This window comes from Chenopodium quinoa, unplaced genomic scaffold, assembly GCF_001683475.1.
Source record: "Chenopodium quinoa cultivar QQ74 unplaced genomic scaffold, ASM168347v1, whole genome shotgun sequence".
In the NCBI taxonomy this organism is placed as follows: domain Eukaryota; kingdom Viridiplantae; phylum Streptophyta; class Magnoliopsida; order Caryophyllales; family Amaranthaceae; genus Chenopodium; species Chenopodium quinoa.
The window spans coordinates 4,529,860-4,588,777 of NW_018743574.1; the positions used below are offsets into that span (position 1 = coordinate 4,529,860).

The 58,918-nt window shown below is 32.9% G+C and overlaps 3 protein-coding genes and 1 long non-coding RNA gene across 9 annotated transcripts; 1 reads left to right on the forward strand and 3 right to left on the reverse strand.

Moving 5' to 3' along the window:
* Nucleotides 1-10,865: 10,865 nt before the first annotated feature.
* On the reverse strand, nt 10,866-12,175 carry LOC110682563 (protein FAR-RED IMPAIRED RESPONSE 1-like). Its single transcript, XM_021858919.1, has 2 exons — nt 11,192-12,175; nt 10,866-11,123 (listed from the first exon to the last, which is right to left on the reverse strand). The coding sequence occupies exons 1-2, from the start codon at nt 12,173-12,175 to the stop codon at nt 10,866-10,868; spliced, it is 1,242 nt and encodes a 413-aa protein (XP_021714611.1).
* A 949-nt stretch (nt 12,176-13,124) lies between these two features.
* On the reverse strand, nt 13,125-15,243 carry LOC110682564 (protein FAR1-RELATED SEQUENCE 5-like). The gene is made up of 2 exons (XM_021858920.1): nt 15,183-15,243; nt 13,125-13,789 (listed from the first exon to the last, which is right to left on the reverse strand). The coding sequence occupies exons 1-2, from the start codon at nt 15,241-15,243 to the stop codon at nt 13,125-13,127; spliced, it is 726 nt and encodes a 241-aa protein (XP_021714612.1).
* Nucleotides 15,244-25,539: 10,296 nt separating this feature from the next.
* On the forward strand, nt 25,540-28,275 carry LOC110682194 (probable trehalose-phosphate phosphatase I). The gene is made up of 10 exons (XM_021858460.1): nt 25,540-25,905; nt 26,002-26,142; nt 26,245-26,409; nt 26,545-26,601; nt 26,721-26,822; nt 26,939-27,016; nt 27,186-27,255; nt 27,459-27,529; nt 27,624-27,716; nt 27,837-28,275. The coding sequence occupies exons 1-10, from the start codon at nt 25,681-25,683 to the stop codon at nt 27,903-27,905; spliced, it is 1,071 nt and encodes a 356-aa protein (XP_021714152.1). The 5' UTR covers nt 25,540-25,680; the 3' UTR covers nt 27,906-28,275.
* Nucleotides 28,276-43,970: 15,695 nt separating this feature from the next.
* Nucleotides 43,971-47,686, reverse strand: LOC110682195. Of its 6 annotated transcripts, none has more exons than XR_002503387.1 (7): nt 47,359-47,686; nt 46,626-47,146; nt 46,435-46,529; nt 46,163-46,237; nt 45,920-46,055; nt 44,994-45,138; nt 43,971-44,252 (listed from the first exon to the last, which is right to left on the reverse strand). It is a non-coding gene; the product is annotated as an uncharacterized LOC110682195 (long non-coding RNA). The 6 variants fall into 6 exon arrangements; XR_002503389.1 differs by having other exon boundaries at nt 46,626-47,090; nt 47,359-47,681; XR_002503391.1 differs by having other exon boundaries at nt 46,626-46,694; nt 47,359-47,645.
* Between the last annotated feature and the right edge of the window lie 11,232 nt (nt 47,687-58,918).

Below are 58,918 nucleotides of genomic sequence, written 5' to 3' on the forward strand. Positions count from 1 at the left end.
TTGAAAATCGAAAAAAAACCTGAAAATCACGAAAATAAAACCCCAAAACCGCATGCAACTTGAAAAACAAAATCAAAATCTAAATTGAAATTGAAATCGAAAAACATCAAAGTCGAAAACAACATCAAAATTGAAAAACGAAAATAAAACCCCAAAACCGCGGTTTTTGGTCTTCGATTTGTTGTTGTCTTCCATTTCTTTTTCGTCTTCGAGTGATAGAATGGAGGAGGTGTTTCAGAAATACATAGAAATGAAGAAGATCGATGGTGAATTGGCCTGAGCAAGAAGGAAAGAGGAGGAGAGGAGAGAGAAAGAGGCGGAGGAGAGGAGAGAGAGAATAGGCTCATTATTTAGGGTTTGGGGGTATATAAATGGGCGGGTTTTTTTTTTTAAAATAATTAAAAACCGGTTCGGTTAGGCACCGGTTCAAACCGGTGCCCTTTTTATTTTTGGCACCGGTTTGAGCTGAACCGGTGCCATTTCTCTTTGTTCAAAAACTTGCTCATTTTTAGGCCGGTTTTTGGCACCGGTTTGGCCTGAACCGGTGCCATTAGGGGGTTGCCTATTTGTATTTTTCTACTAGTGATAGCTTCTCCCGCCCGGCCGGGCGCGCCTCAGGGCGCCAGCCTTTTTGGTCGGGCAGCTCTCTTGGGCCACTATTTGGACTACGATTGGGATCCAATTCTTCGGGCCAATCTGGGTTTCCTCTTCGGGTCTTGAATACTCGGTCCAAATGCACCGGTATCACATATACCAAGCCCTTAATCACCGGTTCGATGGCTCTAACCGGCCCTGGGCTATAAAATCTGATCGTGCTTCTCCTATGTTCGTGATTGCTCCAAAATATCTCGGGAAAATACTCCAAAAGTGTAAATCCCTGCAAAAGTCAACCAAATCTACGAAAACACTAGAAAACACCAATTAGTAATAAAAGTGGATCTAAAGAGCCAAAAACACTACTAATTATGACCAAGGGACGAGGGTAAAATACTATATGAAATAGACACATCAAAATCCCCCAAGCCAAACCTTTGCTTGTCCCTAAGAAAAGATCTCATCAATGAATCAATAAATATGCTTCACCCCAAAAGTAAAAATCAAGCACAAACGATTCGGGGTAAATCAAATAAACATGCTTCAAAGTCAACCAATCAAATCCATCCAATTACCTTTCTTCCCTAACAATTGTCAAATAGTGCAAACCACAAGAGCATATAGAATTCAAGACTAGTGCTCACACACTCGACTCTCATTTTTGTGGCGAGTAAAAGATGTACTCGATCGCTCTCCATCCAACCCCCTTTATGTGACAATGCCCTCCCAACTCACACTCTCACGTGTATAAAACAATGAACGCTCAATCCTACTAGTCGACTCGAAATATGTCAAATCATAACTTGCATTGATAAACAACACTTTCACATTCATACAATTCTATGCACAAAGGTCGGAAGGTCTTTAAAGCTTGTAATGTAAGGTTAGGGTAAAGGATAGGATAAATTTGGGAATAAGTGAGAGAAAAGCTATACTCTAACATCAACCAAATATACTCCAATCATAATAAATAATCCTAACTCTTACAATTTCACTCATAAGATACAATAATGAAGAAGTAGAGTGAATAAACAAACTTTATTTTCCAAACTTGAATTTTTTTTTCATTGAAGCTCTATTATTTTTCTTTTGATCAACCTCCAACTAGAACATTTGAACATTTTTTTTCTTTCAAAGTTCACTTATTTTTTTCACATTTTTTTTCTTGAACTTCTCTTTTTTTTCATAATATCATGCTTTATTTTTTTCAAGAAAATATAACTCTTAAACTCATCAAAAATAAACATGAATAACAACATAACAACTTCTCAAAAGCTCACCCAAGCTGTGCAAATAATAAGCACACTACAAACTCCCTCACCTCACTCACTAATAGCTCCGATCCCCCAAGGCAAGCTTGGGACTAATAACCAATGGGGCAAAATAGGCTTGTAATGCGGCTGATAAACAACAAAAAGTCAAGGCAACAACATGGGTAGCAAGAAGGGAACAAATGTATCTACAATATCTGGAGGCTACCTAAAAGAACAAATGCCTTCGTCCTCCTCAATGTGCATAATAATGAATCATATAAATATTACTAATAGTTGCAAACCAAAACTCAAATTCATTGACATATCAGGAACTATGGAACTATCACACATTCCTTACCAAATCAACTAGTCAAGCACTATATTCACAAGTAGTTGGACAAAATTGACGCATGTTAAGGTTTCAAGGCAATCAAATATCAAATCATGATCAACTAATCCACAATGCTTATCATCAAATACCAGGAATCAAAACAATTTTTCTCAAGTAAGGGGCACAGGGAAGCATAATTTACAATTCATTGGTACGTATTTTTGGATTTTTTTATTTTTCAATTTTTTTTTGTATTTTTTCATATATAAGAAAGCAATAAAACTAACCTAGAAAGCAAGAAATCTAACCTAAGAAAACACACCAAAAATAAAAGAAAAGAGAAAAAGAAAGATACCAAAACCAAAATCTCCCCCAAGCTAGAATCAGACAATGTCCTCATTGGCTCGGGAAACTAGCCCAGCATAGCTAGTCCTGATCATCCTCATCCATCGAGCCAAAATCTGCACCTCCACTGCCACCTGCACCAGAAGAGCTCACGACCGATTAAGTGCCCTAGCCGCTCCGTTTGCTCTCGGCTTGCAATCTGGATCGACGGCCAGTATGGAAGTTGCAAGTCTGGGTCGTATTCCTCCCTCGAACTGGAGCTCCTACCGAAAATGGACCTAGCCCTCTTTGAAGCCATGTTAGGAAATGGGTTTGAAAATTTATTGAATTAAATCTGAAAATTTTTTATATGGGAATGTAGAGGATGAAGAAAGGATCACAAATATGTAAAGAGTTTGGAATTTGGGTGAGAATTGGATGAGAAATCTTAGAGAGAAGGTAGAGAGAATTCAAGTTTTAGAGAGATAAAGTAATGGAGGAAAGAAGAAAAGAAAGAAGAAGAAGGGGGCGGACGCCGCTCGCGCCCGGTCGGGCGGTGGGTCGCCCGGTCAGGCGATCTGATATTTAAATTTTGCTAAGCTCTCGCGCCCGGTCGGGCGCCCATTGCCCGGTCGGGCGATCTAATGTTCAAATTTTTGCCTCTTCTCGCGCCCGGTTGGGCGAGAGTCGCTCGATCAGGCGGACAATTAAGTTCGTATACGACGAGTTTCGTGCCCGGTCGGGCGAGCTTCGCCTGATCGGGCGAAAATACTTAATTTTTGGACCCTTGCTCTCGCGCCCGGTCGGGCGAACTTCGCTCGGTCGGGCCCGAGACTAAATCGGCGAAATATTATTTTTCTTTTTTTCTCCAAAATTAGGCTAACTCTTTTCCTTCAAACCTGTACAAACACTCATAAAACTCGTTAAATTCCCTCATCTCTCCTCTCATAAGAAAAAGGAAAGAAAAAATAGTCTAAAAAGCATTAAAAATACGGGTTGCCTCCCGCAAAGCGCTGTTTTATCTACGTGTCGCACGACCTTCTTACCACGTACAATAACTAGGACCCTTGGCCTAACGCTTGGTCGGGTGGTTTCTTACCCGGTCTAGCGGTGTTTAGGCTGCGATGTGGCTTCCTGACATACCCTGTGGGACGCCAAATCACCTTATCTGGTGGATCCTCCTTGACTTGGAATAGTGGATCTTCAATGCTACGCACTAAAGATCCTTCTTTGATTGAGGACTGCTTCAAATTTTCCTTGCATGCAACACTTGCAACTCGATCTGGCGGAACACTTACCGTAGGCTCAAATCGCACAACTTGCTTGATCGGTTCCACCTTTTCAACCTCAAAACCAAGACCAACATTGTAGAGTGCTCTTTCTATTGCATCGACTTCCTTCTGCCATTTGTCTATCTCATCTGAAAAGGATGCAACACAAGATACTGCCTCCAAGGGATCTTTTTCAAGAGCTTGGGGCTTGTTAGAATAATTTTCAACCACATTTACACGAAACATTTCTCCTCAGTCATGGAGCTTTTAGGGGCATTATTCAGATTAAAAACAACATTATCATCCCCTACTGATAGTGTTAACTTACGACTTCTTACATCTATGACTGCTCATGCAGTGTTAAGGAATGGTCTACCCAAAATAATTGGGGTTTGCATATCCTCAGCCATATCAAGAACAACAAAATCTACAGGTATATAAAATTTACCTACTCTAACGGGGACATCCTCTAAAACACCTAAGGGGTATTTGAAAGAACGGTCGGCCATTTGTAGAGTTATATTGGTAGATTTTAATTTACCCATATTCAACTTAGAACACATAGATAATGGCATGACGCTAACACTAGCACCCAAATCACATAATGCATTATCAATCAAGAGATTTCCAATATGACAAGGGATAGAAAAATTACCCGGATCTTTTAATTTAGGTGGAGACTTATTTTGAAGTATGGCACTACACTCTGCAGTGAAAGCTACTGTCTCTACCTCACTAATAGACCTTTTTCTCATCAATATTTCTTTCATAAATTTTGCATACGAGGGGATTTGTGTGATTAATTCAGTAAAGGGAACTGTTACCTTCAAATCTTTTACTACCTCCAGGAACTTACCAAACTGCTTATCCAAGTTTGTCTTCAATTGACGATTGGGGAATGGAAGTTTGATAATTGGCTTTGGAACATTATTACTCTTGTCTGGAGTAGCCACCTTCTCTGGAGTTGTACCCTGCAATGTAGAATTAAATGTGTTAGTATTATCCCTTAGCCCTGTAGGGCTATCAACTACATTGTTTGGTTTAATGGAATTAAGATTAACATTATTTAATAAAACAGGTTCATCAACTCTGAGCATAGAGGACCCTTCATAGTTTGAACCACACCTTAGAGTAATTGCAAATGCTTGATCCGTAGGCCTAGTCGGCTGTGCCGGCAGAGCTCCCTGTTGGCGGGCTTGTAGGGTAGCGGAGAGTTGCACAATTTGATTATCTACAATTTTATTATGCGCTAGAATTTGATCAATTGTCGCATCTCTTCTCTCCATGTGCTTTTTCATATTAGCCAACATTGCTCTAATTTCCACCAGAGAAGGGTCAGAAGATGAGGAGGGTTGTTGTAGTTGGTTCTTCTGGCTAGCGTTGGGATGATAACATTTCTGCTGTTGTTGCTGTGGCGCCTGTGGTTCTTGTGGTGGTGGATTTTGAACATTAGTGCTCCGGTAGGAAAGGTACGGATGATTCCGGTACCCAGGATTGTAAGTGTTGGAGTATGGGTTATTCTGCCTATAAGCTTGGAAGGCATTAACTTGCTCCACGGAACTCCTGCAATCTTGCTCCCAATGACCTACAATACCACAATTTTCACATAAAGCCTCATTAGAATTATTATTAATCGCAGAAACATTGGCTACATTAGCAGTGCTCAGATTATCTAATTTTTGGCAAATAGAGGTTAGTTGGGCTTGCAAAAAGGATACAAAGTCGACACTATGCTTCCCCTTGTTAGAAAATCCTCTAGGATTCCCATATTGGGAATTGTGTATCGCCATGTCTTCAATAACCTGACCTGCATCTTCAACATCAAGATTCATAAACCTCCCACTAGTTGCAGAGTCTAAAATTATTCGAGAAGAATTTCCAAGGCCATTATAAAAGGCTTGGATTAACTGCCATTGCGCTAAATTATGGTGAGGGCAATCTCTTTGTAAATATTTGAACCTCTCCCAAGCCTCATATAAGGATTCATCGGCTTCTTGGGCAAAGTTCTGGATCACACTCCGTAGTACGGCTGTTCTCTCTGCAGGATAATACTTGTTATAGAAATTCAAAACAAGAGTTTCCCAGTCAGTTATACCAAGTGTAGTTCTATTTAAGCCATTTAACCACAATTTAGCTTTTCCAGTTAAAGAGAAGGGAAAGAGAATCTCCCTGATTTGGTCTTGAGTGACCCCAGCTTGCCAGATGGTGTTGCAATATTGACAATAGTCGGCAATGTGAAGATTCGGGTCTTCACCCTTGGCTCCACTGAATTGCTTCCTCTCTATCATCGTTATAAATTGAGGTTTAATTTCAAATTGAACCCCATAAAGAGCCAGAGTAGGGGTGAGATGTGGAAAATCCGTAAGCTTTGGTTGTGAATAATCACTAAGCTTCTTTGGAGCCGTCATCTCTGATTCTGCGTCTGATGATGTCTCTGAATCGCTAGAACCAATTGGAGGATTGCGGTGATTATTGTTATTATCACCAGAATCCGCCAGGATTTGCTTGTAAAAATTTTTTTGTCTATGGTAGGAACGTTCAAACTCAGGATCGAATGGGATGTAACCTGATCTGGAACACCTGGGCATAAACAAAAACTAGAAGCAAATATGAGATTTGCCTCAGAGAACTAATGCTCTCTGAGACAAAAGGGAAATAATCTAGACTACAAAAACAATCAGAAATAAAAATAAAATTGTTTCCCCGGCAACGGCGCCAAATTTTGACAGGGTAAAGTCGTATCCCCAAATCAAAAGTAATTCCTAAGTCCTCTAACTAAAGCAGATAGGGAAGTAGGGTCGATCTCCACAGGGAAACAAGTCTTTCTATTCCTAATTAACTATTATAATATAGATTATGAAGTAACCAATATTTATATTTAAATATCAAACTAAACTACTAAGATTGAGAATAGGGAGAAAACAATAAATAAAAGGATCTAGGGTATAGGGTCACCAATAAATAATACTCCAGGGTAAAACATAGTAATCAATCATTGACATTGCATAAATAACACGATTAACAGGCTCTCGCAATTTATTAATCAACATAGATCTAACAGGCTCTCGCAATTTACTAGATCTAAGTTCTTATTGAAAATAGCCTTTAATATCAAATTAACATCTGCTCGATTCATCAATTCAATATTGCTATACTTTTACAAGCCACAATTGTAAAACATTAAAACAATTCAATAAGATATTATCATGCAATACCAATAATCAATAATAGTCAATCATCAATGCATCAATTAACCAGATTGTAAAGGGCTTTCGCTACGTATTACAATCACAGAATTAATCTACCGGTATTATATCTCATCTCTCGAATCTCGACTTAACCATTTATATATTAACCTGCTTATTGAAACTAGACCTAAACATTAATTCTCATCTGTCGAATCTTGAATCAATATTGTCAAACTCATGCATAAAAGATCAGGCATAATCTAGTCACAAAGCATTAAATCAATCAATAGGAAATTAATCTAGCATTGATAATTAACAACAATAAATTACCCTTTCATATTATTTATGGATCCCCTTAAACCCTAGAATTAAAACTACTTACACATATTAAAAACTAAACTAATCAAAGCAATAAAATAAGTCATGATGAAAGGAATAAAATAAACAACTAAGATTAAGAGAAGAGAAATCGTTACCAAAATAAAGCTGGAATTAAGAGTAGAATTAAGAACAAAGGTTTAAGATAAAGAAATCTAAGAGAACAATTAAGAGAGTAAAGAAAGAGTAAAAAGAGAGAGAGAAGGAAAGAGATATACTAAAATCGTATTACGGAGGAGTATTTATACTCCGTACAAAATCCTAAACTAAAACAAATAAAAACGACGTTAAGCGTCCACTAATAAATACACGCGCCCGATCGGGCGCGCCTTTTTGCTCATAATACTAATCTCGCGCCCGGCCGGGCGCGTCACTAATGTAAACATATTATAGGGTTTACTCATGTAAACATATTGGTTATTTGTTCAATTTTTAATTGATGTAAGGGTTATAGGTTGTTACTTCTTAAGTATTATAAACATTACTTATAAGTGTTATAGGTGTTACTTATTAAGTTTTATGTGTTAATATAAAAATACCAGTTACTTAATTGGTGTTAAGGGATTACTTAAAGATATTCAATGCATTACTTAATACCAGTTATTTTATAGATTACTTATTCATATTATAGTGATTACTCATGTAAGCCTATTTGTTACTAATTCTATTTTTTTTTTTGAAACAGGGAAACTTTAGTTTATTTTTCCGAATTTTATAATCTGCCTCGTGAAGAACTGATGACATTGGTTGGTGAAGAGTTTATTTCAAGTCGTGTTATGGACAATTTTTTTATTTTGCTGAATTACTTGGAGGTGCAAAGAAATGATGATGGTATCAAGGTTTATTTTGGTGGAGAATTTTTGGTAATTGACTTATGATCTGTGTTTATTTTATGTTATTTAATATTTTTTTTTCTTATTTTAATTGTTTTATTTTGGTAGTATCCTTTATTGCGTTTTATATATACTGGAGAAGGAAGTGCTGATGAATTAGAAGTTTTTGGGGCTTGGGATCATTGGCTTCAATGTGTTCAAACAATGGAGTTTCTAGATGCTTTGCTGGTAATTATCATTGGCTTGATAAATTTATTTTATGTAGATTTTCAATGCAATTTTTAATAGTTATGGAAATTGATTTTGTATATATATATATATATATATATATATATATATATATATGTATATTTATACAGATTTTCATTCCAATTTACTATGGCAATCACTATTCTGTTGTTGTGATAAATTTTTATACCAACACTGTTGATTATTTGGACAACAGAAGGTATTATATTGGTGTTGGAAGGAATTGCACTAAGACTTTTGATGCTCATCATACATATTATTATACATTCACTTGGCACTTGGTATGTATTTTTATTTAGTATTTAGTTAAATTTAATGTGTACTTTTATTTTGTTCTGATATTTTTTTTTCAATAATTCACATAGACTTCTAATGTCAAAATACCTGGTTAGGAAGAACCATGATCAAGGTCAGCAAGTTGCTGAATTTGAAATTCGAATGCTACAACTTGATTCTCAAGCTTATCCAAAGAATACAGATTGTGGGGTTTTTTGTTTGTATCATTGTTTATCATATGAAGGTCAAGATTTTTTATTGTAAAAACTTAACAAAGGTGATTTTTTATGATCCTAATTTTTTGTTTACTTATATTTTTTTTATTTATAACTAATTTATGACTTTGATTTGTTTTGTATCTTTAGGCACTTGAACGACGTCGATATCGTGCTGAAATATGTGCTTCACTGGTTTTGTGCAACTTGAACCAAATAAGGGATGAGATTCTTAATAAGGATCAGAAATTTGCTGATAATAACGAGGAATTATATGAAGAAGTTATGATTAATGATGAGATTGATCGTCTAGAACAAGCTTCTATTGCAGAAAAAGAAGCTAAGAAAAGTGCAGAATTGAAGGCAGAAGAAGAGGCATTTAAAGAGGGTGAACAAAAGAAGGAAAACAAGTACCAAGCTTCTAAAAAAGCTACCACTAGCAGAAAGTAAGAATTAGTTTTACATTATGTCAATATTGCTAGATTGAACATAGTTTATGTTTTTTTTTTTATTTAAGAACAAAGATTCTATATGGTTATTTGAACAAAGTTTTTGTTTTTTTTTTATATATAGTAGATTATTTTCTTTTTATAATTTTTGAGTCATATTGTTAATAAATAATAGGTGTTACTGATTTAGCATTACAATGATTACTTATTTATATTATATTGGTTGATTATGTATTTATGTAAGCCTATTTGTTACTTGTTCTATTTTTAATGTATTAAGGGTTATAGGGGTTACTTATAAGAGTTTATTGTTTACTTATAAAATTTAAAGGAATTACTTATAAAGTTTAAGAGATTGCTTGTAAAGTTTATAAAGGATACTTTTAAACTTTAAAGTGGTTACTTATTAGTTAGAATTTAAGGGTTTACTTATAAAGTTTAAAGGGATTACTTATAAAGTTATATGGATTACTTGTAAAGTTTAAAGGGGATACTTATAAACTTTAAAGTGGTTATTTATTAATTAGAGTTTAAGGGTTTACTTACAAAGTTTAAAGGGATTTTTTTTGTTAAGTTTAAGGGATTACTTATTTAGTTTAAAGGGGATACTTATAAACTTTAAAGTTGTTACTTATTAGTTTGAGAGGGGTTACTTAATAAATGATGTAGGTGTTACTCTTAAGTTTAATACAGATTACTTATTAGTGTTATAGGTGTTACTTATAAGTGTTTTAAGTGTTAATTATTATTAAGGTTAATTATTATTAAGGCTTATATTAAAGTTTTAACTACATTGATATATATAGTAGATTATTTTCTTTTTTTATTTTTGAGTCATATTCTTATTTTTAAGTCATACTATTAAAAATAATAGTGGTATATTCATAGCATTACTTAAAAATATTATAGGGTTTACTCATGTAATCATATTGGTTACTTGTTCTATTTTTAATTGATTTAAGGGTTATAGGTTGTTACTTGTTAAGTATTATAAACATTACTTATAAGTGTTATAGGTGTTACTTATGAAGTTTTATATGTGTTACTTAATATAAAAATATCAGTTACTTAATTGTTGTTAAAGGATTACTTAAATATATTAAATGGATTACTTAATACCAGTTACTTTATGGATTACTTATTCATATTATAGTGATTATTCATGTAAGCCTATTTGTTACTTATCCTATTATTTATGTGTTAAGAGTTATAGGATTTACTTATAAAGTTTAAAGGGTTTACTTACAGGAATTACTTAAAGAGTTTAAAGGTTAATTTATGTTAATATAGCAATTACTTAATATTATAATGAGGTTACTTTTTAGCATTAGAAGCATTACTTTATCATATGGTTCTTAAAAGCATTTGAGTGTATACTTAATAATATGGGTTACTTAATATTATATCATAATAAAATAAGGTATGATATTTAAATATAGAAACATAGTTTATAATAAGGTCTGAAATTTAAATATAGAAACATAAATATCCTATCATAAAGAACTTAAAATAACTTTGGATTTTGTATTGGAGTGATTATTCCAAATTCTCTTGTATCTCCCTTTGTTGTCATTGCTTTTGTTTTTTTCTTGTTTCCTTGCTTTCCTTTCTCAAAATGTCCTTTTATTCTCTTGCTTCTTCCCTTGGTGTTTTCTCTTTCTGGATCCATAACAGTAGGAATTTGTTCTTCTGTTTCTGTTGTTGCAGTAGTGTTGTTTTGCTGCATTGATTCTGATTCTTGACTTGCTGCATCTTCTTCTTCCTGCAATAAAACAATGATTAAAGTTATTTTTGATGCATTGGTATGTTTAATTAATAGTATTGGCTTACCTTTTCCAATCTGTTTCTTATTTCATCTGCTAGTATATAAAGTTTTTTAAACTCCGACTCTATTAAATTTTTGGTCTCTGGGTGTTGTTGGCATTTCAAAATCAGATTGTAGCCTTTTCTTGCCATAATTTGTCTCCACGGAATGTATTTTATTGGAATTCTTTCATTTGCTGATTCTTCATCCCTTCTTATCCATACATGTGCCTTTGCATATTTTGTCCACCTCATTATGATATATCTGTCTGGTATTTTGGTGAATGAATGATGTTGTAACACCCGGATACAGTGATAGCATAACCACCCAACTTCTTCAAAATTTTTGCATGAATATGCTATATTGTTGTCTGCCATGTTGTATGTAACTTTTTGCTTTGAAGCTTCATTATTCTCTAATTTCACTTCATAAAAGAAGTAACTTTGAGTTTGATAATGAAGATTTGTTACGCATCCAATTGAAAATTCGAATTCTGTTTCAAAATATCTGAATATGGTATGTGTGTAGACCTCTGTTGCATGCTTTATCATTCCATAGAACGGTAAATTTGAAGTTGGTTTAGAATTGGAACATTTGAAATCTGCATCAGATTCATTGTTCCTCCACCTAGTCACTGTTTGTTTAAATATCTTGAAAAAATCAGTCAAGCTTGTGATCTTGTTTGCCTTGAAACCTACAACATTATTTGCACTTTCACTTCTTTGAGAAGAAAGTATTCCTACTGAAAAAAAGTCTTTACTGAGAGCAGCGCACCATTTTTCTTTCAAGCTGTATAATCTTTTGAACCATCTGTTATTTTCTAGCTTGTAAGTTGTTATCATGTTTGTCCAACAATGCTCAAACTCTTCTTCTGTTACACAACCTGTTAGACACTTATTAAAAGCATCTTTAAAAGTTGTGTCTCTTTTTAGTGCTCCAAATCTTGACACTGCATTCTTAATTAGATGCCATATGCAAAGTCTATGTCTTGAGTGTGGGAAAACCTGCATTGAATATTTTGTTAGTTTTTTTTTTTTTTTTTTTTTTGAATTTATATGCCATATGCAAAGTCTGTTTTTTCGAGTGTTACTTATTGTTTTTAATAGTGTTACTCATTCCATTATAAAGTTACCTTAACAGTTTAATAGGGTACTTATTGCATAATAAGGATTACTTATTGCCCTATAAATGATTACTTATTGAACTATAAAGGTTACTTATTGCATTATACTGATTACTTTTTCATTGTAATAAGAGTTACTTATTGCTCTATAAGGTTATTTATTAAATTTAATAAGATTTTATACTGAATACTATGGTGTTACTTATATATTCTGACATATGTGTTACTTATGTTGTATAATAGGGGTTACTTTTGTATTTTAATGTAGTTACTTAATTGCAAAACATATATATTAATAACTAATTAATATTTTGAGGGGGTTTACTTAATAGTATTATATGGATTACTTAATGGTATATAACTAATTACTTAATAGTATAATAGGTTTTAATTAATAGTATTATAATAGCAATTACTTAATGTCTAATAGAAATTACTGAATAATATGAAAAGGGTTACTTTATATAAAAAACAGGAAAAATGTAAATTTACCTTTTGAATTGCAACTGACATGGCCAAGTCTTGGTCGGTAAAAATTGAGGCTGGCTCACTTCCACCAACTGATTTCTTAAAAGTAGATAATACCCACTCAAATGTTTCTATTTTCTCATCAACAATAAATGCACAACCAAACATTACATTTTGCCAATGACTGTTGACACCCACAATTGGCGCACAAATAAGATATATTTGTTCGTCCTATATGTGGTGTCGAAAATAGTAACATCTACATAAATATCAAAATCTTCTTTCATTTCTGAGTCCCTCCAGAAAATGGCAGTAAGTCTGTTTGTTTTTTCTCCTATCTTGAATCTGAAAAAGAAATCTGGTTCCTCTTATTGTCTTTGATTTAATATGTCTATGCCAGTTTGTGCATCACCTCCTTCAATCTCCATTATTTTCTTTCTTGTTATGTAATTGAAATGGTCTTTCATTGTGTGTGCTAATACATTTTCACCACCAGCTTCATAAGCCATTAAACAATAAGATTCTGCTGGTCTTAGTCCACTTTCAGCCATTATGTCTATAACTTTTGCCTTATCTTCTGTTATTTTTCTCTCTGATCTTTGTAAATGCTGCCATTCTCTTCTTGTCAGTTCATGATTGTGTTGCATGACATGTTCTTCTACTTCAAACATACCTTCTTTATTCTTTTTTGCTCTGATGAATGCTTTGCAACCAGTTCTGGTGATTGGAACTTGCCTTTTCTTCTTCTGTTTTTGTCCAGGAATAGGAGTAGGAGTTTTTTGGTTCTTTGGTTTTACTCTGAAACCTTCTTTTGAACAAACAAAATCTTTTCCTCTTACTTTTTTAGGTTCTGTTTGTGTGTATCTTGTTGTTGATTGTCTTACACCAAATCCAATCACAAAAGCATGTTTTTTATATTCTTCAAAAATTTCTTCTAAAGTTGCGGCAGTAAATCCAACAAGGCTCCCTGTATAATCTATATCATGTTGTTCTGTATATCTGGCATCATCTGTTAAGGTGCTTCCACTTAAATCTGTAAAAAAAATTAATTCATTCTGAATTAGTGACTCAGATTATTTCAGAGTTTATTAAGAGTTGTCTAGCATTATTTCAGTTTTTTTAGTGTAATATGGTTACTTAGTTTTTTAGCCATGGTTACTTTCATACTGTAATAGAATTACTTATTGCATTATAGTAGTTACTTATTATATAACAGGGATTATTTTTTACATTATAGTGATTACCTTTCTACTTTACAAGGGTTACTTATTGCGCAATAGGGATTATTTATTGAGCAATAGGAATGACTAATTGTTTAACTGGGTTTACTTATTGCATTATAGTGCTTTACTTTTCCACTGTGATAGGGTTACTTATTATATAACAGGGATTATTTTTTTGCATTATAGTGATTACTTTTCTAATTTAGAAGGGTTACTTATTTTGTGATATGAGTTACTTATTGTTTTTTAGGGGCTTCACACTGTAATAGGGTTACTTATTGCATTATAGGGGTTACCCTTAAAGTGTAACAGGGTTACTTATTGTGCAATAGGAATTACTTATTGCGCAATAGGGATTACTAATTGTTTAACAGGGTTTACTTATTGCATTATAGTGATTACTTTTCCACTGTGATAGGGTTACTTATTATATAGCAGGGATTATTTTTTGCATTATAGTGATTAAATTTCTAATTTAGAAGGGTTACTTATTGTGTGATATGAGTTACTTGTTGCATTATAGGGTTTACTTTCATACTGTAATGGGGTTACTTATTGCATTATAGGGTTTACCTATTGCATTATAGGGGTTTCCTTCACATTGTAATACCTCTCTACTTTAAAAGGGTTACTTATTGTGTGATAGGGGTTACTTATTGTTTTATAGGGGTTTTACACTGTAATAGGGTTACTTATTGCATTATAGGGGTTACCCTTGAAGTGAAACCGGGTTACTTATTGTGTAATAGGAATTACTTATTGCGCAATAGGGATTACTAAATGTTTAACAGGGTTTACTTATTTCATTATAGGGGTTACCCTTAAAGTGTAATAGGGATTACTTATTGCGCAATAGGGATTACTTATTACGCAATAGGGATTACTAATTTTTTAACAGAGTTTACTTATTGCGTAATAGTGATTACTTTTCTACTGTGATAGAGTTACTTATTATATAGCAGGTTATTTATTGTGTGATTTGAGTTACTTGTTGCATTATAAAGTTTACTTTCATACTATAATATGGTTACCTATTGCATTATAGGGGTTACCTCTCTACTTTAAAAGGATTACCAGTATATCATTTTAGGGATTAAAAGTAATAAATTAAAATTTGAGTAAGTTTTTTTTTTTTACCTTGTATTTCATCATTTTGTTGTATTTTTTCGCCCTCTTCGATCTCCAGATTCAACAATGAATCACCTATTTGTTCGATTTCCATTGATTCTTGTGATTCTGGAAAGTTTTGTAATTCTTCGGTCATTGTAGTTTTTTTTTTTTTTTGCAAATTACGAGAATTTTGTGAAATCGAGAAGTGAAAGCTGCGTTTCTAGGGATTTGTGTGAATGTCGGCGCTTTTAATAAGGAATGAAAAAGGAGCAGCATGTTATTTTGGATTCCGTTATTTTTGGCAAAAAATGACGCGCGCGTGTAGCTTCGTTATTTTGCTGAGCTGGACGCTGGCCACACCGTGTGGCCAGCTGCACAGAAGAGGCGCTGTAAAGTTTAAATAATGCAAGTATATATCAAGAAACGGATGGGAAGAAGTTTGTAGGGCGAATTTAACTAGTTTAGAAACTTTGAAATGTTCCTTAATGAAATCCCATCAATTTATTTACTCATAAAGGAGTTGGTACGATGTAAAACGTTATTAGAAAATGGAATACTAGAGACAGTGGCGGATCCAGGATTTCCGAGATAGTGTGTCACCATCAATTATTGATCATTTGTGAAAGTACAATTTTTTTTCCATGTCTTATTCATAATTATTTTCAATCCAAAACTTATATATATAAAATATATATATATGTATATATACATACATATATACGTATATATACATATACCAAATTGATTTCAATCCAAAAATAGGACACAAAAATTCATATCACAACCAAATACAATACTTAAGAATTCAATTTTACAAGTCGAAAATACTACAAATAACATGTTATAAACCAATGGTACAATAAAATTATTATATTGAATTAACTTTATGATTTTTTAGTTAATTGATAAGCTTTATGGGGAAATATTAAAATTGGTTGTACAAATATAAGATATAAAAAGGGAAAAAAAATTATTAAAAAATTATACAAAAAAAAGTGAGATAACTTAAAAGACCAGTTATTAAATATAACTGGTCTCTTTAATGAAAACGAAAGTAACGCAAAAAAATTGTGAAATGCACTAGCAGCATCAAAGAGAACTCTTATATAAATAACAGGTCTCTTTAATATATAAAAAAAACACACCAAGTCTTTTGTAGCAATAGCAGCATCAAAGAGATCTCCTATCTTAATAAGCGGTCTCTTTGATATTGTTTGTTGTTACCACTAGCAGCATCAAAGAGACCCCCTATCTATTATAAGTGGTCTCTTTGATATTTTATTTTTTAAAAAAAATACTGTGTCACCGGACCCACTATGACTAAAGGTGGGTCCGCCCCTGACTAGAGATCAATAAATTAAGGAACATAATTAAGTAGGGCATGCAACTGAAAATTGACACGAGGCAAATGAACACATGCGGTGTCGGTGGGGGTCTACCACACAAGGCTCAATTAAGGAACGAATTGAAGAGGCTGATGATGCGTTCTTCTAGAAAACGACGATCATTTTAATTAAAGGTTTAATTTGGGACAATGCATTTTCCCATCTTTTGGTTTGATGCCATAATAATATTAGACTCTAGGTGTTAGGTGTATGTAACTGAATTAACTAACTTTATACGTTAGGTGTATCATATGCTGTAATTATTATTATTATTATTATTATTATTATTGTTATTATTATTATTATTATTATTATTATATGTAAGCCCGTGCGATGCACGGTTTTTTGGTATTTCATTTTGTATATTATTTTGCAATTTCTTATTATCTTTTATATTAGAAGTAGAATATTTTAAAAAAATAATCAAAAAAAATTAATTATTAAAAAAAAATCTTTTGATCGATCTAAATGATTTTATTTAACCACCCGACGAATGAGATAATATTTTCATAGTTTATTTCAATTTAACAAATTCAAGTTTTGCATACTTGACTAATGAATAAGAATAATTTTTTAAAAAAAACAAACTTATGTTGATTTTTTTGTTTCGTATGCTCAACAAAAATATTATTCCAAAGCTTTACATAAACTCGTTTTTCCTAATAAATATTTTAATAAGAACTTTAAAAAATACACATAAGCAAAATGTAAAAAAAAAAATTATTAGATACACATAAATATATGTAAGAAAATTATTAAAACCTAATAATAAATATCGATATAATTGTTGCGGAATAGATCTAAAAATTGTAAATGTATAAAATCAAATCTATGCATTGGAATTTTTTCATCATTAATTATTGAATCATTATTTTGTTGTCTATATCACAACGCGATATTGCTTATTATTTGAAACGACTGAAAAGTTTCTAATAGAGTAAACATTTCATAGTCTTCATTCAAGTTTGGACGAAAATGTTCAACACAATTGGCTTTAAATTGAGGCATGAACTTGTGTAATCATCCTGAAATTAAAGATAAGAAATTAAATTAATTTAATAAGTTGATTATGCAATCCAAATCACAATATTTGTTTTTAAAAATACCTCTTCGTCCAATATTACCATATCCAGACTTATTAAGCTATTTTGTTTGCGGAAATCTAGTACATCAAACAGGTGAAAAACTCGTACTTTGAATTTTTAATCATTTTTGCTCGAATTTAAATCTCTGATCTACATGTAAAACGAAATTCATCAAACAAAACATAAACATATGAAATTAAGCTAAAAAGTACCCTACCATTGATGACCTAAAACTGACACAAAATTACTAATACAAAATTTTCTAGATATGAATTTTGTATAAATATGAAATTTTGTTGGTGTCGTATAATGTGTCAATTTATAACAGTAGGTATAACAAAATTTAATTTAATTATGATTAATGAACAATTTTAATTTCTTATCATAAACACTATCAAAATTTATCTTATAATGATACTTTATCATATAAATATAATTTTTTTCAGAGGTATTATTTAGTATTTGTGATATAATGTCACAAGCTAGATAATTTTCCCTTAAATTTTTATTTGACCGGAAGTGATAAGTATTAAAGTGGAATTATCATACTTATTATACTTTAATGGTAAAAAAAAAATCATTTATAAGATAATTTTGATTCGGTTGAAATTAAAGTGGAGATAAATAAAGATAATGATAAATAAAATTTGTGGTTTTTAATATACGTGACATTAATTTTTTCATCCACGTGCCATCAAAATTTTAAATACCATATCTTATTCGCTACTTTTACCTACGTGGCAATACAATTTTTTTATTCAAAATTAAAATACAAATCTAATTTACCATTGGACGAAATAATACCTTTTATTATGTGGCGCGTCAAATACTTCCGAAAAATGCCTACTTTATTTTTACATATATTAGATTATTATTATTATTATTATTATTATTGTTGTTGTTGTTGTTTTCCCTAGAGAATCAATGCAAAGATCATATAATTATATGGAGTATAATTGAAGTTCGAGTCATGGGAGTCAAGTCCGCTGTACCTTTGAAAATGGTGGGTGCTTGTTTCTTGTTGGGTGGACGGACAACATTTCTTAGTATTCCCTAGCTCCCTTGTTCATGACGTAAATATTAATTTTCTTGGCAAGATTTTCAATATTACGATTTGAAGAATTATCTAGTTTAAATTGATTTGCTTTGAATTAAGTATAACTAGTCTAGTCTAGTCTATGAGTTAAATTATCGAATTTTTATTTTAATTTCTGATTCAGTTTTCAACAAGTGAACAACTTTATTACCTGATCTACGCCACTTATATATTTTTTTTCATTAACTAACTACATGTAAAATTCACGTGAAAGTATAAAAAGGATCTAGCTATCAAATTAAAGTAATTAAAAGTCTATTGTAAATGCCCTTTGCTTTCTAGCTAGAGATTCCCTTACAAAATAATACTGCGGCTTAGAATAGATCAATTGCTCATATAATTGAAGTTATGCACTTATAATATAGGCCAAATTAGAAAATAACACCTGCAAAAAGACCCGATTTTGTTTATAACACCTTAACATTTCGAAATTTTATTATAACACCTACAAAAATCCCAAAATTTTGGTTTCACCACCCACTAACGGATTTTTGGATGGAAACCGTTAGTGGGACCCACTAGGGACACGTGTCAGTTGTTTATTCGCTTAAAAATTAAAATTAAAAAAAATTAAAAAAAAACCCCTAAACTCTAACCCAGCCACCAGCCCCACCACCGCCGACCGTCACTACACCGCCGGAGACCCCCCACTGTCGTTGGATTCCATTCCTTCTCCGGCGAAACCACCGGCCGTCACCCCCACCAACATCAGCCCCCCCGTAAATCCCCTTCCCCTTTCCTTCTCCCCGAAAAATCACCCCAACCCACCACAACCCTCCACGAAAACCACCTAGCCCCTTCGCCTCTTTCAGACCCACAACCAAACCACCGTCAACAACCGCTACAAGCACCAATCAAAATTTCGCTGGTGGTTCTCCGTCAATTGGTGCTTGGGTGCAGTTTTTGGGTGCAGTTTCATCGTATTTTTGGTGCAATTTCGAGATTCATTTGGTGTAATTTCATCGTCTTTCTCCGGCGTGATGTTGGGATCGCAGTTACGCGAATTTTAGGGAGGTTTCTGGGCGAAATTCAGGGAGATTTCTGGACGAAATTCTGGCGTAATTGGTGCGTAATTGGTGGGGGTGACGGCCGGTGGTTTCGCCGGAGAAGGAATGGAATCCAACGACAGTGGGGGGTCTCCGGCGGTGTAGTGACGGTCGGCGGTGGTGGGGCTGGTGGCTGGGTTAGAGTTTAGGGGTTTTTTTTTTTTTTAATTTTTATTAATTTTTATTTTTAAGCCAATAAACAACTGACACGTGTCCCTAGTGGGTCCCACTAACGGTTTCCATCCAAAAATCCGTTAGTGGGTGGTGAAACCAAAATTTTGGGATTTTTGTAGGTGTTATAATAAAATTTCGAAATGTTAAGGTGTTATAAACAAAATCGGGTCTTTTTGCAGGTGTTATTTTCTAATTTGGCCTATAATATATGTACTACAAAGGATATTATGTGTGCCTTTATAATGTACCAAGGATATTCCTTATCATTTTTTTATCTTTTCCTTTTATTATTTGCTATTTTTTTTTTATCTCAAATTAATTGAGAACCCACGCAATCCTTTGATACCAATAGTTTCATAACGAGACTAAGGGCATGTTCTCATTGACTGAACTGAATTGAAGTGAAGTGAACTAAACTGAACTGAACTTATTAGAGCTGAACTGAACTGAGTATTTTATGAGAGAATGAAATTGGGAGCTGAATTGAAGTGAAAATAATCTGATGAGAATAGAGCCTAAAACCGCCTACAATTAATTAATTGTAATAGATGTTGGAACAACAAGTGTGTAGTGTGTGAATTTTGTGAAAAAACTCAAAGTCCCACATTGGTGGGAAATGAGAGTTTTACTCTCTTTATAATATAGAGAGTGGGCTAAAGGGGTGTGGCCCTTGGGCTACCCACATTTTGTGGAGAGGGAGGACCTATATGGTAAACCATATATCACACACACGCGCGCCGAACCGAGCCGAGCCGGGCTGGGCTGGGTCGGGTTTGGGTTATTAAACAAACTTAATTTTTGTTACCGGTTTGATTAATATTCAGTTACAAAACGTTTTACTGTTTTGGTTTAAATTTTTCCGTTACATTGCTTGATTCTCGTTGCTGTTTTACTGCTAAACGTTGCACCGTTACACTGATTTAATGCCTTGATTCTTGCTTAACGAATACACTAATTGCAGTAAACGTTGCTAATCTTTCTCCCGTTTTCATGCTTAAGCTGTTACGTAATTTACCTATAAAAGGACGGTTCCAGCTTTGTTTTTAAATACACGGAAAAAAATACAGAAAACCACTTTGCAAAATATATTTTCTCTTCCTCTCAAAACAGTCGAGCAGTTTCTTTCTGATTTTCTGGTGTTCCGTTGTCCGGTGGTTCGGTGCAAAACCGCCGGTATTTTATACTTGTGAAAGACTGTTTTATCCTGGGGGCATCCGGTTTGGTACGAGCTGCTTGCACAAGTTTGAGGCAGTGCCGCGAATGTTCTAAAGAGAGCGACATAGTCCGCGACTCAGTCTTATTCTCGGTAACATTGTTCTTACTATTTTATTTGTGCAATTCCGTTTATAACAATAGAACTTACCAAGTTACAATATCTTATGCTTACGATCAAATCAAGCACTTTATTCTCTTCCATGCGTTCTTTAGTATTGCATGGAAATGGTTTTATCAGATCATATTTTGAATAATTCGAATTGATTTTTCTGATTAAAACCTACAATAATCGTAACTTGACTACTATGTCCAAAAATTATATCACTATGTGGGATATCATTATTGCAATTTGTTTACAAAATTGAAGAGAACATGACTTTAGGTATTTCTTTTTTAAAACATATATACTCAATAGTCAATACTCCTCAAAGACAAACTATAAGAAACTACATGCTTAAAGCATCTTCCCTACAAAGACTACAAAATTATATAATTTGTAACCAAGCAATTAATAAATGATTAAACATAAAGAGAAGATCTTCAGATTCTCATAATTTTGTGGACTAATATAAAAGAAAGCAAAATAATTAAAAGTCTGAAGAAGATACCTCGCTAGGAAAAATATATGGATCAATAATTGAGCGGGTGGCATGTGGAATTTTCTGAACGTGACGGCCACGTAATTTTATAATAGAGAATTTCATGATACTTTTTCTGCTAAGAATCTATTAAACTAATATAGTACAAGTATATGTTAATATAAAATTACAATTTATATGATTGGAGGATCATGTTAATTATTTTACTGTTACCTTATTTAATATTTAAGTGTATGTATTTCTCCCTCAGTCACTTACATTATTCATGTGACAGGATCCTTTGCTAGATATGTAATCAAGATGATAGTTGATTAATAGTTAGTTTATACTCCGTAATATTTTAATATTTTAATGGTGGATTTATGGTCTCCATTCTTTTAGAAAGACAAGGGTTTAAATTTGTACGGAGTATAAGTTGATTAAGTTTCTAGCTTAAGAAAGGAAAAGATAATGGCATTAGCACTAATAATAAGGTACGTATTCCTACATAGATTTTGATTCCTTCTACAAACCTATGAAGATTTGGTAATTTGTATGAATAAATGTATCAATATTTATGATCATTTCTTTTTATAGGTATGGGTGATTGGGTGGTGTGAATGTGAGATGATCTGTACGTGTAATATATCATTTCTTTAATTTAATTAGCTTAGATTAATTATTATTGTACGTTATTCTTTTTGGTCTTCAACTTAATTATTTTTGAAGCAAAATTGCATTGTAAATCAACAATTGCGCCATATTGGTTAAGGATTCCTTTGGAAAGGGTCTTGTTAATGTACGAGTTAACATTTTTGACAACGTAATCGGATGGATAATAAAGTCATAAAGATATTCATCAAGGAGAGAATATCTATTACTTCGTATCAATCTATTACTACGATATAATTTTACCATCGTTGAATAATCAAGTAGTTGTTACTTGTTACTCCATGTTAATATTGTCATTTTGAATGTTTTCCTAGTTTCTACTTTATCTTAACTTATTTATATATTTAGTATCAAACTTGAAAGGGCTTAATTTGAGGAAATTTTAAAGCTGTTTTAGTACTGGAACCACTCCAATATGCATGAGTATTGGACCGATTTATCTAATGTTTTCATAGGTCATAGGCTCATAGCCATTTTCATATTTGTAATACAGTGGTGTAAGTGTAATAGGGTCAGAAAATTATAAATTTCAATAATAACTAGTGAGATTTGATTTAATTTATTTAAATTAATGTTGTAAAAGTATTAAATTAAAGTAATTCTTCTTGTCGTAATATGAGGAAAAACATCTACGAAACAGTAAGTATAGTAGCTTGACTGCTTGTTGCCTTGTTGGGGCGACAATGCCTGCTAACCTTAGCAACGAAGCAACTAACGTGGCTAGAGGTTACCTAGAGTAGCCTAGAGGACATACAAAATCACAAAGTCTAAAATTGAAGACATAATAAATTGTTATGTGTAGAAAATTCCAATTGAGAGATGTGCATGCATCGATGCACGTATAAGTTTTAGTTACCTCTTTAGTTCAAATTTATTAATTACTCCTTCAATTTTATTGACTCGGATCAGTAGTTAACACTTAACAGTGTTCTTTTATCACGCTTGTCAATATATTATTTTAATAATTAATATCTCTAATTCTTGACATTGTAAAATTATAAAATATGGATATTAATAAAATATATATTGAGACGGTTCAAACTAGATCACACTTGACTATGTTTATCATAGCTATAAATCACAAAAGAATCAACTATCTAAAAATTGATAATATGGAAGAGATGAACTCTAGAATATCCAAAAGGATCTTACCACAGTAGCCGCCCTCTTAAATTGGCTGGCAATTAGTAAGCGATTAACGCCGAAAGTGGGATTAATATTCTAATGATGGCTCCTAATCAGAGGACAAGCTAGCATTCGTGATTCCTTGGAGGACGCCTGTGCATATAAACCATAACATATAACCAACTTCAATAATTAACCAAAGATCATTATAATTATACCTTGTTTTAGGGTAGCTAGGCTAGCTAGCTAAAGGACAATTGCAACTTGCGGTTATGAGCCTTAATCTAATTATAATAATGTCAAATAGTACTAGTATAAGTAGTATTATGAAAAAAATATGGTCATAAAGTTGAGGTTTAGTACTAACTAGGTACCATATTACTTATTAATACTGTACTTAATTAACTTTATAATTATTGTGGCTACTTTAATCATGCTTTCACCACTATCTATCTACCCCCTAAACAGTAGACAATGTTGTATAAAAAGCAAGTTGTAAACATGGGAGGAGTCCATGATCTACAATAAGTCAATAATTATATATGTACCTTTGTTTGATTAGATTAAGATTGCCTTACAAATTTACAATCCATCGTATGAACGAACATACTTTTATGAACAATTTGCTCCATTTAAGGACTTAATTAGTAATAGTTTAATGCCATTTGATACAATTTTATGAACATTTTTTCTTAAATATATATACAAGAAGTAGTATTTTATAAAATAATGCCATTTGATTGATAATGTATATTATACTCTTAAAGTAAAAGTATTATAGTTTTAATTGTTGATCGATTGGACAAGTAATGTGCTTGTATTTTGAAATATTTTCTATGGCAAGGAAATAACCGTAAATGTTTGTTTAAAATCTAATTTTTGTTCATAAACATTTTATAAATTACTTTTTCCATGCATGGTCATGAAAGCTACCAGTTTTCTTTTTTTTTTAGGAATGCAATTCTTTTTTTATTTTTTAAAGGAAATTCAAGCAAAGGTTGAGTTTCTTATCCTCTTGAAATCAACCTCTAAAAAATTCTACGAATAATAGTGTGCAGTGGCAATCTATGTCATAAGGTCAACGAATGTATTGTTTAAATTATTGAGGATGAATGAAGAAGACGTAAGAAAATAAAAAGTATTCAAGTATTTAAAACCGGATACTTGTTGATTATTTAGATTGACACTTTTTTTTTCCTTTTGATGATAAAGTGATAATCTAGCTAAAGTTGGCAGAGTAAATAATCCATACTATTTTTGTGAACAATATATGAACTTCAACAACTTTAATTTTATTCATTTTATTGCTCATTTGTATGATTTTCAAATGCGTTGTAATTGAAGAAATCAAATTAAGACTAACAAAATGACAATTTAATTAGGATCGATCAAGATAAAACAAATACGATGTAATTAAAGAGAACATGTAATTTTATTGGTTCAAAATAAATTAATTGCACAGTACAGCCTCAACATCTAAATAACCATTATGCATGCATTGATATTTGATGCAAATGATTCCTTCCCCCCTCCCTCGTGCTGCCCTGAGGGGGGACTTGTATTGTATGATTTGTATCATGAATTAGTTGACCAATTACAACATTAGATTGCTTATATTAAAAATAATGTAATACTCTCATCATATTAATTAAAATATTTGTTGTATTGACTGAACAAAATAAACACATGAATTTAGGTCCACAATTCCAAATAGTTTATTTTTTTTTGGAAAATAGAATAAAAAGAGAAATGAGAAGAAGGGGGTTGTGGTGGGGGCCAAATAATAGAGGGTAAAATGGGAGTGAGTGATGAAGCATGGGTGGCACGTGGGAAGGAAAGAGAGCTATAGAATGTTTGACATCTGTTGACATCCACAAGACTACAGCTGTCCCACGGCTGTTCTTGTGACGGCGAAAACGGCGGAGCTCTCCCGTTACCGGGACCACGTGGACCCTCTTCATTTTTTTGACTACTGTGGGCCCCACTCACACCCCCTACCCCAACAATAACAAATACCAATAACTACTCTATACTTTGTCTTCCTTCCTTCCTTCCATTTTTTTCTGCCTATAAATGCAACCCCATTTCTTCTCCCGTCTTTCTCATCTCCCGTCTCTCTCTCTAACCCCTTACTCCCATCTTATTTTCTCTCTCTAGAAACAACAACAATAGTCGTTTTATTATTGGTTTCAATTTAATTGTAACACAAACAAAAATGACGAGGCAAAGTATTGTGTCGAATTCGGAATCAAAGCAAAACAATTCATCTTCTACCATATTATCTCATAAACCCCCTCCCATTCCTGGTAAATACATTTCCTTACCATTGTGTGATAGGCAACTTTTGAAAGACCTCGACATCAACAGTTCCACTTGTTGGGTCGATTCTATGAGGGCTTCTTCCCCTACTCACCTCAAATCCACTCCTTCTCTTGGACTCGTAAGTCGTCCTCGATTATTACTTTTGATACAGAATATTCTGCGTATATTTTCTACCGCGAAATTAATTAAATCTATTGGTTGTTTTTTATTATAGTTGGAGCAGCCCTCGGCGTTGGACATGTTCGAGCAAATAATAAAGGCGTCAAAGGGGAAACAAATTGTGATGTTCTTGGATTATGATGGAACTCTGTCTCCAATCGTTGAAGACCCTGATCGAGCCTTTATGTCCGATGCTGTATGTCTATATTATACTTCATATCTTTTAACACGGCATTACTACTAGAATACAAATAAGTTGAGTTTGTAACATATTGTATTGATTGATATGATAATATAGATGAGGAGGACAGTGAGAAAGTTGGGTAGATATTTTCCAACGGCAATTGTGAGTGGGAGGTGCCGAGACAAAGTTTACAACTTTGTCAAATTGACTGAGCTGTACTACGCTGGTAGTCACGGCATGGATATCAAAGGCCCCGCTAAAGGCTCCAAACATGTTAAGGTCATTACTTTTATTTTCTCCTCGTCTTTTAATTTATATATGTGACTATTAATTTCGGACAAGAATAATTTATCCTCCATGTAGAATTAAGTATTAATGTGGGTTTGTTTTGTTTTGTTTTGTTTTGATCTTCAGAAAAGTCAAGCTGTACTATTTCAACCGGCTAGTGAATTCCTACCTATGATCGATGAGGTTAGCTTTATTTTTATTTTTATTTTTATTTTTATTGTTGTTGTTCATTTATGATGAGTTTTTTAAATGAAGAGAAATATATAAATATTGACATTTTATGAAAATGGATAATATTACAGGTTTATAAGACACTTTTGGATAAAACTAAAACAATACTTGGAGCTAAGGTGGAACACAACAAATTCTGTCTGTCTGTTCATTTTCGTTGTGTGGATGAAAAGGTATGTTCATTTTTTTTTTACCCATAATCAATATATATATATATATATATATATTCTATTAATAATATATGGAGTATTAATTAAGTTGTAATAATTTGATTAATCAAACAATGCAGAAATGGAATGAACTGTCTCATGAAGTAAGGTCAGTGGTGAAGGAATACCCAAAGCTCAAACTCACTCAGGGTCGTAAGGTAAACAAACAAGTCAATTTATTATGAGACGAGGAGAGTATTATTTTATTTTCGCTTTAACATCAAGTTGATTGCTTTTTTGGTAAAAAGAATATAAATTTATCTAAAACAAAAAGAAGAAAAGGATTGGGCGAAAAGATCTAATGTTATGTTCTCTAACGTAAAACAGGTGTTTGAGATCCGACCGACCATTAAGTGGGATAAAGGAAAGGCTCTAGAATTTCTTTTGGAATCACTTGGTAAGTTATTTCTGTGAATATATCACTATCATTTTTTAACTTTTTATTAAAAAAAAAAATAACAATATTCTTTTGATATAATTTCATTGGTGTTAAAGAAGCTGACCTTTGTTGGGTAGTTATTTATCACTATCATAATGAGATTTTGTCATTTTACAAAGTCCATTATTATAATTTCTAATTAATTTAATTAATTGATACAGGATTGGCCAATTGCACTGATGTTTTCCCTGTTTATATCGGTGATGATCGCACGGATGAAGATGCATTTAAGGTATCCTATGCTCCTTAATTAATCCTTAATCAACTTTTACACATACTTTATGATCACGTACTAATTAAACTTTTTCGAATGTACTTATTTATAGGTATTGAGAGACCGAGGTCAAGGTTTTGGCATACTCGTCTCCAAAATTGCCAAGGAAACAAATGCGTCTTACTATTTACAAGAACCATCCGAGGTAACTAATTACCCAATACTAGTCTCTCCTTAAATAACTAATTTCCATATTATTCCATTTTGTATTTTACTCCGTATGTATGTACAAAAATTTATAAACACGCTTCTATTTTGGGTGTAGGTGATGAACTTTCTACAACGATTAGTCAAGTGGAGACGCGTGTCCTTGAGAAGGCAGTTTAGGCTATAAAAAGCCTTGTGGATTTCTGACCATTTGGCTCTTCCCAATCTGAAATTTGTAAAGAATAGGGGATGAGGATTTGCTATATATGCATTATCCCTTTGCTTAGGATAATTTAGTAGGCACTAAGCAAGATTAAGTAGAAGTTAATTTAAGTTGTATAAAAAAAAAAGGCCTAAGAAATGAGGGGCCCAAAACTATGAAGCATGCATAACTATTGGAAGGAAGGATTAATTAAGCTTGTACATACATAATCAATCTTGTAACTAGAAAGTACTTGCAAGCTGAAGTGTATAAAGCTTTGCTAAGGAATGTAAGTTGTAACTTGTTGTCAATTAGTACTAATTTTGAAATCTAGCTCCCTTTTAATTTGTGAGCATTGCTTTAATTTCCACCAATTATATTACTAGTAAAGTACTATTAAATGATCTGTCAAGTTGCATTCCCCCTTCTTTATCTTGCAATCACTAATTCAAAGTTCAATTATTTATTTTATATATAGCCATAGTAGCTAAATTGTGTGGAATTTTCAGAGTTCAGTTTAAGAACTAAAACGGTTTGAACTTAATTAGGTCAATCATAAGCCAATAATAGAGGACAATCTGCTAACGTAATCAATTAATATTTTAAGAAGTAACTTCTCACTTACAAAGAAACACTAGTATATTTCGTTAATATGGGACAACAGTTACACATACTCACATATAATTTGTTTATAGAAAATCACCACTCTTCATTATATTTCACTCACATGCGAGTCACATTGTGAAATTTTCTTAATAGTTAAATAAGTGTGGGCGGCGCCTGTTGTTCTTTGAGAAATGGTCAAATGTATGCACACCAAATGGTTTATAAAAAGTATCCAATTGGTTTAATTTGTTTGTTTGTGTGAGTCAAAACTGTCTTAAGTGTAACTATGTACGAAATAGTTTGACTAATTTGTTAATCAAATTTCTTCTTGTTTTTTTTCAATATTTTTTGGGGGGGTTTAATTTGGACTTGTGATGAGAGGACTCATCAATCAGTGGACAAGAAGAACTGACATGTTCTGATTCTAAGCACCCTTGCCACTTGTAGTAAGCTCTTTTTTATGGTAAAGTTCCCTAGAGAAATAAGCAAAGGATGAAGATCGAGCAGAGGATAAAAAGGTAAGCTAAAAGTAAGAAGAAGAAGAAACAAAGCTACTCCTTCAATTATATAATTGGTAATAAGACAAGTGTTTGATGAAATGAAGATAAAAAAGTGTTGAATAAATGAAGAAAGTGCTTTTGGATGGATAACTGATTTTACTAGGGAAGGCAACAACCTTGTTCAATGTTCCTCGTAACACTTGCCTTCTTTCAAGAGGACACTCCATCTTAATTTTCAATGCATCTTTTATGCTTAATTCCTACTTTCTATTAGAGAGATGTATACATGGATTTTATTTTACTTTACTAATATAGATTAGATGATTTATATTAATATTAAGCTTCAAAAGGAACTTCAAAAAATTATTCTTCTTTATGTATTATTCTTCAAATTTTGAGATTACATTCTATTTCCTTGCTACTTTGTAGATTCGCAAGATCGTTGATATGTGTAGTTTGTTAAAAAGTTAGGATACACTATACACTTCTTAATTAATACGAAATTTATGATGATTTTAATTAAAAAGTGTTATAAAGAATCTTTGTAAGAAAAACAAACTCATTTATGACGAAGTAGCAAGTTCATCAACATGTAGTCAAACTCTTTACTTCAGGTAAGACGGAAATGTTTGTTGTGCACAATTAACAATTTTGTGGTATGATTAGGTATCACCATGCTTTACAATAATTACAAATAATGAGGGAGATCGGACTATGTGGAGTGAGATACAATCATACAAAACTTATTTTTAAAATAAACTTGTGAATAAACAATCACAATATTTACATGCTAAATCTTTGATTCCATGATTCAAGAGGTATGTTAACTTTGAAAATGCTCCAAAAAAATAACATACACTTGTCCTATAACCTGGGATGGGTTTGAAAGGTCATAAACATAGTTCACGCATGCATTAGGTATGAACTCAAACCCTAATCTTTCTGTCAATACTTTAGTACAATAGTACTATATTATCTCACAAGAACACACAAATATAAATTGAATGATTCTACTCTCATACAAACAATCAAACATAAGATATAATGCCAAATTACCAACACCTAACATGCATATTCCGAATACTTTTTCCACCCAATTCTTTTTTTTAATTTCTATGGTAAATGAATATATATAACCTGCCTTTTAGTAATGGAGCGTTGAAACCTCCCTTACATAATTAGAATTTGGACATACCATGTGATTGTAGACTGTAGATAGATGACAAATTCCATTCAGATTAATGGACACAACTTTAATTTGGAAGAATGATGCATGAGTTGGTGTCAAAGAATCAATATATTATGTATTTAAGGTTCCATATCATATATATTAGTGATGATTCTATTTTTATTTTTATTTTATTTTTTATTGAGGAAAAAGTAATGATTTTATATAATGGTAACTATACAATCTAAATTCTTAGCTTATTATTTCATATAGGCTAGTGTATTTTTTAATCTTCGGTAAATACCTAAACGGACAACATGTGATTATAAATGCAATTTTTAAGTAAAGTTTCACTTGCTTATGTAATATATAGAGAGACTAATATATAAGCATAATTTCTTTTGTTTTATAGAAAGTTAAATTAAATTTTTAATGAAGAAATAAATGCGCCATAAATCATGCTTTTATCAATCAAAGAATTCAAATTTACAATAATCTACATCCAACCGAAGTTACAAGTTCATGATAAAACCAAAATAACAATTGATCACAAATTTAAACAAACAAAATAATGGAAAAATAAAAGTTAATCTGCCAGATAAACGAATTTTTGTTACTCTGATGGTATTTTTGTAAATATATTAAAAAAGCAGGGTCATTTATTCAGTACTTTTGGTGAGCTGTTCAATTACTGTTTGTTTTTTGCTTTTACTGTTTGGTGAGGAAATTACACATGTACCCCTCAACTAATACATGAAAAGACGCATATACCCCTCCATTTATACCCCCAAATTTATCTGGAGAATTAACTGGATATCCCTCCAAAATAATATTCATGTGAAAGTTTTGCGTGGCAAAAGATCAATAAATTCTTGACCGATCTCTAGCTCTTTCTTATAAGATGGACCTCAACTACTACTTTTAAACTCTTAAATTTAGCCATGTGATCACTAACTTTAGATTCAATACAAACAGTGACACACCTTTATTTTGGAAGATTGATGAGTTTTGTCTAGTATGCACACTTAATGAGCAAAATTTTTTATAAATAATTTTCTTTAATTGATTTACTTTATAAATCTAATTTACTTTAACTAAATTGTTTTTTTGATGGAATTAAATGTGGTCCTATCACTTTTATGAAAGTTCCATTTAATTTGAGACAAATAAATAATATAAACAATTTCTTACATTTTATGAGACAATAATAAACCTCTGAGATTATTGTTACGTTGTACAGTACTAAAATTCATGATATAATATGTCTTTGTCAATATATATTAAAAAAATAATAATAAAAAAAAAATAGAGTTTCAAACAATGAACTATACATTATTGTACTCTCAACGAAGTTCCTCATCACATGCCCGCATATAATTATATGTCCACTAAATAACCACTAAAACACACGTATCAAATGATTCATCCATTCGAGTCTCTAATATGGTAAGACCGTATGTAAAATGACTATCAATCATTATTGACTGATCTCGATCTCTAGCCAACTTCTACAAAAAAAACCAAAGATCACTGAATTGAAACAGTTCCATCATATTTACTGGATGAAAAGCTGTTATATCTAGTGCAAAAATGACATATAATTGGTGGGCATATATATCATGTTATACGACGACAAATATAGACAAATACATAATATAATCTATAGTTTTCCCAGACAATTTCTAATCCATCCAAAAAACTGAGAAGGTAACGTTGATATATAATTGGAGGGCCACCTTAATATATAGAAAAATAATTGTATAATATAAAGTTGAAGTTAACGTGTTAGGAGTTAAGGACCCCAGTTGCATGGTTTTCTATCAAAATCATGATCATAATATGGCAATGCATGGTTTCTTTCAATTTCAATAATAATCTTCAACCTTATTCTCCTCAGCATTGTTATCTCCCATGCATGCTGAGTCAAAAGGACTCTTTTTTGACAAATTTTATGGATTTTTCAATTATGGGTAATTTGTTTTTATTCTCAATAATCTCTCTTTTTCTTATGACTTTTTATCATCTTTTTTTTTTCTCTCTCTCTTTCCAATTCAACTGTTTTTAACTTCTTTGTCCGATCTATATTTGCTTATATGTATTCTATTCTTGGATTATAATTATCTATATGCTTCTCACCTCATCTTTAAATTTTAATTAATTGATTACTAGCTATTCATCCTCTTTTTCTTTCAAAAAGAAAATTACTATTCATCACCTCTTTTGCCTTTTAGTTGGGTTTAAAGGGAAAATTATATGAAGTGTTTTTTCACGAAAATTAATATGTATATTGTCTTATCTAGTCACTCAATAGTCATTACAAAAAGTTTTAAGTGTTTTGACATCGATCATGATTATTAAATATCTAACGTTCAAACATATGACATGTTTTCACGTTCATAAACAATATTGTACTGCATAATATATCACATTCAATTTAAAGTTGTCTGGAAATAAAATATAGTGTAAGTACGTAATTTTAAAGAATGTAATAAGATGAGCGACTTTTTAATATTATCATGATATCAACCTTTGTCCATGAATTTCATTGTAAGATATGGATATGAGATAAATAACATATGTGGTGAAATTAATACAAAATTGAGCTTCATAGCTTATTAAGATATTATCATGAATGGATGATACCATCCTTTGTCCATGAATTTCATTGTAAGATATGTATATGAGATTAATAACCTTTGTGGTGAAATTAATAATTGAGCTTCACACTTGTATTATTTTGTAGCTCAATTTTATTTTTTTTAAAAAAAAAATCATTAAACAAAACATTTTAATTTTCAAAGTAAACTCGTACCGTGTTTAAGGGTGAGTTACATCACCCTGGTCATAAACTAGCAATACTTCTGCTATGTTCTTTTGAGCTACTCTACTGACACATGTTCTATTCTACTGAAACCTGCTTTGATCTGTTGAAATCTGCTCTGTTAGTTCTAACTACTTGTCCAGAAGCTCAAAAGAACAGGGTATCCTTTGCAAAGTTTTACATATTTAAATTTATTTTCATTATTTATAATGTATTTATTACCACTTGTCATGGAATTTTCACTAATTTATTTGAGATATTATTCTACTAATAAAGCTTGTACATGAATTGAAACTCAGATCAATAGGTTACTTATTAAATTAGTTATTCCTCAAATTATTTATTGCACATCATTTAAAAAGGAATCTATGAATAAGGTATCTCCTACATTATTGGGACATACATGCTTACATTAAGGTCATTTATTTGACATTTAGTTGAAAGCTAAGGTATTTTCCTCAACCATAGGCATAAATATCAATCATAAATTCATAATGCATGCGCGCACCCACAGCACACATGTTAGACCGATAGATCTATTTCTCTTTCTTGCAAGTAGCTGTTTTCTATGATATTTTTTTTGGATCAATTATTGGTGAATTTAAACTTAGTGGAGCTTGATTGATTGCTCAAAGCTTTGCAAGAATAGTGTATATTTATTGTTTCCTTGTCTCGATAATAATATACAAATACCATTGCGTTTTTTATTTATTATTTTTTCTTTATTACTAATAATTTATACAAAGTACTATGGAATATCATAAAATTATCCTAATTATGAAGTCGGCTATATCCAAGATGCTAGTTAGTGATAAATTTAAAACTAAATATACATGGATCAAATGTACTTGATATCAATTAACAAAATGGTTTAATACAGTAAGATGAATCTTTATGATTGGCATCCACTAATGTGAGGTATTCTAATACTATATATTGTCTAGTTGATATTTGTTAATTTTAGGCTTATTTAATAAGTAGAGAATTAAATGATATGCCTTGAATTACCCACTAATTATTATCCTATGCTTATCTCATCAGCTCCTAATCTCCTTTGTTGATTCAGAGTTTATTTACAAACCAATTGGTAGGATGTTATAAATTAAATTACTCACTAAAGTATTGTATTTATTTATACGACATTAGAAGTGCCAACAAATTGTCTAGACACAAAGAAATCGGTTTGCCTATATCAATCTCACATCCACCTTGCACAAAATAATCCCAACTAGATTTATACTGAAATTTGGTTTGGATGATAAGTTCTCTATAGGTTAATGGTGGTTGATTGATGACCAGAGGAGTCTGTTTCAAGGGTAAATTCTTCATCAACAGTAATTAGCAACCTTCATAAAAATAGAATAAATAATAAAAAAAAAAGTGAATGTGGCCATAATAATAATTTTATACAGTAAAAGAAAAAAGAGTGAATGTGAATGCTGGCCGCCTGCCATGGTTCTTCTCAACCAATAAAATGGCAGAATTGCTGATTTATTTGTAATTGGTTGACTGTGATTTTGGTCAAAATAAAGAGGCAAATTAAAATCGAGGAAGAAAATTAAAGGAAGTAAAAACAGTGACTATTCGTCGATGAGTTAAAAACGTGGTACTCCTTTATAAGGGAACTAAATTACTGTTTAACTACCTACAATAATGTGTGTCATGTGTCTATTTATGAAACTAAAATCAAGAATTTGATTGGATATCAACAAGTCTCCATTAAACTAATCAATGGTTAGTGTGAAATATCAAAATATATCTATTGAGAAGTAGAAGTATTACTAAAGCTCACACTAACTCTTGCTTAATAATGTGTGACTATGATAATTGAGTTAAATTAAATTTAAAGGAGCAATGTTTTATAAAATTGATGTTTTTATTTAGATTTATAATTTTTTTTTCACCCTCTATTAGTATGTGTATAAAATTTAAACGATAACTCAAGAGAATGTTATGAAGTAGAAGTCGACCAATAATCAGGACATGAATGAATAGAATCCATACTTGAAGAACATGTTATAAAATAGAAGTCGACCAGTTAAGACATAAATGAATAGAATCTATACTTGAAAGAGGGATTGGAATCTACTTTTTCATTTAAAAAATAAAGTGTGATAGAATATATTTGTGTATGAATATGAAAATACCAAGTGCCAATTCTTGTCTAGTTCTATGGTTTAAATTTTAATTCAGATTTTGTGAGCTTAAAAAACTAACCCACATGGGCAACTTGCTCATTTTCCCTTTGAACGTGGAAGAATTGGCATCCACCAGATATTTATTCATGGATCAAACAGTATCTGGACTATTTTTCTACCACATTTATCTTTTTTTTTTCATCACCAATTATTCTTCATCATGATCGATTGGACGCCTTAATTAATCGAATATGGGACCTCTAGTTTATGTTTATATGTTGGACAGTTAGTACATACTCAAACAAATGGTCCTTCACCAACCATACGTGTCAAATAACTCTATAAATACTTGTATGAATAACTAAATAGAATGACAAAGGAAAATAAATTAAGGCCTTGTTTGGTAAAGAGCTTTTTAAAAAGCTTTTAGCTTATTGAGCAATATTAGAGGTTTGACCAATTTAAAAAGTTAATTTGGGTGTTTGGTAAATAACTTATTAAAAGAGTTTTTTGGTTCCAAAAAGCTATTTTTTAAAAAAACCTCATTTTAAGAGCTTTTTACAATTAGCTTATTGAAGAATTAGCTTTTTGGGTATTAAATACTTTGAAACAGCTAATAATGAACAACTATTTACCAAACACTTTTACACAATCAGTTATTTACAACTACCTAGTCAAATAAGCTAATATAACCAGCTAGTCAAACCAGTTAATATAATCAGTTATACAAATCAGCTAAAAGCTAATTACCAAACAGGGCCTAAATAAGACTTAGTTTGAGCCTTTGAGGAATTTGTCCCCACTTTGAGGATTGAGCTCAAAACTTTATACCGTATTCATTCATTTTATATTGTTCTTCCTACTTAAAAATCTTTTTGTGAAATAAAAATTAGCAAAAAAAAGAAGAAGAAATTGAAATGGAGAAATCAAAGTTTTTAATTTTTTTATTATTCAGAAGGAAAAGTCTTATTTCAAGTTTTTTAATGATATGAAACATATTACGTACGGAGTAGTTCAATAATAAATTACTAATAGTAGCATTTTTTTTAAAAAAAAATTATAATTTTTTTTCCTGATAGTCTTCTTAATTATTTCATTATGTTTATCAAGAAAGCAAAAATCTAAAAGCCATTAATGGAGTTATCACCTCTAAATGGTACTAATAATGTTGTAATTCATGTCAATTCATTCTCACACAATTAGTATGGAGTACTAAGGCTGAAACCCCTCATGCTTCAACCCATCTCAGGTTTAGCAGACTAGACAATTTGGGAGACTGGGGAGAAGATAAAGGAATCCCACCCCCTAGATTATCACTAGTTGAGATTGTCACTAGACTTTTTTTAGCTTGGTTATAGAATACCACTTTATCTATTCATTTTTTTCCAAGTTAAACAACATATACTACCTCTGTTTCTTTTTAGTTGACACATAATTCTTTTCAGAAGGTTTTTTTTATAGTTGACACGTTTCCTTTAGGGGTAAAAATTTTACCTTGCATTTGCAAACTACCCCACTTGCTTTTTCATTCTCTCTTACTCTCTCTCCTCTCCTTAATATATGTGCCTAAATCAAACGCGTCAATTAAATAAAAACGGATGAAATACTCCATATAAAATATTGTAGAGTTATGTATTGAACATGAAGTGCATACAATGTTAATTTTGTAAATTAGATGAAGCCCAATTAACCGGCCATAAACTTTCAAAATTCAAAGTTGTATGATAAGGTCCGCTATCTAGTTGAGCACAGGATACCTTGTATTTGAAGCCCATTGGGCTGAGGCAGTCCAGTAACTAGGTGTTTACCACCAATTATTTAATGCATATCACAGCAAGACTTTAATAAGGAGTATCTACTGCTAGATATAGACAGTTATGAAATATTCTTATCTGAAAGAGGGATAATAGGCCTGAATCATAGCTATTTATAGAGGATTAATTTGAGCTTTTTCAGCGAGATAGGCCCATGAACTTTTTTGATATATATATATATTTATATTTTTACTTAGGGTTATAAAAATGAGAGAAATTGTCATTTTGGGCATGAATTTTGTTTATTTTGGCTTTAATTTGAAGTACTCATATTAAAATGATTATTGCTGATTATCTCATACATGTGAGGGTTTTAAACTGTAATTCTTAAAGAGCACAATGTGTTTCGATATATATACTCGTAGTACAAGTATTTTTTTTAATAAGAACAATACTTTAAATTGTTAAGCCAAAACACGTATATCTCTTTTTCTAAAACAAAAATAAGAAAATAAAATTAACATCTCAGGTCTCCACGGCCTACTTAATAGGTCGAAACCTCCAAAATTTCTCAAAAAACGTGGATATTAGTCTTTATTTTTTTGATCAGTAAATAAAAATTGCCAAAATGTTTACTATGGTCCCTAATACCCTATGGGAGACCAATTAGCTGGATAGAACCATCCAATTTGCCTTTAAACGCCAATTTACCAATTACAACTTATACCGATTTCATTAACTCAACCTTACCACGAACATTTATGACAACATATAATGATCATATATGGATCCAAACAGCATTATATGACCCCGAGATATATCCCCTAAAATCTCAATACTTTACGACACCAGGCCCCAAAACATTCGAAATTTCTCAAAAAGCGTGAATATTAGCCTTCAATTTTGGAATTTTTTTTTATTTTTTTCGCCCGGATATAAAAATTGTCGAAATGTTTACCATGGTCCCAAATACCCTCCAGGATTCCAATTGGGTGGGTAGAACCATCCAATTTGCCTTTAAACGACCAATTTAGTAGTTTACAACTTACACAAATTTCATTCATTCAATCCTACCATAAACATTTATGGCAGAAAATAATGATCATATAAGGTTCCAAACGACATTATATAACCCCGAAATGTATTCACTAGAATTTCAAAACTTTTCGACATCAGGCCCCGAAAACTTCAAAAATTATCAAAAAGGGTGGACATAGCCTTCAGTATTTGAATTTTTTGACTTCTTTTCGTCCAGAAATAAAAATTGCAGAAACATTTATCATGGTTTCTAATATCCCCCGGCAGTCCAATTGGGTGGGTGGAACCATCCAATTTGCCATTAAAGGGCCAATTTACCGGCTTACAACTTGCGCCGATTTCATTAATTAAAGCCTACCCCAAACATTTATGACAACATATAATGATCATATATGGTTCCAAACGGCATTATATGACCTCGAGATGTATCTCATTGAATTTCAAGACTTTTCAACACCAGGCCTCGAAAACTCCAAAATTTCTCAAAAATCGTGGATATTAGCCTTTAATTTTGGATTTTTTTGAATATTTTTCGCCCTGAAATAAAAATTGCCAAAGCGTTTACCATGGTCCCTAATATCCTCCGGGAGTACATTTGTGTGGATGGAACCATCCAATTTGCCTTTAAACGACCAATTTACCGGTTTACAACTTACAACGATTTCATTAATTCAAGCCGAACATTTGACAACAAATAATGATCATATATGTTCCAAACGGCATTATATGACCCCAAGATGTATCCCACATAATTTCAAGACTTTTCGACACCGGACCTCGAAACCTCCAAAATTTATCAAAAAGCGTGGATATTAGCCTTTTAACTTTAGAATTTATTGACTATTTTCGCCCGGAAATAAAAATTGCCGAAAAATTTACCATAGTCATTAATACTCTCCAGGAGTACAATTAGGTGGATGGAACCATCCAATTTGCCTTTAAACGACCAATTTACCGGTTTACAACTTACAACCATTTCATTAATTCAAGCCAACCACGAACATTTATGACAACAAATAATGATCATATATGGTTCCAAACGGCATTATATGACCCCAAGATGTATCCCATAGAATTTCAAAACTTTTCGACACAGGGCCCCGAAACCTGTAAAATTTCTCAAAAAGCGTGGATAATAGCCTTCAATTTTAGAATTTTTTGACTACTTTTCGCCTGAAATAAAAATTTCCGAAATGTTTACCATGGTCTCTAATACCCTCCGAGAGTCCAATTGGGTGGGTGGAACCATCCAACTTGCCTTTAAACGACCAATTTACCGGTTTACAACTTACACCGATTTCATTAATTCAAGCCACCTATTAACATTTATGACAACAAATAATGATCATATATGATTCCAAACGACATTAAATGACCCCTAGATTTATTCCCTTGAATTTAAGACTTTTCGACATCGGGCCCCGAAACCTCCAAAATTTCTCAAAAAGCGTGTATATTAGCCTTCAATTTTTGAATTTTTTGACTATTTTTCGCCAGAAATAAAAATTTCAGAAATATTTACTATGGTCTCTAATACCCTTCGAGAGTCCAAATGGGTGGTTGGAACCATCCAATATGCATTTAAACGACCAATTTACCAATTTACAATTTGCAACGATTTCATTAATTCAAGCCAACCAGGAACATTTAAGACAAAAAATAATGATCATATATGGTTCCAAACGGCATTAAATGACCCCGAGATGTAACCCAGAGAATTTCAAAACTTTTCGACACCGGAACCTTAAACCTCCAAAATATCTCAAAAAACGTGGATATTAGCCTTCAATTTTGGAATTTTTTGACTACTTTTCGCACAGAAATAAAAATTGCTGAAATGTTTATCATGATCTCTAATACCCCTTGGTAGTCCAATTAGGTGGGTGGAACCATCCAATTTGCCTTTAAATGACCAATTTACCGGTTTACAACTTGCGCTGATTTCATTAACTCAAGCCAACCACGAATATTTATGACAATAAATAATGATCATATATGGTTCCAAACGGCATTATATGACTCCGAGACGTATCCCATAGAATTTCAAGACTTTTCGACACCGGGCCTCGAAACCTCCAAAATTTCTCAAAAAGCCTTTAATTTTGGAATTTTTTACTATTTTTCGCCCGAAAATAAAAATTTCCGAAACATTTACCATGGTCCCTAATACCCTCCGGGAGTACAATTGGGTGGGTGGAACCATCCAATTTGCCTTTAAACAACCAATTTACCGGTTTACGACTTACAACGATTACATTAATTCAAGCCAACCACGAACATTTATGATAAAAAATAATGATCATATATGGTTCCAAACGGCATTATATGACCTCAAGATTTATCTCATAGAATTTCAAGACTGTTCGACAACGGGCCTCGAAACCTCCTAAATTTCTCAAAAAGCGTGAATATTAGCCTTTAATTTTGGAATTTTTTTACTATTTTTCGTGCGGAAATAAAAACTGCCGAAATGTTTACCATGGTCCCTAATACTCTCCGAGAGTACAATTGGGTGGGCGAACCATCCAATTTGCCTTTAAACGACCAATTAACCGGTTTACAACTTGCACCGATTTCATTAATTCAAGCCAACCACGAACATTTATTACAAAAAACAATGATCATATATAGTTCCAAATAGCATTATATGACCCTGAGATGTATCCTAAAGGATTTCAAAACTTTTTGACCCTGGACCTTCAATTTTGGAATTTTTTGACTAATTTTCGCCCAGAAATAAAAATTGCCAAAATATTTATCATGGTCCCTAATACTCTTCAAGAGTCCAATTGGGTGAGTGGAACTCTTCAATTTGCCTTTAAACTACCAATTTACCAGTTTAAAACTTACACCGATTTCATTAATTCAAGTCAACCACGAACATTTATGACAACAAATAATGATCATATATGGTTCCAAACGGCATTATATGACCTCATGATATATCCCATAAAATTTCAAAACTTTTCGACACCGGGCCCTGAAACCTCCAAAATTTCTCAAAAAGCGTGATATTAGCCTTTAATTTTGGAATTTTTTTTACTATTTTTCGCAAGTAAATAAAAATTGCCGAAATGATTACCATGATCCCTAATACCCTCCGAGAGTCCAATTGGGTGGGTGGAACCATCCAACTTGGCTTTAAACGACCAATTTACCAGTTTAAAACTTACACCGATTTCATTAATTCAAGCCAACCACGAACATTTATGACAATAAATAATGATCATATATGGTTCCAAACGGCTTTATATATATGGCCTCAAGATATATCCCATAGAATTTCAAGACGTTTCGACATCCAGCCTCGAAACCTCTAAAATTTATTCAAAAAGCGTGGATATTAGCCTTTAATTTTGGAATTTTTTGACTATTTTTCACCCGGATATAAAAATTGCCGAAACATTTACCATGGTCCCTAATACTCTCCGGGAGTACAGTTGGGTGGGTGGAACCATCTAATTTTCCTTTAAACAACCAATTTAACGGTTCACAACTTACAGCGATTACATTAATTCAAGCCAACCACGAACATTTATGACAACAAATAATGATCATAAATGGTTCCAAACGGCATTATATGACCTCAAGATGTATCCCATAAAATTTCAAGACTTTTCGACACCGGGCCTTGAAACCTCCAAAATTTCTCAAAAAACGTGGATATTAGCCTTTAATTTTGGAATTTTATTTACTATTTTTCGCCCGGAATTAAAAATTGCCGAAATGTTTACCATGATCCCTAAGATCCTCCAAGAGTCTAATTGGGTGGGTGGAACCATTCAATTCGCCTTTAAACGACCAATTTATCGATTTACAACTTACACTGATTTCATTAATTCAAGCCAACCACGAACATTTATGACAATAAATAATGATCATATATGGTTCCAAACAGAATTATATGACCTAGAGATGTATCTCATAGAATTTCAATACTTTTAGACACCGGGCCCTTAAACTTCAAAAATTTCTCAAAAAGCGTTGATATTAGCCTTCAGTTTTTTAACTATTTTTCGCCGAGAAATAAAAATTGCCAAAATATTTACCATGATCCCTAATATCCTCCGGGAATCCAATTGGGTGGGTGGAACCATTCAATTCACCTTTAAACGACCAATTTACCGATTTACAACTTACACTAATTTCATTAATTCAAGCCAACCACGAACATTTATGACAACAAATAATGATCATAAATGGTTCCAAACGGAATTATATGACCTTAAGATGTATCCCATAAAATTTCAAGACTTTTCGACACCGGGCCCTGAAACGTTTAAAATTTCTCAAAAAGCACGGATATTAGCCTTTAATTTTGGAATTTTATTTACTATTCTTCGCCCGGAATTAAAAATTCCCGAAATTTTTACCATGATCCCTAAGAACCTCCGAGAGTCTAATTAGGTGGGTGGAACCATTCAATTCTCCATTAAACGACCAATTTATCGATTTACAACTTACACTGATTTCAATAATTCAAGTCAACCACGAACATTTATGACAAAAAATAATGATCATACACTACGTGAAAAAATGAAATTGGCACCGGTTTGAATCGGTTCCAATGTGGGGGTGCCAATTACCCCCCCTTTTTGGCACCGGTTCAAAACCGATGCCATAAACAGGTTTTGGCACTGGTTAACCGGTGCCAAAAATACTAAAAAAAAAAAAAAAATTATCCTCCTTTTGGCACCGGTTAACCGGTGCCAAAAATGTCCAAAATTATTATTATTAGTTTTTTTTTTGGTTTTTTTTCACTTACCAATAAAATCAACTGAAAAAAATAACAATTCACAACAAAAATCGAATTGGTTTCAATATATATAATGAAAAATTTACAATACATAATCAAATCCAAAATTACAATATAGATCAATTACAACTAACATATAAATAAATAAAAAAAATACATTATAAATCATAAAAAAAATTACAACATGAACATATCAATATTCTTGCATAATCTGTACCTGCACTAATTAAAACAGAAAAAAAATCAATTGGTAAAAATAAGCTTAAGAATATAAAAAATTTATCAAAAAATTGAAAAATTATCAAAAACGAAAAAAAAAACCAAAATTATCAAAATATAAAATATAAAACAGAAATTGAAATCGATATAAAAAATTATCAAAAACGAAAAAAAAAAACCAAAATTGAAATCGAAAAAAGAAACCAAAAATTAAAAAAAAAAACAAAATCAAAATCAGAAAAAAAAAACCAAATACGAAAATAAATAGGAAAAAAAAACCAAAATCCAAAATAAAAGGCAAAATCGAAACCCTAAAAACGAAATCCAAAATAAAAACGAAATCCAAAATAATAACGAATAAAAACGAAATCCAAAATAAAAACGAAATCCCAGAAATCGGAAAAAAAAAACCAAAATCAAAATTAAAACCCTAAAAACCAAAATCGAAAACCTAAGTAAAAAACCAAAATCAAAATCAAAAACCAAAATCGAAAAAAAAAACCAGATACGAAAAACAAAACCAAAATCGAAATTGGTGAATCGAAAATAAAAACAATTAAAATCGAAAAAAAAAGCCAGAACTTGAAAAAAAATCCCAGAAATTGTTGTTGATGTTGATGCCGGTGGTGGTGCTCGAACTTTGTGGTGGTGGCGGCGGCTGTTGTTGCGCTAATGAGAGGAGATCGAGCTTTGTGGTGGTGCTCGAGCTTTGGTTGTTGCATATGAAAGGAGATCGAGCTTTGTGGTGGTGCTCGAACGTTGTGGTGCTCGAGCTTTGCACTAGACGAAAATATAAATTGGCCACCGGTTCAAAACCCCCCTATGCCACCGGTTTTGAACCGCTGGGCATTTGGGGGGTGGCAATAATCGTATAAAAAGCCACCGGTTCAAAACCGGTGGCAAAAACAAGTATTGCCACCGGTTAACCGGTGGCAATAACCCTGCCCGCTTTTTTAAAGAGGTTATTGGCACTAGTTCCTGGTCAAAACCGGTGGCAATAATGGCCAAAAAAATAATTTTTTTTTTTTTTTGCATTTTTTTCACTTAAAATGATATGTAAACACTTACATATATATTAACTTACATTGTTTTTCATAAAAAAGCTGTAAAATTACAATATTCCTCGAAAAACAAAGTGGCATGAACGACATGAATTTTTAGGCAAATTCTCAACCAGCATTAAGCCCGTTATCAGGTTGTCTAGTACCTTCTTCACTGTGAGCCCTTATAGTAGTATTTGGTGAATTCTTTGCTTGGTTATTTGCCACTTCCTCCAACTTCATCATCCTCATCCCGAAGCAACTGATCTAATTCTGGCCAGACTAATTCTTCCTGAAATTGACAGACTTCAGTATATTTTCACCAAATTACAAGTTCATTATTACGGAAGAAGTAAAATTCCAGACAATACAATCAATCAATCGATCAACTTATAGCGTTTTGAACAAGAACCTACAAAAATCAGAGTAAACAAAGCAAACCAGTATTTGGAATAAACAATTTACAACAGCCTCGGTAGGGTAGAGAAGAAGTGACAAGTGACAGTAGCTCTAGCACAGCATATAGTGCAGCATCTCAGTCGGCAGGACCAAGTTGCTATGCTGATTTTCAGAAATGTAGCACAAGACAAGTGCCAAGAGTCTCTCAGGCAGGACCAGGCCACATGCACAGGCCACTTCCAGCCAACTTAGAACAAAGGAAAACTCAAAGATTGGTTTTGTACATATGTTCACTAGATCTTCACCAAAAAAATAATAAAGAGGGGGGCTATATGTACTCAGTGAAGTCCCCTTAATAAATTTTTCAAAGAGAGATACCAGTTGTCACAAGCAACATGAGAAAGAAAAGAACTGCACTCAGAATTCACAATATATGCACATGCCTCAGGAATTAAAAATGTATGGTAACTCAGAAACTTATAGTCTGATTTATGTGAGGAGTCCAAGTAACATTCTATGTTCATTTGATGACTAGACACCTGATCAAATTTAGTGTATACTTATACACTCTATAGAACTACTGCTCTAATCAAATTTAGTGTATACATTCTATAGAATCTTTCATGATACTTACGCAGGGTGAGCACCAATAAGAGCTACAACCATCATCGTACAGTTATAAGCAGCTTTTGATTGCAAGTTGTCAAAAGGGGAGCTTCACCATCTTTTAATTTCTCAATAGGGGCCCGATTATCAGCATAGATATGTGATGCAACTACCTGAGAGAATTATAAAATGTAAATAATAAGTCATGATATGCAAAATGGAGCTTTTCTAATTGTACATTGAAAATGGGCTTATATAACATAGAATAAAGAAAAAAATCGAAGTCATATATTAAGTGTGCCTCATATTTACATATACACATTCTCTCATGTAAATAGACTAGCAAAGATTTTCTTTTTTTCCACTAAATACATTACATAAAAAATGCAGAGAGCCATGCACAAAGATTATCTTATGTTTCTATGCAAATGAATATATGAATGTCTATTATTTCTAGTCATATTAAAAATAGACTACAAAACACTAGTCCTTTGTATCAACACCTGGAAATGTCATTTAAATTCAGCAAACCTACTGCTAGACTCGGTTATAACCAACATACAAAATCTGAGTACTTTACTTCAATTAATGCATTAATATACAGATATAGCATTTCCCAACTGATCATTCCTACTAATATATTATCCATATATGATAGATCTTGGTGTTTCTAATACAAAGATTCATCAAAGGTTGCATAAATATCATCTATCTCATTAAAATTTTGCACTAAACATATCCTTGCTTAAACAAATACTGTGAAAAACTATCAAGAGTCTTTCACTTAAATGATCTCATATCCTTCATCATAAGTGATTCAGAAATCCGACAGCGTGAGTATTGAGTATGATCACACTGTACAAGGAGACCACCAAAGGACAACTACGCTAGCTAAATCCAAGATAATCATAATGTTTTGACATATTCAAATTAAAGCAGAAAGGACTGCCTTACCCACTGATGCGAGGGGATCATTGAGCCTTTGACTTTGACGCTATGCTTCCATTTCTTGGCTCTACAACCAGTGTGCTTTTCCCATTCACTTAATGACTACTTCCTTGTCCCACATTTACCACACTTACACACAACCCTAAAAAGAAGAGCACATGTAATCAAATTAATAGCAGATTGTTTGCAAAATGTAAAAAAGAATTTAAAAGAGCATAATATATAATTTTTGTAACCTTTAGAACTTACAAGTGAAGGCTTGGGATATATGATGCCTCCATACCATTGCACGCAACAGTTACCTCATCGGATGGCACAGGTTGTCTGTATCATACAATAGTAACTCTTACTAAATTGTTTGAGCTCAAAATCGGTTGTATAAATGCCAGAAACAACAATAATAGTAATAATAATAAAAGTATTTGTTGTAAATCTATAATAAATTATCCATAACAATATTAATAATGATGATAACAATGAAAGTAAAGCAACAGTAACAACAAACAGAAGTAAACGCGTACTTTGGGTTGACTTCAGGTAGAGCTACAGAGTATGATGGCTCAAATGCAAACTTTGGCTTGCAATCAGGGCAGTAATATTCCGCATCTTCCAAATCCTTAGATAGAAACAGAATGTACAAATAAATCCTCTAAAAACAGTCTTTACAAGCACCAGGTCTTGTCAATAAAACAAAAACAAAGCGTGAACCAACCTTGAGATTTTTGCCACAGATTTCAGCACACTCAGCATGCTCCAAAACATCACAGCCATCACAGCAAACCTATGCGAGAAACAATTACTATACACACAAAATATTGACAAATCTCACGAGCAAAAAGCAGTACTTCAAAATTAAATTGTTCGACCAAAATTGAGTTCCTACATACCTATTTCTTAAGAATTAAGTGATTTATAGACAAAACCAAAATTCAACATTGATCACAAATATAAATCAAATCTCAACATAACAAACCTACGTGAGTATACATATCAAAGACAAAATCGATAAGCCCCATATCAAGTTCAATTTTTTCTGTAATTAGGGTCAGATTATCACGAAAATGCAGAAAAATTATCAAGAGACATCCTTTACCTCATCATCATCAAACTCATCACCATACCCAACCTTCACATGGCCAAAATACCTGGGTTAAATCCCGTACCCAAGTTCGCTCCACTACACATTAGTAATTTGAAAGCTCAAAAACACAGATCTATATGATTTCAAGAAATCTGACAATGAAATGTTGTCAAAATTCAGTAATTGCGGTGCTGCATGTAATTGAGAAAGGAACAATTTCTATGGAGTAATATATAATTAAAATCGAAAATCAGAAAACCCTTGGTTTCCGAAAACATGAAATTGTAAATTTGAGAAAAATAAAAACTCAAAAATCACGAAATAAAGAAATTAATTAAAGAGAAAAGAAGAAAAAAGCACGAACCTTCAGGGAAAATCATTTCGCGAGGGGGAAACGACGAGAGGAGGGTTTGTATCAGCTCCTTGCGCCACTGCCACCGTTGCTAGGACCGTCCGACTGATGCACCGTAAACATGAACAGAGGGAAGCGGGAGGAATGGACGGCGGCACGGTGGAGAGAGGAAAGAGAGAGAGAAGAGGGAGATCTAGTTGAGGAGTGAGGAGAGAGGAGAGAGGAGAGAGAACACGAGATGGAGGAAAGAGAGAGAGAACGCGCAAAGTGAAAGAAAATATAGGGGCGATTTTTTTTTTTATTATATTGCCACCGATTTGAACCGGTGGCCTTTAAAACATATGCCAACAGTTCGGTTTAAACCGGTGGCAATTAAAAAAATCCTAATCCCGTCCATTTTTTCCAAACCAGTTTTTAAAAACCGGTGGGCATGGCTCGGTGCCTTTTTATATTTTTCTACTAGTGTTGGTTGCTGCATATGAGAGGAGATCGAAGAGAGATGAAAGACAAAAGAAGAACGAATAAAGAGAGAGAGAGTAGATCGATGGAGATGAAAGAAGAAAGAAGAATGAAGAGAGAGAGAGAGGAAAGAGAAGGAGAGGAGAGGAAATGGGGGAATGGAGGCGGAGAGGAGGAGGAGAGATAAGGAGATCGAAGCTAAGGGTTTTAGGGTTTTAATGTTCCGGTTTTTTTAAAAACCTTGGGCCGGTTCAGTGGCACCGGTTCAATCCGGTGCCCTTTGTATTTTTGGCAACAGTTTGATCTGAACCGGTGCCATTACTCATGGTCTAAAATCCCGCCCATTTTTAGGGAGGTTTTTGGCACCGATTTGGTCTGAACCGGTGCCATTTGGGGGTTGCCTTTTTATATTTTTATACTAGTGATATATGGTTCCAAACGACATTATATGACCTAGAGATGTATCTCGTAGAATTTCAATACTTTTAGACACCGGGCCCTGAAACTTCAAAATTTCTCAAAAAGCGTTGATATTAGCCTTCAATTTTGGAATTTTTTTTAACTATGTTTTGCCAGGAAATAAAAATTGCCAAAATGTTTACCATGATCCCTAATATCCTCCGGGAGTCCAATTGGGTGGGTGGAACCATTCAATTCGCCTTTAAACGACCAATTTACCGATTTACAACTTACATTGATTTCATTAATTCAAGCCAACCACGAACATTTATAACAACAAATAATGATCATATATGGTTCCAAACGACATTATATGACCTCAATATATATCCCATAGAATTTCAAGACTTTTCGACACCGGGCCCTTAAACCTCCAAAATTTCTAAAAAAATGTGGATAATAACCTTCAATTTTGGAATTTTTTAAACTATTTTTCGCCCGTAAATGAAAATTTCGAAAATGTTTACCATGATCTCTAATACCCTCCAGGAGTCCAAATGGGTGGGTGGAACCATCCAATCTACCTTTAAGCGACTAATTTACCGATTTACAACTTACACCGATTTCATTAATTCAAGGCAACCAGGAACATTTACGACAATAAATAATGATCATATATGGTTCCAAACGACATTATATGATCCCAAAATGTATCTCATAGAATTTCAAGAGTATTAGACACAGGGCCCTGAAACATCCAAAATTTCTCAAAAAGCGTGGACATTAGCCTTCAATTTTGGAATTTTTTGACTTTTTTTCGCCCGGAAATAAATATTGCCGAAATGTTTACCATGATCCCTAATACCCTCCGGGAGTATAATTGGGTGGGTGGAACCATTCAATTCGCCTTTAAACGACCAATTTACTGATTTTCAACTTACACCGATTTCATTAATTCAAGCCAACCACGAACATTTACGACAACAAATAATGTTCATTTATGGTTCCAAACGACATTATATGATCCCAAAATGTATCTCATAGAATTTCAAGAGTATTAGACACAGGGCCCTGAAACATCCAAAATTTCTCAAAAAGCCTTCAATTTTGGAATTTTTTATCTATTTTTCGCCCGGAAAAAAAAAATTCCAAAATATTTACCATGATTCCTAATACCCTCCGGGAGTCTAATAGGGTGGGTGGAACCATTCAATTTGCCTTAAAACGACCAATTTACCGATTTACAACTTACACCGATTTCATTAATTCAAGCCTACCAGGAACATTTACGATAATAAATAATGATCATATATGGTTCCAAACGGCATTATATGACCACGAGATGTATCCCGGAGAATATAAAGACTTTTCGACACCAGGTTCTGAAACCTTCAAAATTTCTCAAAAAGCGTGGATATTAGTCTTCAATTTTGGAATTTTTTGACTTTTTTTCGCCCGGAAATAAAAATTGCCGAAATATTTACCATGATCCCTAATACCCTCTGGGAGTCTAATTGGGTGGGTGGAACCATTTAATTCCCCTTTAGACGACCTATTTACTGATTTACAACTTACACTGATTTCATTAATTCAAGCCAACCACGAACATTTATGACAACAAATAATGATCATATATGGTTCCAAACGACATTATATGACCTCAAGATATATCCCATAGAATTTCAAGACTTTTCGACACCGGGCCCTAAAACCTCCAATGTTTCTCAAAAAGCGTGATATTAGCCTTTAATTTTGGATTTTTTTTTTCAATTCTTCGCCCGGAAATAAAAATTGCCAAAATTGTTACCATGATCCCTAAGATACTCCGGGAGTCTAATTGGGTGGGTGGAACCATTCAATTCGACTTTAAACGACCAATTTACCGATTTAAAAGTTACACCGATTTTATTAATTCAAGACAACCACGAACATTTATAACAATAAATAATGATCAGATATGGTTCCAAGCGGCATTATATGACCCAGAGATGTATCTCATAGAATTTCAATACTTTTAGACACCGGGCCCGGAAATTTCCAAAATTTCTCAAAAAACGTTGATATTAGCCTTCAATTTTGGAATTTTTTTAACTATTTTTCGCCCGGAAATAAAAATTGCAAGAATGTTTACCATGATCCCTAATACCCTCTGGGAGTCTAATTGGGTGGGTAGAACCATTCAATTGCCCTTTAGACGACCAATTTACCGATTTACAACTTACACTGATTTTATTAATTCAAGCCAACCAAGAACATTTATGACAACAAATAATGATCATATATGATTCCAAACGACATTATATGACCTCAAGATATATCCCATATAATTTCAAGACTTTTCGACACCGGGCCCTGAAACCTCCAAAATTTTGAAAAACGTGTGGATATTAGCCTTCAATTTTGGAATTTTTTCTACTATTTTTCGCCTATAAATAAAAATTTCCAAAATGTTTACCATGATCCCTAATACTCTCCGGGAGTCCAAATTAGTGGGTGGAACCATCCAATCTACCTTTAAACGACCAATTTACCGATTTACAACTTACTATGATTTCATTAATTCAACCCACCCACGAACATTTATGACAACAAATAATGATTATATATGGTTCCAAAAGAAATTATATGACCCCGAGATGTATCCCTGAGAATATCAAGACTTTTCGACACCGGTTCCTGAAACCTCCAAAATTTCTCAAAAAGCGTGGATAATAGCCTTCAATTTTGGAATTTTTTGACTTTTTTTCGCCCGGAAATCAAAATTGCCGAAATGTTTACCATGATCCCTAATATCCTCCGGGAGTCTAATTGGGTGGGTGGAACCATTCAATTCGCTTTTAAACGACCAATTTACCGATTTACAACTTACACCAATTTCATTAATTCAAGCCAACCACGAACATTTATGACAACAAATAATGATCATATATGGTTCCAAACGGCATTATATGACCCCGAGATGCATCTCATAGAATTTCAAGACTTTTAGACATAGGGCTGTGAAACATCCAAAATTTCTCAAAAAGCGTTGATATTAGCCTTTAATTTTGGAATTTGTCGCATGGAAATAAAAATTGCAAGAATGTTTACCGTGATCCCTAATACCCTCTGGGAGTCCAATTGGGTGGGTGGAACCATTCAATTCTCCTTTTAACCACCAATTTACCGATTTACAACTTACACTGATTTCATTAATTCAAGCCAACCACGAACATTTATGACAACTAATAATAATCATATATGGTTCCAAACGACATTATATGACCTCGAGATATATCTCATAGAATTTCAATACTTTTAGACACCGGGCCCTGAAACATCCAAAATTTCTCATAAAGCGTTGATATTAGCTTTCAATTTTAAAATTTTTTAACTATTTTTTCGCCCGGAAATAAAAATTGGCGAAATGTTTACTATGGTCCCTAATACCCTACAGGAGTCCAATTGGGTGGGTGGAACCAACCAATTTGCCTTTTAACGATCAATTTACCGGTTTATAAGTTACACCGATTTCATTAATTGAAGTCTACCATTATTGACAATAAATAATGATCATATATGGTTCCAAATGACATTATATGACCCCGAGATGTAATCGCTAGAATTTCAAGAATTTTCGAAACCAGGCCCTGAGACTCCAAAATTTCTCAAAAAGCATAGCTTTCAATTTTGGAATTTGTTGACTTTTTTTTCACCCAGATATAAAAATTTCCGAAATATTTATTATGATCCCAAATACCTTCCGGAATTCCAATTGGGTGGGTGGAACCATCAAATTTTCCTTTAAACGACCAATTTACCGGTTTACAACTTGCACCGATTTCATTAATTCAAGCCAACCACGAACATTTCCGACAATAAATAATGAAAATATAAGGTTCCAAACAGCGTTATATGACCCCCAAGATGTATCCCTGAGAATATCAAGACTTTTGGACATCGGTTCCTCAGACCTCCGAAATTTCTCAAAAAGCGTGGATATTAGCCTTCAATTTTGGAATTTTTTGACTTTTTTTCGCCTGGAAATCAAAATTGCAGAAATGTTTACCAAGATCCCTAATATCCTCCGGGAGTCTAATTGGGTGGGTGGAACCATTCAATTCTTCTTTAAACGACCAATTTACCGATTTACAACTTTTACCGATTTTATTAATTCAAGCCAACCACGAACATTTATGACAACAAATAATGATCATATATGGTTCCAAACGGCATTATATGACCTCGAGGTGTATCTCATAGAATTTCAAGACTTTTAGACACAGGACCCTAAAACATCCAAAATTTCTCAAAAAGCGTTAATATTAGCCTTCAATTTTGGAATTTTTTTAACTATTTTTCGCCTGGATATAAAAAATTGCAAGAATGTTTACCATGATCCCTAATACCCTCCGGGAGTCCAATTGGGTGGGTAGAACCATTTAATTCTCCTTTTAACGGCCAAATTACCGATTTACAACTTACTATGATTTCATTAATTCAACCCAACCACGAACATTTATGACAACAAATAATGATCATATATGGTTCCAAACGACATTATATGACCTCAAGATATATCCCATAAAATTTCAAGACTTTTCGACACCGGGTCCTAAAACCTCAAAAATTTCTCAAAAAGCGTGGATATTAGCCTTTAAGTTTGGATTTTTATTACTATTCTTTGCTCGGAAATAAAAATTTCCGAAATATCATGATCCCTAAGATACTCCGGGAGTCTAATTGGGTGGGTTGAACTATTCAATTCGCCTTTAAACGACCAATGTACTGATTTAAAATTTACATCGATTTCAATAATTCAAGCCAACCACGAACATTTATGACAACAAATAATGATCATATATGGTTCCAAACGGCATTATATGACCTCAAGATATATCCCATAGAATTTCAAGACTTTTCGACACCGGGAGCTGAAACTTCAAAAATTTCTAAAAAAGTGTGGATAAGCCTTCAATTTTGGAAGTTTTTCTACTTTTTTTCGCCTTTAAATAAAAATTTCCGAAATTTTTACCATGATCCCTAATACCCTCTGGGAGTCCAAATTGGTGGGTGGAACCATCCAATCTATCTTTAAACGACTAATTTACCGATTTACAACTTACACCGATTTCATTAATTCAAGCCAACCAGGAACATTTACGACAATTAATAATGATCATATATGATTCCAAAAGACATTATATGACCCCGAGATGTATCCCAGAAAATATCAAGAGTTTTTCGACACAGGGTCCTGAAACCTCAAATATTTCTCAAAAAGCGTGGACATTAGCCTTCAATTTTGGAATTTTTTGACTTTTTTTCCCCCAGAATTAAAAATTGCCGAATTATTTATCATGATCCCTAATACCGTCTGGGAGTCTAATAGAGTGGGTGGAACCATTCAATTCGCCTTTAAACGACCAATTTACCGATTTACAACTTACACCGATTTTATTAATTCAAACCAACCACGAACATTTATGACAATAAATAATGATCATATATGGTTCCAAACCACATTATATGACCCCGAGATGTATTTCATAAAATTTCAATATTTTTAAACACCGGGCCCTGAAACCTCCAATATTTCTAAAAAAGCATTGATATTAGCCTTCAATTTTGGAATTTGTTAACTATTTTTCGCCCGGAAATTAAAATTGCCAAAATGTTTACCATGATCCCTAGTATCCTCCGGGAGTCCAATTGAGTGGGCGGAACCATTCAATTCGTCTTTAAACGACCAATTTACCGATTTACAACTTACACTGATTTCATTAATTCAAGCAAACCACGAACATTTATGACGTTAAATAATGAACATATATGGTTCCAAACGGCATTATATGACCCAGAGATGTATATCATAGAATTTCAAGACTTTTAGAGACAGGGCCCTGAAACTTCAAAAATTTCTCAAAAAGCGTTGATATTAACCTTCAATTTTGGACTTTTTTTTTACTATTTTTCGCTCGTTAAAAAAAATTGCTTAAATGTTTACCATGATCCCTAATACCCTCCGGCAGTCCAATTGGGTGGGTGGAACCATTCAATTCGCCTTTAAACGACCAATTTACCGATTTACAACTTACTATGATTTCATTAATTCAACCCAACCACGAACATTTATGACAACAAATAAAGATCATATATGGTTCCAAACGGCATTGTATGACCTCAAGATGCATCCCATAAAATTTCAAGACTTTTTGACACCGGGCCCTGAAACCTCCAAAATTTATCAAAAAGCGTGGATATTAGTTTTTAATTTTGAAATTTTTTGACTATTTTTCGCACGAAAAAAAAATTGCCGAAATGTTTACCACGACCCCTAAGATACTCCAAGAGTCTAATTGGGTGGGTGGAACCACTTAATTCGCCTATAAACGACCAATTTACCGATTTACAACTTACACTGATTTCATTAATTCAAGCCAACCACGAACATTTACAACAATAAATAATGATCATATAATGTTCCAAACGGCTTTATACGACCCCGAGATGTATCTCATAGAATTTCAATACTTTAAGACGCCGGGCCCTGAAACATCCAAAATTTCTCAAAAAGCGTTGATATTAGCCTTCTATTTTGGAATTTTTTAACTATATTTCGCTCGGAAATAAAAATTTCCAAAATGTTTACCATGATCCCTAATACCCTCCGTGAGTCCAAATGGGTGGGTGGAACAATCCAATTTGCCTTTAAACTACCAATTTACCGATTTACAGCTTACACTGATTTCATTAATTCAAGCCAACCAGGAACATTTATGACAATAAATAATGATCATATATAGTTCCAAAAGGTATTATATGACCCCGAGATGTATCCCTGACAATATCAAGACTTTTTGACACCGGTTCCTGAAACCTCCAAAATTTCTCAAAAAGCGTGGACATTAGCCTTCAATTTTGGAATTTTTTGACTTTTTTTCGCCCTGAAATAAAATTGCTGAAATGTTTACCATGATTTCTAATACCATATAGGAGTCTAATTGGGTGGGTGGAACCATTCCATTCCCCTATAGATGACCAATTTAATGATTTACAACTTACACTGATTTCATTAACTCAAGCCAACCACGAACATTTATGACAACAAATAAAGTTCATATATGGTTCCAAACGAAATTATATGAACTCAAGATCTATCCCATAGAATTTCAAGACTTTTCGACACCGCGCCCTTAAACCTCCAAAATTTCTTAAAAAGTGTGGATATAACCTTCAATTTTGGAATTTTTTTGACTATTTTTCGCCCTTAAATTAAAATTTCTGAAATGTTTACCATGATCTCTAATACCCTCCGGGAGTCCAAATGGGTGGGTGGAACCATGCAATCTACCTTTAAACGACTAATTTATCGATCTACAACTTACACTGATTTCATAAATTCAAGCCAACCACGAACATTTATGCAACAAATAATGATCATATATGGTTCCAAACGGCATTATATGACCTCAAGATATATCCCATAAAATTTCAAGACTTTTCGAAACCGGGCCCTTAAACCTCAAAAATTTCTCAAAAAGCGTGATATTAGCCTTTAATTTTGGATTTTTATTACTATTCTTTGCCCGGAAATAAAAATTTCTGAAATGTTTACCATGATCCCTAATACCCTCCGGGAGTCCAAATGGGTGGGTGGAACAATCCAATTTGCCTTTAAACGACCAATTTACCGATTTACAACTTACACTTTCATTAATTCAAGCCAATCAGGAAACATTTACGACAATAAATAATGATCATAAATGGTTCCAAAAGGCATTATATAACCCCGAGATGTATCCCTGAGAATATCAAGACTTTTGGACATCGGTTCCTCAGACCTCCGAAATTTCTCAAAAAGCGTGGATATTAGCCTTCAATTTTGGAATTTTTTGACTTTTTTTCACCTGGAAATCAAAATTGCAGAAATGTTTACCAAGATCCCTAATATCCTCCGGGAGTCTAATTGGGTGGGTGGAACCATTCAATTCTTCTTTAAACGACCAATTTACCGATTTACAACTTTTACCGATTTTATTAATTCAAGCCAACCACGAACATTTATGACAACAAATAATGATCATATATGGTTCCAAACGGCATTATATGACCTCGAGGTGTATCTCATAGAATTTCAAGACTTTTAGACACAGGACCCTAAAACATCCAAAATTTCTCAAAAAGCGTTAATATTAGCCTTCAATTTTGGAATTTTTTTAACTATTTTTCGCCTGGATATAAAAATTGCAAGAATGTTTACCATGATCCCTAATACCCTCCGGGAGTCCAATTGGGTGGGTAGAACCATTTAATTCTCCTTTTAACGGCCAAATTACCGATTTACAACTTACTATGATTTCATTAATTCAACCCAACCACGAACATTTATGACAACAAATAATGATCATATATGGTTCCAAACGACATTATATGACCTCAAGATATATCCCATAAAATTTCAAGACTTTTCGACACCGGGCCCTAAAACCTCAAAAATTTCTCAAAAAGCGTGGATATTAGCCTTTAAGTTTGGATTTTTATTACTATTCTTTGCTCGGAAATAAAAATTTCCGAAATATCATGATCCCTAAGATACTCCGGGAGTCTAATTGGGTGGGTTGAACCATTCAATTCGCCTTTAAACGACCAATGTACTGATTTAAAATTTACATCGATTTCATTAATTCAAGCCAACCACGAACATTTATGACAACAAATAATGATCATATATGGTTCCAAACGGCATTATATGACCTCAAGATATATCCCATAGAATTTCAAGACTTTTCAACACCGGGAGCTGAAACTTCAAAATTTTCTAAAAAAGTGTGGATAAGCCTTCAATTTTGGAAGTTTTTCTACTTTTTTTTCGCCTGTAAATAAAAATTTCCGAAATTTTTACCATGATCCCTAATACCCTCTGGGAGTCCAAATTGGTGGGTGGAACCATCAATCTACCTTTAAACGACTAATTTACCGATTTACAACTTACACCGATTTCATTAATTCAAGCCAACCAGGAACATTTACGACAATTAATAATGATCATATATGATTCCAAAAGACATTATATGACCCCGAGATGTATCCCAGAGAATATCAAGAGTTTTTCGACACAGGGTCCTGAAACCTCAAATATTTCTCAAAAAGCGTGGACATTAGCCTTCAATTTTGGAATTTTTTGACTTTTTTTCCCCCAGAAATAAAAATTTCCGAATTATTTATCATGATCCCTAATACCGTCTGAGAGTCTAATAGAGTGGGTGGAACCATTCAATTCGCCTTTAAACGACCAATTTACCGATTTACAACTTACACCGATTTTATTAATTCAAACCAACCACGAACATTTATGACAACAAATAATGATCATATATGGTTCCAAACGACATTATATGACCTCGAGATGTATCTCATAGAATTTCAAGACTTTTCGACACCGAGCCTTGAAACTTCCAAAATTTCTCAAAAAGCGTAGATATATATTAGCCTTCAATTTTGGAATTTTTTAACTATTTTTCGCCCGGAAATAAAAATTTCCAAAAAGTTTACCATGATCCCTAATACACTCCAGGATTCCAAATGGGTGGGTAGAACCATCCAATTGGCCTTTAAACGACCAATTTACCGATTTACAACTTACACCGATTTCATTAACTCAAACCAACCACGAACATTTATGACAATAAATAATGATCATATATGGTTCCAAACCACATTATATGACCCCGAGATGTATTTCATAAAATTTCAATATTTTTAAACACCGGGCCCTGAAACCTCCAATATTTCTAAAAAAGCATTGATATTAGCCTTCAATTTTGGAATTTGTTAACTATTTTTCGCCCGGAAATTAAAATTGCCAAAATGTTTACCATGATCCCTAGTATCCTCCGGGAGTCCAATTGAGTGGGCGGAACCATTCAATTCGTCTTTAAACGACCAATTTACCGATTTACAACTTACACTGATTTCATTAATTCAAGCAAACCACGAACATTTATGACGTTAAATAATGAACATATATGGTTCCAAACGGCATTATATGACCCAGAGATGTATATCATAGAATTTCAAGACTTTTAGAGACAGGGCCCTGAAACTTCAAAAATTTCTCAAAAAGCGTTGATATTAACCTTCAATTTTGGACTTTTTTTTTTACTATTTTTCGCTCGTTAAAAAAAATTGCTTAAATGTTTACCATGATCCCTAATACCCTCCGGCAGTCCAATTGGGTGGGTGGAACCATTCAATTCGCCTTTAAACGACCAATTTACCGATTTACAACTTACTATGATTTCATTAATTCAACCCAACCACGAACATTTATGACAACAAATAAAGATCATATATGGTTCCAAACGGCATTGTATGACCTCAAGATGCATCCCATAAAATTTCAAGACTATTTGACACCGGGCCCTGAAACCTCCAAAATTTATCAAAAAGCGTGGATATTAGTTTTTAATTTTGAAATTTTTTGACTATTTTTCGCACGAAAAAAAAATTGTCGAAATGTTTACCACGACCCCTAAGATACTCCAAGAGTCTAATTGGGTGGGTGGAACCACTTAATTCGCCTATAAACGACCAATTTACCGATTTACAACTTACACTGATTTCATTAATTCAAGCCAACCACGAACATTTACAACAATAAATAATGATCATAAAATGTTCCAAACGGCTTTATACGACTCCGAGATGTATCTCATAGAATTTCAATACTTTA

Bases quoted from the DNA above. Each gene is read 5' to 3' on its own strand.
- LOC110682563 (XM_021858919.1), bottom strand. From the start codon at position 12,175: ATGCAGGTTTTCCCACACTCAAGACATAGACTTTGCATATGGCATCTA. The intron at 11,124-11,191 runs GTAAGCCAATAC...GTTTTATTGCAG, and splicing joins TAAGAAACAGATTGGAAAAG to GAAGAAGAAGATGCAGCAAG.
- LOC110682564 (XM_021858920.1), bottom strand. From the start codon at position 15,243: ATGACCGAAGAATTACAAAACTTTCCAGAATCACAAGAATCAATGGAA. The intron at 13,790-15,182 runs GTGATTCATTGT...TTTTTTTTACAG, and splicing joins AATGGAAATCGAACAAATAG to ATTTAAGTGGAAGCACCTTA.
- LOC110682194 (XM_021858460.1), top strand. From the start codon at position 25,681: ATGACGAGGCAAAGTATTGTGTCGAATTCGGAATCAAAGCAAAACAAT. The intron at 26,410-26,544 runs GTCATTACTTTT...TTTGATCTTCAG, and splicing joins AAGGCTCCAAACATGTTAAG to AAAAGTCAAGCTGTACTATT. The intron at 26,602-26,720 runs GTTAGCTTTATT...ATAATATTACAG, and splicing joins TCCTACCTATGATCGATGAG to GTTTATAAGACACTTTTGGA.